This window comes from Triplophysa rosa, linkage group LG8 (assembly GCF_024868665.1).
Source record: "Triplophysa rosa linkage group LG8, Trosa_1v2, whole genome shotgun sequence".
Taxonomy (NCBI): Eukaryota; Metazoa; Chordata; class Actinopteri; order Cypriniformes; family Nemacheilidae; genus Triplophysa; species Triplophysa rosa.
This window is the reverse complement of record NC_079897.1, coordinates 10,887,488-10,959,576: the sequence shown is the minus strand read 5'-3', so window position 1 is coordinate 10,959,576 and position 72,089 is coordinate 10,887,488. Positions and strand designations below refer to the sequence as shown.

The 72,089-nt window shown below is 38.7% G+C and overlaps 1 protein-coding gene and 1 long non-coding RNA gene across 2 annotated transcripts; one reads left to right on the top strand and one right to left on the bottom strand.

The window, feature by feature from the left end:
* Positions 1 to 15,494: 15,494 nt before the first annotated feature.
* On the bottom strand, positions 15,495 to 20,038 carry irx2a (iroquois homeobox 2a). Its single transcript, XM_057340142.1, has 5 exons — positions 19,502 to 20,038; positions 17,945 to 18,347; positions 16,924 to 17,586; positions 16,459 to 16,528; positions 15,495 to 16,179 (listed from the first exon to the last, which is right to left on the bottom strand). The coding sequence occupies exons 1-4, from the start codon at positions 19,718 to 19,720 to the stop codon at positions 16,479 to 16,481; spliced, it is 1,335 nt and encodes a 444-aa protein (XP_057196125.1). The 5' UTR covers positions 19,721 to 20,038; the 3' UTR covers positions 15,495 to 16,179; positions 16,459 to 16,478.
* An 18,703-nt stretch (positions 20,039 to 38,741) lies between these two features.
* Positions 38,742 to 63,781, top strand: LOC130558523 (uncharacterized). The gene is made up of 5 exons (XR_008963435.1): positions 38,742 to 38,859; positions 39,576 to 39,738; positions 40,368 to 40,517; positions 61,011 to 61,109; positions 61,565 to 63,781. It is a non-coding gene; the product is annotated as an uncharacterized LOC130558523 (long non-coding RNA).
* Positions 63,782 to 72,089: the final 8,308 nt, after the last annotated feature.

Sequence of the window (72,089 nt, the reverse complement as noted above, 5' to 3'; positions counted from 1 at the left end):
ATATACAGTATATGTACACCGAGGGACAAAAATGGTTTTGTTTTTATTACATTATATTTGAAGAAACATTCGCATTTTATTCAAAGTTGTATAGCGTTAAGTTTAAAAAAGCAACTCAGTTATCTTAATACATACGTGTGATTGTGAATTGTATAAAATCAACAACAAACCAAATTTAAAATAAATAATAAAGTCCAGTTCAACGTATCTCTCATATTCTTCTCTCTCGCTATCACCCTTTTTCACAAACGTTGCTTTGTTCATTTCAGAAAAGCGCAGATACACAAATTCCACGTCGAAAGTGCACACGCACACATTCACAGCAGACGAAGGCACACATACACGCTGTTCAGTATCTCCCCAAAACACTCAATCAGTCAAAAGCTGCTTTCTGCTAGTTCCATATCAAAGCCCTGCCCGTGCGTTCTGTGTGCAGACGTCTGAAGCAGAATAAGGGCTTGGTAAGTGCCATCGAGATGCTTAATGCATGCCTGCAGACAGTGTTTGGTTAGTTCAGCCAGCATGTTATCAGTAGAAGCCGGTAGATCCCCCTCCCCAAACACTAATTCCCAGCCTGGGCAGAGAGACCCTAGGAGTGGAGGAAATGGATTTACTGCTGTCAGTCGCAGGCCTGGATCTGCAATGCAAAACACATATGTTCTGGAGTAAGAATGGGCTGGCACAACTATGTTTGTTTGTGTCATATTTGTGCATTTCTTGCTGGCTGCCTCAAAATCTGAAATCATGAGCAAGACTGTGGAAGTGGATTTGTTTATCGCACAAGTATTTGTTTATCACACAAATATAACAATTGTTATTATATTTCCCATTACATAAGTATTAATAAGATGTATAAAATTGTTACATTATTTTGATAGATATAAATTTGATTTATGACCATTTCTGGTATTTGTAATATTATTATTAATTTGGGGCTTCATTTCTAGATCAATGGTGGGACAAGATTGGAGAATTGGAGTGAATTGGAGTTTGGGGCAGGACTTTCTGTCTGTCTGAACAAAGTGCACAAATAAAGTTTGTCAGCAAAAGTGTTCAAAACTTGTTTGGAAAAAAATATTATTTTTGCAATTCTGCTTAATGATGATAGTGGCACAGAATTGATATCCTTAAAAAAAAAGAATTTCACCTTCAGGGATACTTCACCCCAAAATGGTAGTGGTATATACTGTATATGACCAGTCATCTGCGTGCGGAGACCAAGCTCACCCTTCGACTCTTCTGTCCCGCTTATGGGTGAGCGTAATGGGAATCAGGTGCTGACAATCGGCAGGTGTGCCAGGCTGATTCCTCCATTCCCATGGCGACGCTGGGGCATTGGGAGACTCGCCACAATATATATATATATACAGTATATACTGTATATATGTGACCTGGACAACAAAACCAATTTTATTGGTACATTTTTCGAAATTGAGATTTATACATCGTCTGAGAGCGAAATAAACAAGCTTTCCATTGATGTATGGTTTGTCGGGATAGGACAATATTTGGCAGAAATACAGCTATTTAAAACTCTAGAATCCGAGGGTGAAAAAAAACTAATTGCAAATTGCCTTTGAAGTTGTTAATCAGAGCAGGCAGTTGTTAAGAAAACAGTTTTGTTTTAACGCTCTCTATGGGCTTACCACTGTATGACGTTGTGGAGAGTAAATGAAACCGAAAGCTGATTTCTAAGCTTTACATAAAGTAGATACCAAACGTGAGTGGGTAACAGCGGACAGCAGCGACTTAAGTATGTAGGCATGTTTCTGGCCATTTTATTAGCAATTTTGCTGCATCCACTCACAAAAATAAAATTTTGGTATATTTACAGTAGGAAATGTACAATTATCTTCATGGAACATGATCTTTACTTGATATCCTAATGATTTTTGTCATAAAAGAAACAACTATATTTTTGACCTATTCAATGTTTTTTGGCTTTTGCCACAAATATTCGTGTGTTACTTAAGACTAGTTTTGGGTCACATATTATATGCAATAATGCCTGCATGTTAAGTAAGAGTAGAGTAAAATCTCTCTAAGATCGCTATGGATGAAGGATTGTGGAATGATCTGCCCGCTGCTATAAAATCAGCAGATTATTTCCATCTTTAAGAATCGGCTGAAAACACATCTCTTCCGTCAACACCTGACCGATTAGTTCTAACTTCTATTTCTTTTCTACTCCTTCTGTCCTTAAAATAAAACATTTGCTTTGTATACTGTGGTAGGCTACATGAGACCAGTTTTTACGGCACTTATGCTTTTTATTGTGTTGTTCCAATTGCTTCTATCGTTTACTACATTTGTAAGTCGCTTTGGATAAAAGTTATATTATTTTTTATTCGTTTGCTGAATGACTAAATGTAAATGTACTGTTCTGAACAAGTTCTGAACAAAGGCATCCTTCCTTTCATTCCTTTAATAAGCTCTGACAATAGATGAAGATTTCATTTGCACCTAATCAGATCCAGTAAGACATGCACAGATGCATCCTCCAATAGCTGAGGTCGGATGACAGAGAGGGCATGAGGCTAATTCCTGAGAGAGCCACTCTCACATCTCATAAACGTTAGAAACTTCCCAGGATTCCCCTCTGGGCCCCACTGGTTTTATTGAAATATTAAAGGGTTACATCTGCCATTATGCACATCATGCATGTGATTAAAACTGATGCATACAGCAGCATACTGTACTGTATATGACACATAAATGGTATGGTTTACATAAATTGGACATAAAGGCTTAAAGATGAAGAGGCATTATTTACTTAATATTATGAATTTTGCTTCATTGACCAATCAGCAGTCACAAATGTTTCAATCAGAATTTTTCTTTGTTTCAGAATGCTCTTATCATCCTTCTTGATCATGATTGAGTTTACTTTTTCAAAACCTGAATAGAAGAAAAATGAAAATGATTGGCGATTTGCACCTTGCGTTTATGCAGAAGAAAAGCTGGCTTAAAATAACATAATTATTAAGTGATGACAGATATTCCTTACTTAACTTGTTAGTGACAGGCTTCAATGGTTTTAGCAATGGTGTCTATAACAAGCTATCTTAAGATGCTCTTAGCATACAACTGCTCTAGGGTTCTCAGCTGCTATATGTGGCATTGTTCCTGACCACAAAGACATAGGCACTTCTGATTTCCAATCTTTTTTCAGACAGACTTTGTTCCTGGTTTGTGCAGAAAAGCTACAGTACAGGAACACTTAAGTATATGTTTTAGGTCTTGTCCAGCTAACGTGCATGAACTTTTTGAAATGAAAGTTCCAGATGACTTTCCCACATTTTTAGATGCCATTTTGAGTGTTGTGATTCCTCTCATTTGTTTATTTTAAAGGCAGAATAGGTGATCCTGTCCAGAAACATTATTTTTGTCATGCTGGTTGGAAATCTCTTTACATCCTGATAGCAATCAAGAAGTATAGTGGTCAAATAATAATTTTATAATTATATATCGTCTGTGAAAGGCGTAGGACCAAAATACGTTTGCCCAATCAAAACGTTCTGGCTGAACGCTGTGACTGGTCACGTGTACATTTTCAGCCAACGTATTTTTCATACCGCTGCGCACCCTGTTCACGCAGACATCATACGACACATCCGCTGTGTCAATATAGGGAGAATGATGGACAATCAGCAACAATCAAACTTTCCTGCGGAACCGACAACAAGTAAATCTACAAAACAGAAGTCTGTTTTTGAAAAAGAAGTGACGAAAAAATGTCTGGATCATGAAAGAGGAAAAACTCGAATTAACATCGGTTCAGCTTTTACACAATGTAGACAGCTCTAGCAGGCAAAGGGTCTGAAAGACGACACCATGGTTGCTATATCTTTCTTTTGGACAGGTATGTACATGCTTCGAGAATAATTTAATGGATTAAGTTTGTAATTCGTTACATGGATTTACGAAATACATTCATGTGTTTGGAGAAGGCGTGGCTTTGGACAGCGAATCGCATAGAGGGTGGAATTATAATTTCAGTGCTAGCAGGCTAATGTTAGCACCTTTCCAAATCAACCACTCCACCTTTAAATGAATGGTCCGTCTCATGTGCCCTGTGCCCTCCAGTGTGGCAACATTTCTTACCAACATGGAGAACCAGAAAAAAAGTCCCATTTAGATTTCAACATTATGTCCAACTCCACGCTCAAAAATATATTTTGCATGTGTGCAGATTTTTGCCATCTTGGCTGAATGCACCATGAAGACAGAACCCTTCTGTATCTTTTTGAGACTCACATTTCAGTCCCACAAAGATTCAGATCACAAAACTCAAATATGAATGAGGATTAAAAACATGTGTTTGGAGAGCCGCCACGGGGTCAGAACTCGGTCACGTGCTGGTCCTTCCCCACAGAGAACAGTACAAAAATAATTTTCAGTACAGTAGCCGTGTGTGGACACAGCAACTGCATAGGCTATCAGTTAGCAACGACACAGCCCAAACTCTGCAGCAGAATCCTGCTTGTATCGCTCGCTTTCAGGAAAGCTTTCCCTGATTCAATTGCCTTCCCAAACTGTCCTTCTACAGACAGCGTGCCAGCAAAGCCTGCAGTAAGGAGGGGTTACTTCACCCAGGTGAAATTGTACTGACAAGCTTTTAATTAAAGTTTTCCCACAATCCCCTCCCGTGCCCCGGGAGTACATTCCTCATTCTGTGTGGCCTTTGCCAACCGATTCAAAGTCAAAAAGGAAGTGTTTTATTTTCCAAATCCCTTGCAGACAGCAATAGGACACTGTGTTATACAATCTGTTTAGTTTCTTTAGTGTGCTGTGAGGCAGAATGGGCACGCATGAAGTGGTGTTTATAGCAATAATTAAACACATCTGCTGTTAAAGGCACAGGGTGGAAGAAAACAGCCAGTCCCTGTGTGCGGTTACCCCTGGGCCTGTGGCGGTCTGGATCTGGCACCAGAATAGTGTGTGTGTGTTTGGGGGGGGGCTTTATTACTAAAACAGGTGTGGTGTATCAAGGCCAAGGGCAACAAGTCCAGCGCACATAAAGAGACATGTAAAAACACACATGAAGGTGAATTCGGCCTGCAAATCAAACATTAGCCAGAACTGAATCAAAACAATGCAGGAAAGCATATAAAAGAGTTTTCATTTTGATCTTCAGCTTGTTTACCCAGTTGCAGCCATTGTGGCTTTATAATTGTACGTTTCATGAAGTGCATATAGAACGTAGAACAGGAGTGAAATACTACACGGTGACCAAAGTGCGGTGTTGTCGTTTCAGCTGTGCAATTCATTCATACTTCATGCTTGAAGGGATAGGTGCCTTCACTTTCAGCTTCAGCACAGAGGGGGCAGTAGAAGATAAACGTTAGAGATGGAGAAGGGTGTACTGGTATGCTGGTGTAAAAATTTACAATTTGTTCCCTGTCAGGCCTGCAAACAAATGGAAGAGACTTTTGATTTCCAGTTGAAGATTTGCACATTACCTGAACCTTTATCTTGATGTCTTAAAATAAAAAAATAAAATAAAAATGTTGTATTATTGACTACACCCCGTGTTGATTTAAACAAGTATTATTTCCTGCTTCTTTGAAAGACAAAATGTGATCATTGGCAAAATATCCAACCTTCTGTTTTTAATATGGGGGAAATAATTGATGATTTATACCAACTCCACAAAGGATGTAAAAAGCAGGATGAAAGTATTCCACATAACTTGTGTGCTACAAAGTCTTTCAGATCTATGGCAGAGAGATATTTTCAGAAAATAATAAATTTAGCAAATTATCAGAAAGCATAAAACGTAGTATATCGACTATTTATTTGTTGCCTTTATTATATTTATTTTTTGCCCAAGCTGGAGCCACGTTATGAGTAAAATCAAGCAATAAGATGTTAACTTTAGTGTAATTTACTCCTTTACAATTGGAAAAAAGCCTTATAAACTATGGGAGGCAAATACTGCCAAATTTAAATAAATAAATTAAACGATGAAAATGAAAATGAAAACCAGATTAGATGTTTGTATGTGTGCGTATTAGATGTTTTTTGGTATGACAGCTGAACTTCAAGGAATTTAAACAGGCGCATCATTTAAAACATGCATTCATAACATAGTGCAGCGCTTCGTATAACGATTGGCTCATAATCATAATGAATGAAGTACGCGGGGCTGATTTAAACACATATGAGCCGCTCTCGTGATACCATAAGCGAATTGGTCTGCGCACAGCGCGCGTGAGGTTAAACACACCTTATCAACCTCAAACCGAACATTATGATGGATTCTATTGTGCTGAGAAAGATCGCTTTGTTTATGTTTTCTTAAAAGCAGTCACAGTGTAATGATGATAGCGTGCTCGGGTGCGGATGGTAATGTACAGTGTAAGAGCAGGTCAGCGGCGGAGTGGGGACAATCGCGCTCCAGCATGTTTCAGGGCACGCTAGAGATACAGGGCTCTCCAATGCTTTAGTTTGTTCGTCTGTTAACTTATCAGAGATGCAGAACACCACAAAACAACTTTCGGTATTGCACCAGGCACAGTCATCGTGATCATTACAAAGCGCTAAGGCCAAGCGCCTGACAAGGTCTACACACGTTCGTTCGAATAAACGGATATGCCGTTTTTTGTGGGCGTTCCCAGTAATGCAGACGCTCGTCCACACCCACTAATTAACATGTAATTTGCATGACCGTGAACAAGAAAAAGAAAATGAAAACGAAAATGAAATAAAAGAGAAGACAAAAAAAATAAAATGAAAATCAAAGTTTACATTTTAATTTGAATTGTGTCAGTATTATTGCGTGAACATTAATAAAACCTTTGTAAAAAATGTTTTTACAATTTATTTTTCACATTTGCCTTTTCATTTTCATATTGGCAGTCTTGCCTCGAAATTTTAGTGAAAATGAAATGTCAAATCACCAATTGTATTTTCTTTTTCAATTTGACAGGGACAACGCATTGTCAGTGTAAAAATGAAAATGAAAATAAAATAATTTCATTTTATTTTACATTTTGGCACATATTGTGCACGCAGTTGTGTATAATGAAATTGCTAATCTGGTTTTCATTTTCATTTTCATCGTTTAATTTATTTATTTAAATTTGGCAGGATTTGCCTCCCATAATAAACACTCGTTGCCATCTTAGTGTCAAAGACTTCTCAGTTTTGTTACTGCAGTTAACTGTAAACACAGAACATAAATGGTGCATATCAAACATCAGCACAGTGTGATGTGAACAACACAGACCTAAATAAATTGAATACTTCCGCATCTGCATAAGCTACTTCCTCATCTGATCCTACCATTTACACCTTGCACAAAAATGAATGCACAAAAATGCTGGGGCGGGCAACCACCAGAGTACGGAAATAGTCATGTGCCGATGGAGATGGGGATTTTAAGGGGGAAGCTTTCCTGCTCTTTCAACACAAAGGTCCACTCGCATGACGAAGTGAAAAAGTGGGCATTTCTAATGTGCCCTTTCCTTTTTTTGATGAAGAAGAAGAAAAAGAATTTGCTGTCAGGTACACTGTTCAACCTGGGAGCACCATCAGCAAGTCAAGCTTTATTTTGGACCTCACCAGATTATGCCTGCAAAAACCGGAGAGTCAATATTTTATCAGCCCCGTTTAGCAAGAACATGCAGATATATTGTTGCCTCTCTATCGCCTTAAAGTGATTCCCCTCCTCCCTTTCACTTCTGTCCAAATCAGACACAATACATCTCATAATCTCCCTGCTCTGATATCCAGTTTAATGTGTCTACGCATTCCTCAAGCAGACAGCCGTTGCAACTTATCATTTTGAAAAGAAAAAGCAGACTCATCCCTCCTTTCTTCTGCCCCTTCCATGTCAGACAGAACGTGAAAAGTGTGAGTCTTGCAGACGCGTGGGTCTGCATTGACCTGATTGAATTAGTGTACACAGCAGCCCCAACATTACAGCACTAATAGAAAGCTTTAAGCTGCTTGCCGGACTGTATAATTATGGCCGGGCTGTGCTGAGCACAGCCGAGTGTTGCAGTGGATTGGGTTGCCTGTCTTTCTCCACCTTGTTCTCAGCCAAGTTGAAACAGCTGGCTTGAATCGCTGAGAGGTTCTAATTGAAATCTTGGGCATAAGGATAGACTGATTAGATGAAAAAAGACTAATATTCCTGTGTGACTTGGCTGGGTGGGGATCGTCTTAAAAGGCATGTTCCACTCAGAGAGATGCCGTGATAAGCATTTTGAGATTGGAGGCCGCTCTCTCTTACACTCTCGGATTGTATTTGGGAAGTAACTGTATTTATAGACAAGGAGGGTAAGAGGGAGTTTGAACAGGAGAGGGTTGCCTTTAATTTGATGGGCTGGGCAGGGCATGAAGGGGTGGCAGAAGTAGAAAACGTTAACCCCAAAGAGGGATTCCAGTGTTCTTATCTTGATGTGAATAATAACATTCCCGCATCACATATCAGACAGTGTTTCACTGTTTTGCTGGCAAAGGGTTAATGTTCTGAGCTTTGGTGTGGACTGATATGCATGTATGTTTATGTGAATGTGTGTGGACACGATGATGTAAATGTGTCACAGACAACTTGTAATTGACACTCAAATGGTAAGTTTGCTTTCCTTTTCACATAGTTATTGATTGACGAATTACTGTTGGTTTCAACTTGTGACGACATGCTCGCTGACCATCTAACATGGAAGAAGCACTAATCTGGCAGCTCCAATCTGATATATTTATCATTCCGCCATAAACACAGTCATATTTAAGATAATGATACAATGAGTGTTTTTAAGTTTTTGAGGTGACATGAAGCGAAAGAAAAATGTTCAGAGTACTTTCGTGAACAGAACTATAAATTCTAAATAAGTGTTGATTGTTTCTAGATAGACATTTCTTACTGTTTATCTGTGTTGTCTGCATTTTCGGCACTGGTCTGTTATTGTGGAATAATGTATTTCAGATAAACCTGCCCAAAAAATGACATGGGAAAACAAGTCAGATTATGGTTCCTGTGGTCTTTCTGTTTTAAGTGTGTGGCTCTTGGCCAGAATAAGCTGCACTGTGGAACTGTATGTCGTCGGACTAGCAGAGATCAAAGCTTTCAACTGTACAGCTGCACTGATTCACAGATTCATTCTGACAATACGAAAAATGAAAGAAGAACCCTGGAGTTACATTTTATTCTTTCCCATAATGCATTGCAAATACTAAATAGCAGAAGCTTTCATCCTTGCATCTGTGATAATTAGTCTTGAAAAACTGCCTTTAAATATACTTAAGACAAAAGTAATTTGTTTAGCCATATAAAAGATCCTTGGCTAATAGCTAATGTTTTCATTATAAATGTGCTTCACAGGGAATGAATCTGCACATTACTGTTATTAGTGGACTTAAAACTAGTGTATCCTTAATGAGATATGCAGATTAACCTTTTGAGGTGGTTCATCATTTTATAATCCTATCAAGAGAATCATTTGCCTCCTTGTATCTCGTACTTGAGTTGCACTCTAATCACAATTCATTTTGTATAGCTTAATATCGCACTTAAATACAGTCTCTTGATACTTTTTTTCACATGCACGTCCAATGTAATTGAGAATAATTGTTGCGAGGACGTTCAGACAATAAGCATGAAGAGAGTGCAGATTTATTTAGCGTGTGTAAGCATGGTTGCACTGCCAACTATGCAACAGACCAAAGTAAACACTACTTTTCATACATTTCAACTGTTTTAAGCTTTTCTGCTTTGAATTATATCAGCATTAGAGGGTTTCTGAGGAAAAAAGCTGAGGCTGAACTTTTCCGAACTGAATTTCCACTGCTAAAATATGCTAAATAATGAGAGAAAATATATAGTCTCAGACCCTGTTGAGGAAGTATTTTGGCCTTACACTATTTTAAACCTGCCAGTTACAAATATTTACACATATTCACACAAAGCAGAGGCTCAGCTGGCCGTAGTTGTTGGCACCCCACTTGTCAATCTTTATAACAGCTCACCACATACCATTTGTCTTTAAATTGACCTTAACCAAAATATAAATAGAGCACAGAGACAGAAGATCAATGTCTGTTGTGTTTTTCTTCGTTTTCTGAAATGTCAGGAAGCCTGCACGCACTGTTTTTATCTGGCAAACTGTTAGTCTTGCATGATGTGGCTAACGTTTACATTTACACATTTGGCAGAACTTACATTGCATTATCCTATACATTTTTGTTGCTAAGTATGTGCAATCCCCTGGGATCAAACCCACGACCTTGGCGTTGTTAGAGCCATGCTCTAACCACTGAGCTACAGGAAAGCTGGCTAACCAAAAATGTTTTTTGTGAACTGCACATCAGTGTTTGAAACAGAATTATTTAACAGTAAATTACAATTCTGACATAAACAGAAAGTGACAAACTCAAAACATATCAACCAGGTAAGTGTCGGGACATTGTCGATTGCTTTTTACTTTACTGGACAGCCCTAGCCAATGTGAAATCTCATTGGCCCAAAATCTTACTCAATAACTGAACATTAAACATCAAAGTTGTGATTGGCTGTGGTTGTCATGTCATACGGCAAACTGGAAACACTTTGCATCACAAAGTTTTTGCATCAATTTTATACTATATTAGCTTTTGGGGGGATTATAGGGAAAAATAAAACCTCAATTTTCTCACCTCATCTTCATCTTACTTGAATTTGTCTTGATGTTTTACAAGCATCAATCAAAAACGTGTTGGCTTTTTCAGGTGTACGGAGCCGAGCCTTGTTTCACAACCATGATGATGTGCCACATAAAAGAGCTTGGAGAGTTTTCTCTGTGGCTTGCCTTTTCCAAGATAAAGAAGCCCTTTAAAGGCAGGCACTGCTAATTAGCAGAAAAACCTGACAGATAGCATTTAACGTGGAAATCTGGCAAACCCAGCTCAAGGGAGGACATGGGAGGAAAAGGTATGAAACTCATGTCATGCTCATTTTAAATACAGCACAACACAATTGAAAGAGAAAGCGTGGCTTTTCATTTCTGCTAATGCACCTGCTGATCTCTCTCTGCGTCTGTCCAGATGCCACAGCTGAGACCACAGAACAACCGTATGTGTGACTGTTTAATGTTTAGGCTTTTTCTTAAATATTAACAGACCCTTTCATGAAAACGTTATTTAGAAAATGAATCAAACTTCTGCTAGAAGATTATGACATGATGACACAATTTGTTAACAACATGTTAACAATACAGAATAATAATATACATTATAAGGGTTTCTGAATGATCTTTAGAATCAAAATATCTATGACAATATTATATATTTTAGCACAACACGAATGCTGTTTAATCAAACAAGAATCTGAGGCCAAAATCCATTTTTAAAACATAAACACACGTTAAATAAGTGGAATTTCACAAGGGCTGAAGTTGAAAATAATGCACTTTATTTGGTGAGATAAGTAGATAAAACTCTGGTGAGATAAAACTGTATATAAAATATAACCTTGTGTATAACACATGGGTGAATCCCTCTAAAAAAGGGGTATTCTGGGTATTGTAGTTTCCGCTTTCAAAGAATGGCAGGTTGTGAAAGTCTGCATCCCCGAGTCTTGTCAAAACCTGACTTAACTGTGTAAACTTCTGTGTAAGCAAACTCACCGAGAACTTCAAAGGGTCAACAATCCGGGGATTTGGCTTGCGAGATGCTACCCGATAGATCCTAATCTTCGAGTTGCATTCAGGGCTGCTATATTTGTCTGGGGGAAGCATAGGCATTGGTGAACTCTACGAAGGAGGGGATAGAGGGTTAATGCCGCCCTGATCCCCTAGGAGAGTATTGGCTTCCAAGGGAGCCACAGGCAGCCGGGCAGCAGCCGGGTGAGATCCAGTGCCTTAGCCCCGCACAACTCGAGAACTAGCAAGAGTAATTTGAGCTAATGACTTAGTGGCGAGCTGTGGCCTGACCCTGAGCTCGGCTGGAGCAGATGCTATCAACCGAACACGGCCCTCTAAAACAAAAAACATCTCTGGCTGCCCCCGTCTCAGTCTTTAGCCGACGAACCCGGAGTTAAGGCCAGCTAGCCCATTAGCATTCCAGCAAGGCCTTGCTAAACAGAATTTTAATTAGCATTGATATTGGTGGGGCTTCATTTAATGCTCTTGCTTGGCTAATGGCCGCTGTCCGCAGCATTCTCTCGCACATATGGGGGCTCTTCGGGAATATTGTGTTTGTCTGCAAGGCACGACAGAATTGTAATGTGCGATGCAAAGGAGGGACAGGTGGAAAAACGAGGAGGGCAAGGAGGGGAAGTGCGTACGTGGATAGGATAGCTTATTTTAAACTTTAGCCCGAGTCCTTTTGGTGCTATAATGGAGACTAAATGTTTGTGTTAGTTCATGAGAGCATGCTCATTAACACAGGCGTCTTACTTGAATTATATCTCAGTGTTAAAAAAACAGTGGGAGAAACATGTGATGTGAGAGATATGTGAGATCAGGCATATGAGATCACATCACATCACAGGATCGGATTCATTCTATCAGGTTAAAGAGTCTGACGGCAGTAAATATGATATGCTCGCATGAAAGAAACATTGATTGTGTTGACTGATGAAAATGCTCATAATCCAGGCTAATGTCCACAGACCGACGGATAGCCTATGAAAAATATCATTGGGCAACTTTTAGCCTCTGTTGCAGATTTATGTAATTTTTGTTACAGTTGCAGAAAATGTAATACCATTCAGTTATGTCGGTAATAAAATATAAAATGCTTTGATTTAAATGTCTGATTTATTCATTTGTTTGCTGTTTTATTTAGCATTGCAAATATCTTTTAGGTTAATAGCTCATTTGCATTTGGAACTAATAGCAGCACATCCAGAAGTTTCAGCTTTCAATAACTATGACAGTAATTTAGTTTTTCCATTTCTTTTATGATTCACTTTATCTTTAAATGCTTGTAATTATATTTGTACATTTTAATTAAAAGAACGTGAGAGACAGCGAGCGAGAATATTTAAACAGATTCAGTTACATTTCGTTATTAGTGCAAAAAGTGACATATTAAAAAATAGCATTCCCCAGGCCTGTCCTCATCTGCTGCTTTACTGAGCCTTCCACACCCTAATTAAAGTCTCCACCAATATTATTCTTTCTTCTCCCTCTGCTTTCCTTGTAATTTTGCCACTATTTCAGCCCAGTCAACCCCCCTTGATAATTTATGAAAAACCTTTTCATACACAAGTAACACAAACGATTAATACATTTACACGCAGAAAAGTTCCTTAAGAGTATTGTAACACTTTTTTTAAAGAAAGCTTTTACTTTTTAAGAGAGCTTGATAAATATGAGCTGCCAAAAGTGACAAACACAAACTTATTTGCCACTGTGTGTTAACAGTTGAGGAAAACAGGAAACAATTGAAAGAGTAATTTAATATTACACTTCAGTGCTCAAGGAAAACACCAGTTACTAAAGCAACTTCCTTGAACAACAAATAGTTTATAATTTAAGATTGAATATATACTTTACTTGACCTGTCTTGAATATATAGTCAGTTAGAGGCTTAATAGCTGAGGGGTCTAATGATGTTATTTAGTCTTTTGTGGACAAACTCTCTCTCTCTCTCGCCTTGATCAGTCGAATGGGAGGACATCTTTATGGAAGAACCTACCCAAGACTCACTTTTAGAGCTTCTGAGACTTTGATGTATCTTATTAAACCCACATGTAGTCGATTTGTTAATACCTTTTCTCTCTTTTCCTGAACCGCAATGTTATTTATGGCCTGACTCTAATGGTAGATTAAAGTTGTAAAGATAAACGGTGCAGAATAGAGGGAGGCCATTAGAGACTGCTTTCTGAAAGTGTCTTAATGTGCTTGCCCTCTACACTTGGATTCACTGAACTATGCGGGTTCAGCATATGTGTTGCATACACACGGGCACATTTGCGCACAGGCATACAGACCCTTTTCATTAACTCTAAGATAAAAACAACAGTTCCCAATTATCGACGCCAGTCTTTATTAATTATTAAGCGTATTTGTTTGTTTATTTATTTTCTGACAACTTATATTAAACGTGCGCAGTGACTAAACAAAGCTCATATATACGTCCGTGTGGTCTCAGGTTTAAGAAATGGATTTTATCTACCAATATTACGAACAAATGACTACAAATTAAACATTTAATATGGTGACTAAAGTAATGTTTTAAATTAATACAATAAATAAATATAAACAAATCTAGACTGCCGCAAATTATGAGCCTAAATCAATGTGAGCTGCTGTCTAATAATTCAGGCGCTCTTTTTCCTCACCTTTACCTGATCCCAATCAAACTGAGGTGCTGAACTTCTTTGATGTTTTCAAAGGCTGTTTTACAGAAACAATAACTCTTTTTATTGAGAACAAATGTTGACATTTGAAGGGAGTATGAATGGAAACCGCCTGTGGTGCCATTTTGACAACAGCTCGATTCCCTTGGGATCCCACCTGAGATTAAAGCCTGAATTTCAATAATTCACCTCGAATAATGATGTCTTTCGCTCAGATATAAGCACAAGCGTAACACATAAAAAACCAGACGTTATATTGCAGTGAAAAGTGATCGAATTCATAATAGTACTGTCAAACGGCATTAAAGCACGTCATGACGTTAAATAGTCTAAGCGTAAAACATTACAAAATAATAATAATACAAATTCTAACACTGATTTTTGTAATGGTAATTAAAATACGAAAGGACGGCTACCTTTAACAGTAACTTGGAGCACCTAAAACAAAATCTATTTACAAAAACAAAAAACGTTTAGCCCACTTGCTATATGATATTAATGTTATTTTGTTATTATTATTATTAGGCTATTGTTGTTGTTATTATTATTATTTGTAAATAATTATTATTATTTTCATATTATTGTGTAGGCCTACTATTTTGGAATATTTTGACGTTTTTTTCCCTGTATTTTAAGGTTGTCAAGGTTAACACACAGCGAGTAATTATCAGTTTAACTAACACCTTTAAATTTTAACGGAGTGGCCCGTATAGAGACGTCATTCCCATCACACACACACACGGGCCACATTGGAGCTGGCAGATGTTTAGACACGATTTTATGGATCGTTCAATATCGTCTAATGAAGCTCAACTGACCATCTTAAAACCCCGCCGGGAGCTCATAACGCTTCCTTTCCAGTCCTGTATTCATCATGCTAAAAAATAGATGAAGGGCTGGATTATGAACAGCCTCTATTATTCACAGCTAGACCACATTCAGCATTCAGAGTTAATAATCAGAGACACTAGATTAAAAAAATTAAGTATAGAAAATAAATATATTAAAATAATAATATTAGCCTAAACCTAGGCCTATTAAAAGTGCATAATTGATCAACATTAAATCTAAATTTACAAACTGTAATTTATGATCTCCATGTTTTTTGATCACATAAGATACCAGTAAATTTGCATTATGTGTAATGATGTATTTAGTAGTCTAATGGATTATAAAAAAAGAACATGTCAGTATCATTGAACTTCTAAAAACAGATCACTTCAAATGATGCCAGTGCAGACTAGCGCATTTTATTTACAATCAGAGATATAAATTAGTAAAAGTCTCCTTGTTAACAACATTGTGTAACTTCGGCTTTTTTAAATAAAAACCAATCATAATTTATTTACAAAACAACGTTCAGTTATCATTGCAATACAACTTGCATAAATTATAGGCTGTCGCCGGTATTACAAAAATAAATATCAAATGTATTCCACTCTTAGTCAAGTTTATACCAGTCCCGAGTTCTCCATTACAGTTCACACCTCTATAGCAGATAAAGTCTCGTAGGAGTGCTATAATTTCCCACGCGTGTACACAACTGGTGGCAATGAAGCTAGGCTACTATAAGGATCCTGAGAAATATGTTTCCTCATTGAAAAGTCACACATGTTGAGAAGAACGAACTTTGTCAACAAATGAACAGTTCATCCATTTAAAATTCGCGTTTGTGCCTTAATATTTTCGGCCTTCCTTGATCGTTTCTTGTCTTTTCCACAATCTTAAGTTTTATGGTTATAATGTCTATAGGCAGGTGCTCTGTAGTCCGTGGGTGTACAGTGGCACACAAAAGGATCCGCGTAAAGGAGCAAATGTAAGTATAAAACAGCTTGGGGAGAGAGAGGTGATGGCTTGTTCGCTTTGTTCAAAGCAATTGTGACACCTACCTGTGAACCAAGGAAACAAAACCTCATCAGTCAGGAAAATCAGTCGATTTTCCACAAAAACACAAAAAAATCTAACAATGGAATATAATTTAGAAATGCCCATTTGTTAAACAACTACTAATCATGTGCTGTACGTTTCATTATAGGGTCTCATATTACACTCAACAGTGGCAACAACATACAAGGAAGTTGTATTTGGAAACATTCCATTGTTATGATCAAAATGTCTATCAAAATGTCTCTTAACCTACACCTTGCATACTCAAATTAATTACTTACTTGAAGAATCTTCCTCGTATTTAACTTGAGAGGTAAGACTGGGTTCTTACTGTGAACACCTCATGAGAGTCTGTAGGAAACATAAAGCTGTTTTAAAAATGGAATATATTACATTGATTTGACAGATTAATAAGTTATACTTGAATATTGCGTTCGATTATAAATAAAAGTGACGATAAATAAATAAAACTATTCCCTTTCAAACATTAAACGAATTTCTTTAACGTTTTGACAAAAATAAAAATAATATGTAGGCATATAATAGAAATCATGTAATAAACCATTAAGTAACATGTAAAATCTTAAAATAAATTAATCATATGAAATGTGTGTAATATATGAAATGTTTGTTACAAAACATTAAGACATTATTTAGCTTACACGCTAAATACAGTAGTAGCCTACGTTTCGCAGGCTTCCTAAATTGAGTTAGCTAAGATCAATAACATTACACCATTTACGCACCTTTTTTGGATTCTGCATTGGAGGCCCTGAAATGTTGTTCAGTCTGATTTGGATTAGTCTTAAGTAGGGGGTCGTCACTTTGTTTGTGCAGAAGTCTCTCACCAGCTGAATTATAGCGCAGAATCCCTTGACCCTGCAGTGGACTGAAGTTGCCATAGTTTGTGTAATTACTATAAAACGGAGAGGTATAATATAGAGGTCTTCCTAAAATGGAGGTGGCGGGGTACACTGCGCCCGCAGGGGATGCACTGGGCGCTGTAGAGGTCAAAAGGCCAACGCCCGGGGAGCAGTTCTGCCCCAAGTGCTGCTGCTGCCGCTTTGGGTCCGAAGTGGCGATTTCGGCTAATGACCATAGTTTAGGTTTGACAGTTTGGTTTTGACTGTCCAGGCAAGTTTTGTTGCTGTTGTTTCGTGCCTCCTCCCGGTGATGGTGGGTCAGAAGAGGGGCCTCCATTCCAGTCAGAGGAGAGGCTGTCACCGGTTTGGGTGACGGACCTCTTTGCCTCTCCTCGTGGCTCGTGTCTAGATCACTCACATCGCACTTGTCCTTGGTATCAGGTCCAGAATCACAAACCAGATCCCCGTTCCTACACGTGACCTTCTCTCCGTCCGATTCCACCGAACAGGAGTGATCTGTCAGGGCATCTACGTGCAAACTGATGCCTGTAACAAAATAAAACACAGCAATGAGTGTTTGTTGTCAAAATCGTGTTGAGTGGAGAAAATATACAAAACATATTAATTGTCTCAAAAACTAAAATTGCAGAGGCTATCTAATTATATTAAATACTTATATAAAAATTATAATAAATTATAATTTGGGCTTATAATGTGGGTGTAATAAATATATATTATTTAACATTACAGCAATAGGTTTTCATTAATAAGTAACACGATAACAACCATCAAATACACTTCGCAACATTTTATGCAATTAACAAAAGCCCGTGTAGCACTAAAAACATACAAATACAACGTGCAGATATTATACATGTAAATTATCTTGCGAATTAAAATGTACCTTCATCGTCGGCCGACGCCTCGCTGTTGTCCATGTTTTTATCCGTACGTTCATCTTTTCTCTCTCCCTCCGCGTCATCCTCATCCTCATCTTCACTTTTATTCCGAGGTGCCCATGTCATTTTATTTTCTTTTTTGAGTCTCCGTCTGGCATTAGCGAACCAAGTCGACACTTGTGTGAGGGTCATTTTGGTAATAATGGCCAGCATGATTTTTTCTCCTTTCGTAGGATAAGGATTTTTCCTGTGTTCCTGCAGCCATGCTTTTAATGTTGCTGTTGCGTCACGCGTGGCGTTTTTCCGGTAAGCGGGATCATTGAGCTGGTACGGGTAGCCGGGACTCCCGTAAGGATGATAACTTATCGCTCCTGCCATCCCCGTCGTGTGCGCGTCATACGGAGAGCCCTTTAAAAACAACATGTTGTACAGTGTCACGAACTGTAAAAAAAAACTTCAGAATAACTTTTATCGCTACGTCTAGCAAACATTGTATAATGCTTATCAAAATAACAATTCCTTTATTTTGGAAAATAAATACACTCTCTGTATTTAAAAACAGGTCAATAAATGTTCGTGTCATTTGAACTTTTTTAAATACAAATTAACGAATGATCTGTTCAGCATTAGGCTATACAATGTTAATGTTATTAATGAAAGTTATTATAAAATGTAGCGAAAATATATAAAGCTTATAATAAATAAGACAATAAACAATGATTAATCCTTCATGCAATTATCAGAATGCACAATTACATGGGACTGGGATGGATAACAGATAATGGGTAATTGCAGCCATTTTGCATAATCACCAGCCTTCCTACCCCAGTGCTCTTTCGGTGCAAGTGTGTTTTGTCAGAAGCATATCAGTGAACCACAGCATTACAAATCCTATTAGAAAATCACTGGTTATGGACCATTTTAAGCGCTTTCATGTGCCATGTCATTACCATTGCAATGCATCTGTTCACGATTAAATAACGCCTATTTAACTGCACGTCATTTCCGAATCTTAACAGAAAAAAAACTCAAAATAATATTTACGCACCAACTCAAGGATTGTAAGCGCACTTTTACAATTAAATTATCAACAATGATGTTCATATGGTAAAGCGGAACAGGCCTATATCCCAAATATCTTAAAAGTAAACTTAGAAAAAAAGTGGGCCTCACGTTATTACTCTTAATATTGTTTCGTATAAATTAGAACACGTTTGATATTTTAAATCTTACTAAATAAATGACTTTGTTTCTATATTTTTGTAGGTTAAAAAAACGTTGCGTGTGTTTTGTTTTATTCGTTTTCAGAATGACTAAATTGTATAGTGTACTATTGTGGTTTCCACTAGTGCAACACCAACACCAAGCCCAAGTGCATGGCATTTGTATTCATGACCCGCAAACGCTTTCCCTTTGAAACACACATGCAAGAACTCCCTAACCCCCAACTATAACTATATCCCTTCAGCAAAACCATCATATCATGCAATATTCATGCACTCCGATCAAGAACAATGACTTCTGAATAGCGATTGCTTTAAATCCATAACAGGACTATTTACCATGTATGACGGGAATCCCGTGGCTGGATCTGTTGAATAGGACAGAGGACTGGAGAATCCATTGGCGGAGGCTGTGAACGCAGCTGATCCGGGGTACGGGCTGAACGCTGAACCGGAGGAGGACCGGGCCAGCTCCTCGCTCCTCGGGGCGGCCAGCGGACAGGAGTAAAGCGCAAGAGAGCCCGGGGGCTGGTAGAGGTAACCCTGAGGATAGGACATTATTATATAAAGACTCGACTGTTCTCTCCAGAAAGGGAAAGCAGGAGGACGGGTTTTAAACAACGGATTCAGCGCATCTAACAATCGACTGGAGGGATAAACTAATAAAAGAAAATAAATAAAAGCGCAAAAGTGGAGAGATCAGCGGTGTGCCGTCATGAAGATCCCCTAGCGTCCGTTTGTTTTTAGTGCTCGGGAGTGTAGAGTGAAGAGTTGCTGGAAGGAGCAGCCGAGTTTCTGAGAGCATTGGAGAAACGGGGGCTGTCAATCACTGCTCATCTGAATATTCTGTCCCCGCCTCCTCTCGCGCACTGTGAAATGCAATTCCGTAACAAAACCGGCACAGAAACCAGAGCGCGCGTTCTCGTCGTCGCCTTTTCACCCTTTATCTATTGCATTTTCCCTTTCTTTTTGATATATTTTATTAAACGTTCATTTAGTAGCTGATGGATAACATGACGTCACATGTCATTTCTTCGCAAAAAATCCAGTATTTCTTTTAAGGCATTGATCACACTTTATTACATTAATCGCCTAAAAGTGTATTTTCATCATTTTACTTATATGCATTCAAATCATTTTAGTGGTGCAACTTTTAATGCCATAATCCATGAATGCTTTTGTAGGTGTAACATAAAATGTTTAATATTGACTTACACTGCAATGTAGCTTTTATTTTATTTTTAAATAAGGACAACTTGGAACAATTGCACGATGTATTCAATATAGGGCATGCTGTTACTGAAGTGTTTTTTGCTCTTGCATTAATTGTTTAACTGCGAGAGGAGCAGTGCACGCACAGGCCGGTGGGAGGTGTGAGTTTTCTTCTACGTGGACCATATTATTATTTCTCTAATCGCAGGAGGTCTTCCGTCTTGACAGCAGGAGTTGGTCTCTGAGTGTTCCAGCATACTTGTAACATTTATTTAAACATAATTTAGCAGGATTACATACACTCATAACAGGTCTTTGCACGAAGACACAAGAACAGGAAAATCATATTTGAAGTACAATAATTATTTGTGAGAACGACAGAGAAGAAAATAATATCGAACGGTTTTGCGCATGTTTATTTAAATATGAGCTTTATTATTTTATTAGATATAATTTTATTAGGTTTAAATTATTTAATGGCTTAATACAAAACCGGTGATTAAATGCATCCGTGAAATTATTTTTAATATAAATATTATTATTATTTAAGAGTCAATTGACAGTTTTTTATTATTCATTCAGATTTCCAAGAATGTACATTTTCTTTAATACAAACTACCGAATATATACGTCACAACACTTACTGTATTAAATTAAAGTGACATATGCAAATGTAATTTGTGTACACGCCACAGTCAATATTTTTTTTCGAAACATTTAGCAGCAAACTTAAGTAATACTAATGCCAAATGAATAAAAATAAATGTAATGTCTTTATTTTATTTTAGGTTTTACAAATATCCACGGAAATATAAATTAAATTAAGTAGCCTAAAGTATAATTAAAATAATGTTAAACCAATAGCATATCCTCAAGAAATGTTCAACAATTGCAGTAGTAGTGAGAAATCGCCTGTGCAACACATCATTATTCCAACAATCTGTCGTTTTGTTATTATACAAGTAATTGCAAAGTTAACTATCTCTATATTAGAATTAGCTGTCATAAAGCTGTGCTATTGTTTCAGGCATCCTACGCAGACAAAATAGTCCGTCTAATTTTTACTAGCTTATACACTCTTTAAGCATTTCTTTTTTTTTCGTTCGTAAAGTATTTGGTAAAGACTCGCAACAGATTAATTTGGCAATGGTGGCACACAGAGGACATAAACAGCACGAGGGCTGAGAGCTGCGCAGGAGACGCTGCCAGGCGCGCGCCGCACAGCAGGGGGCAGTAGGTTAACTAGGTTAACTTTCATACTAAGAAACCCGGTATTTTAGTCTCAGTAAACATGATGGAATTATATGAGATTCCGAGAAGTATCAGTGAAAGGTTCTTATACAATTTATAGGGAACCTGCAAATCTTTTAAACATGATATTATGAAATTACCCAACAATAGACTCTTATGGCATTAGTGACTTACTGTCTAAAAGCATAAAAACACTAAATTACATTTACTTTGTGATATAGCATGCATTGTATACAGCAGGGAAATGCTCGTTTGTTTAATAAAACAAACAGCTATTCAAAAGCCATTTAATTATTTAGAAGTTTATTAAAATGTATGTAACTGCAGATTAATTAATTAATTAACAATTTCATATTTTCTCTTATTATGTTCTACAAAACAGTGTATTATGTTTGTCAAGCATTTTAATTATTGAATGTTCTATGATTTATTATCATTGACATTACCATTACCATTATCATTGTTATTGTTATTATTATTATTATTATTATTACTGTTACTATTACTATTACTATTATTATTTATTGTTTTGAACAAGAAGCATAAAATGACAAGGATTATTATTATTATTTTCAACACATTTCCCTCATATGACGCACAAGCACAACATTGCACAACATGCAGGTGAGTGACTTTAGCAGCCACGAACCGTAAATACAATCAGCAGGATTTCCCAATACTCACTGGCCTTTTAGACCATTGATCAAGTTTTACAGACAAAATCTGTAATTATACGGGTCCTTATGCTCAATAAAGCTGATTACACTGGGAACAAAACCACACACACACACACACACGCACGCACACACGCACACACACACACGCACACACACACGCACGCACGCACGCACGCACGCACGCACGCACGCACACACACACACACACACAATCGGGCTCCTTATAGAGCCGGATTTATGATGCATGCCATCGATTTGGATAGAAGGAAACAACTATTGATTTTTCATATTTTTCTTCAAACTTGTTTACTCAAGGATTATACAGCTTGGCTATGGCAGCTCCAGTGAGTAGGACAGGGATTAGTACTACTGCCTTTTGATGAGATAAATTACTCACAGCAACTTGAATGGCCAAAGGGTATACTTTGATCTTATGTTACTTCATTTACCCTTATGACTAAATTATTATTGATTTTATATTCTTCACTCTGAAATGTGAAACCCAGGTGGCCGACAGGGTTTGAAGTGTTTTTTTTTTCTATGAAGCACAATTCTCTTTGGCAAACTCCATTTGTGTGTATTGTGTTAGCATAACTCTTGGAAAATGTGTGTTGGTACAGCAAAACAGAATGCATTAAACTTGAAGTAATGTAAGGGACATCCCCTAAATATTAGGTTATAAGACTAGATATACAGAAATACAGAGGAGAAACAGATATTGCACTGTGAATGTAGCGTAAAAAAGAACCAGTACATATTTTCATGATTTCTCTGGTGGTACATATATGCTGTATTGCTTGGAGATGCAATGATGGATACAAGCCATTGTACTAACTTACATTTTCTTTGAACCTGTAAAACATTGACTCTGAACTTTCCTCTGAATGCATATAAACCCCCAAATGTGAGAAAACGACCAGAGAGAATATGAAGGATTGTGTGTGTTTGCCTGTCCGTAGGGACCTTGGCGAAAACTAGATTTGCTGTTATTTCATCGTGTTTCTCCGCCAGATCTGTAAACAAATGAGATCGTTTAAAGAAATACATAAAAGTGAGACACAGAATATTGCAAAACCAGCAAATTTTAGCTGAGCCAAAGCAAACAAGAGTACAGATAAAAATAACAAAACGAAGCAATTTGTCTGTGTGATAATTCACATATTTTTCAAGGTGCTGGTGTTGTGAGGAGATACTGCTGTCTCAATGCTTTGACCCTCGTGGTTTGGGGCTATGTGCTACTCTGTCAGGGGAAAATGTCTTTGGTCTTCTCCAGTGAGCCCTACGGGTGAGCTAGGGTGGCGACAGCCATCATCTCACCCAACTGGCATCAGCAAGCCTCTAATCAGTAGCTATCCATGTGCTTGGCAGAGGAGGGGGTTTCGAATCGGTACCTTGCCCTGGGTAAAAAAAAACCCCTGAGCCCCATCACTTTGTAAGCATGTTCCATGGGCGAGCAGGGTTTGTGCCCATGATGAAGTGTATGGAGGAACACAGATGTGCGCTCCCTCGACCGCTCTGCGTTTCACTGTTGAATAGAGTCGTGAAGCCCCACACACAGTCTCAATTTGTTTAACATGCTGCAAAAAGCCATGGATGTTTCGGAAGCTGTTTTTGAGTGGTAAAAATGCACAACTCAGCAAGGGGCATTTTTACTTACACCATCCCTCTCACTTTCTCTGTTCCTCACTTTTTTAGGAACAAAGCTGGAGGATGTGGAAGTTAAATCAATCAGCAAAGACTCCTTGCATGGACTACAGTTGCCCAATCATACATTTAGGGTTTCGCTTAAACACTTTTGATGTGCACCTGGGTTCGATTAACGTCAAAATTCAGTTTGTTTGGATGATGTGAACACTAGCTTCTGAACCCAGTTGCGCAAACATGAACCGTACCCGAGTCCGCTTAAAAAGGCAGGTCTGGGGTACGGTTCCCTGCTGATATGAACGCAATCGTAACACATCGCGTAAATGAACCACTATTAATTCTGCATAATTTGTGTGTGTGTTTCACTCACTTTTCGGATGAGTGTGACTGATGCGCTCCAAGCAGAGAGCTGTATATCTCATTTCTGTTCGCCTTCAGGGTTCTTAAGAGCATTTGCAGTGCATTCATTAGACAAATGAAACTGCCGTTATGTACTGGAGCTTTGGAAACAAAACTAACGGTTCAAAAACATAAATATATAAAAGTGAGGAGAGCAATGTTATGCATTTTGCCACCTTTTCCTGCATCATCGTTATTAAGCGACAGGGTAAACAGCTGCTTGATGACACAAACGACAAGCAGTTTGGACCCAAATAAAATAATATGAACGCAGTCCAGCGGGGGCAGGGGGAGCAATTGAACTAGGGTTCGGACAATTGTGTATATGCATACGGGGCGATGAAGTACTTTCGCTAAAATCTTGCTGAGGTCATTTTTAAAAGCGATAACGATGTGTTTAGTAAGAAAATGTTCAAATTTCAGCGAACCTGCAACACTACGGCTGAACATTGCTACAGGATATGCATTTGTTAGCATGCCTCGAGTAAGTGCAAAAGTTTACTTGGCTTTTTTTCATATTTGTGAATGTAGCTCGAAATGGACAGCCTGAAGCGCTTCTCCTTTTTGGTTGTTGATAAATAATGTAGTGTTTGGATAATTTGACTCGTTGACAGTAATCCTATGTGCATCTTGAAGCGACCGAGTGAAAAACACCATCGCTTCCAATTGATGCTACATGCGCCGGATGTAACAGAGCTGGCTGAGATTTTAGCGAACATACATCATCGCTCCGTGTGCATGTACCCCATTGAACCAAGTGTGAAACCACCCCTACACACACATGCCTCACTTAAAATATGTTAAGTGGATTAAAATAAAATAAATATAGCAAATATTATGGTTAAGAATGTAGAAAGTTATACTGTAAAATATATAAAAAAGATATACTGTAGATGGTAACACTTTATTTTGATAGTCCGCTGTAGATATTTTACAAATTATAAGTAACTTTGGAACTTATTGTCAACTACAAGTCAGTATTAGTAGTATTATACCATGGTCTGTCTGAGTACTCGATTCTGATTGGCTGGAAGGTGTGCATTAAAACAGTTTAATGCACAGGTAGTTCCAGTCTGTTTGATCACAATTCGAAATAAATGCGCTGCCCATAATGTAATCATATACACTTCAGACATTGATTGCGCTGCCAGTGCTCACTGAAACAGCACCGAAAATGTTGTTAATGTAATGTATATCACTTTCTGGTGTTCTTCGTCTCCACGTCGTGCATTAAATTCCTTTAATTCATGGCTAGCCATGGATTATCCCTTACTTAGCAGACTGTCTCTGTAATGTATGCTAGCACCTACAGTAACACCTGATAGTCCTTCATAAACATTCTACTTAACGACTATAAGTATCTTTACAGCTACATGCCAATTTATTTTCCAAATCCAACACTAACGTTAACAGTCTACATTCAGTTGACATGTAGATGCAAATCATTGTGGGTTAGTTGACATGTAGTTGCAAAGTTATTTATAGTCAGTATGATGTCTATAGTGGACTATAAAAAAGTGTAACCCATGCGAATAGATAAAAACACCTGTTTCACTTCATATCATCTAAACCCACTGCAATACACCAGCACAAATAAATGTAGTCACGTTTGAGAAAAGATTTAAGGTCAATTGTCTGCAGATGCCACTTAGTTATTATCATTTTTGCAATCTTTTTATTGGTGTAGTGTGTATGAGTCTAAAAACTATCTGAAGACCTATTGTTCTTAGTGATGACAATACAATATCGTCAAAGATCAGCTTCAGTTTACAGACATTAAAGAGCCACATTATTCTTGAGATAATGTGGAAAATGTTGCATTTTTTGGGTGAACTGTGCTGTTACATCTCCCAGTATACATCATGTCCTCCTGAATTTAGTCTCTGAGTGACTTCAAATTGTAATGTCTGGAATACTCAGCCACACTGATCAAGGATTTAAAAGACAGTAAAGATCAAGAGTTACCATTTTCAAATATTTGCCTGGCCAGAGAAAGAGCACACTCGCCGGCTTGCTGATATACTGCGTCTTAATGATTTAAACAATCCTCTTCCATTACTGAGTGTAAATAACAATTTGTCAAGAGGACCTCTGAAGACTGAAGACACATGATCTGAAAGCATGGTGAATATTACACATGCACATACTACAATGCATTTCAACATATCTAACTTTTGCATAATAAGCTGTCAGAGTGTGAGATCAGCGAGCAAATCGCAAGCCGGGAATAATTGAATAAAGGTAGTTTATTTTATCACTCTGCCCTCAGCTCATGCACACTTAATTACATTAGCTGACCGTTACTTTGATTGACTGAACCAGGTGCCGTCCAGCTGCACACATCTCTACATGAACGAATGCAGATTCGTCATGGGTTGAGCAATAACTATCAATTTATTACCTGGCTGTAAGCTTTATATGGAGTCATTTAAGGTTTCTGTAAGCACGACACTGAATTCACACCGTCGACCATTATGATTGGATGTTCTGGTCTTTACGAGTAGCACATTCGAACCACTGACAGATTCTCTTGCATTCCATTGAAGCCAAGCCCCAAAACCGACACTTCTTAAAACAAAAGTAAAACACTCATAACACATGTGGAAATGAGAACGCTGCTGGTTTTTTATTCCCACTGTTTATTCTAACGCCTGATCCAATGGGAACACACCTAATCCATGTCAAGTAGAATTAATCCTCTGTCCTATTCATCTGCCTCTCGGAAGTTCGAGCACAAAAAGAAGTATGTGAGAAGAGAATTGCCGCAAATTATAGGAATTACGCATTGGACTCCAGCACACAGCCCTCCAGACAGTTTGATTGATGAGTCGAATGAATCACCTCAAATCAAAGTGAAATAAAAGGAGCCACAAAGAGGTGCAATTTGAAATGGCTACCCAAGACCAGCCACCCCCCTCCAGGTAGTCCAATAACCGAGGGCCGACCAGATAGAGTTTCCTGGAAAGAGTCTGTTGACAGCTAGTGTCAGTGGTCTTTGTAAGCATTGTGCGGGGCCTGATAGGGTTACTTGTGGCTAATCCACATTGACCTTGCTTCGGTTTTCGAGCGAGGACGCTTTTGTACAGTTTGGACGTCTGAAAAGGTATGAGGATACTGACATATAACCATCGGCGCAGGTCTTGCACCAACTCTTTTGTGGTGTTATCAGGTTGCATGTCTGGGACTGCAAATAAACAATGTTTGAGCACAAGTAAGGTGACATTTAAAGTGGCTCGGGAATGGCGAGTTCTGAGCGGTGGGTTCAAAAGGTCAGCCGGAGAGTGGGAGCGTTTCGGTGACTTAAAAGAAAACCCATCGCGATGAAATGTTAGGGTGGCAGACGCAAACGGCGTACAAAATGCCACAACAGAGAGAGAAGCGTTGGCACACGTTGCGTTGCGTTGGAAAGACCAAACTTTGAAGTGGAGAATGCCATGTAAACACAGACCCGTTCAAAATGTTGCAGAGCTGGAAGAAGATGGACCAATCAATCAAAGCGTCGCTTTCACAGAGCTTATCGGAATGAAATACAGTGTGGCAATCTCTTCAAACACAGAACGGATTATTTTTTCTCCACGACTTTTGAAAGTGCATCAAAGCTAGCAGGGAGATGACTGAACATTGTACTTGTAAAAGATTCACCTTTTTAGCCTTATTAGTGCTGTTGTGAGAAATTATACGGTTATTGTCGAATGCAAGAAAAGGTGAGAGATGTCCAGCAATAGGAACAGCATCAACATGAGAGGAAGAAAGACAGGAAGTGAATAAGAGACAGACTTTTTCCCTCATCTTCATCTTGCAGACAGCTATTTAACAACTGCTGATGTGGTTGTTTTCTACAAATAGCGTTAGTGCTTATGACATTGAGAAAACAAATAAATGTAACTTTTATCATTTTTTCAAATGAAGAACAGCATTTTGATCTCAGTAATACATCAATGCTATATGTACCATCAAAGTACATCATTACTTTAACATTTAATAATATTTAAATAATAGTAATATTAACTGTATTGAAAAATATGAGAATATTACAATTAAATGACAAATTACCTACAATTCAATTCTTTTTACAGTCTTTCTTCAATCCAAGTGCAAGTTTTCTCTGTCATCTAGATATCTAGCTGAATCCACTTATGTCAGTCTCTATGTTATTATTAATTCCAATTCAGTGTTTGCAGGAAATAAATGCATTAGAAAAACACTAAATTCTGTTTAAAGGTTCACTACCTGCTATGAACTGGCCCAAGGTATCGACTAGCCGAGATGACTAACCAGTAGAGAAAAAAAGGGCTGCATAGCTCCATGGGCCTGAGCTAATTAAAAATGGATGCGCATGTGTGTTGCATACAATTAATCCTTTCAAACTACCAGGGGAGAAATAAAGGTTTAATGCACCAACCACTCAACACAAGCTTGAGAAAATCAGATAAAAGGGAAAAGGGTTTGGAAAGAAGCTCCGTCGGCAGATTGGACCGTGGTCAAGTGTGAACGGTCCAATGGGAAGGCTTCGCTTATGGAACGTGTTGCAGCTTCTGTTTGAATCCAATGATTAAATGAGCAAATACTTCCCAGATTTGTTGCGAGAGGAGCTGTCAGTTTATTTATTCATAACGTGGGCATGAATAATTTAATGGTCAGCAGTTTTTATCAGCAGGGATCATTATTAAGAGTTGAAGTGAAAGCTGGTGATTGGCCGTTTGGCTGCTGTCCATGGGCACTGACAGCGACACATGTCACACTCGCTCGCGCAGGCCACGGGTATAAAGTGAACAAGGTAAGATGCAGCAGTCGCAAGGGAGACGGCAATTTTGAAAATTGGAAGACATCAATAAACAAACCTGTGTAATGTATAAAGCACATTATCTGTTACAACGTATCCAAAAGTTATGGTGCCTTTTAAAATAATAAGTTCTGAATATATTTTCAAAAACGAAAGGGCGGAAGTCTAGAAAGTGCGAGTCGAAATGGAATTGTAAAAATAATCATTTGTTTTGTTTATTAAAGTCCCAGTGAAATTAAAAATGACAATACTTATTTTTTCATGAAATATTGTAGTGTTTATAGTAAATAGCTTATCAATATGGGTCATTTTCGTTTTAAAATTCATGTACCCTCATAATCTTCAGTTAAAATATGAAAATGCACTTCCGCCCTCAAATGACTATCCATCAATGACGTAAACTAGACGGCTTGGCCGGAGCATCCGTTAACTCCTCCCCTTCAACTGTCAGTCTGCTGCCAGTTTAATTACAAAATGCAACAGCTGTTTTTACACATCCAATCAATTCGCAGGGAAAAATGAAAGCCACGCCCACTAATTTTCTCCTTTGAAATTCCTTTTCACTCAGAAATGTGTCAGAATACAGAAGTAAGAACGATCGCAACTTCCGGTTCACGGGAACTTTAATGCAGTTATTTGGACCACTAATAATTGCTGTAAATTCACACTGTTGGGTTCTCTGACAGGGAAAACGTTTTTTTTTACTAAAGAGTTTACACATCACCTTTAAATCTAATATAGAGCTAATAAATCTAATGTAGTGTCACAGCATAGATATCGTTTTATGCTAATAAAGTATTATTATTATATAGAATTATTTCTTAATTATAAGAAAATAATTAGGTATTTGTATAATGCAGAGCACATTGCTAGAGTATATATTAGACAAATGTCTAATGTGTGTGCAGGTTACTTTTTGTCATCAGCTAGTCCCTGGTGGGGAGCACCGGCAGCAGCAGTCTACATTGACGTAGGTGGATTGAGTTTGAAGGTGTGTTATCTGAGTGGCTGTGATGAGGTGGTCCAGATAACTCCAGACTGAGCTCAGATGGAAAGGAAATTAGGATCAGGAGTGGCTGATCTTTTTATCAGCTGACCCTGTCTGTTGCCATGGCTGCACATTTTAACCTCTGGGATGGATGAGATGATCAAGCGATGATAAAAACCATCCTGCCAGAACATTAAGACATTCCCTCAGTGTCTCACCGAGATGTCACACATACTTCATTTCACTTAGATGTTCTTTGCACCGCCACTGATTCTTGGATCCACAATATCACCTGTATTAATTAAAAAAAAAACTTTTCTTATCAGATTAGACGTAATCAGAAATCACTAGAGAGTTTGTAACATAAGTGTATTTCATTTTGTTTTCAACACCATCAGATGTTAATCCTTATCCTGAAGGTTTGTTTTACATATTTCACCTGCTGTGAATCAATAAGGTGACACGCTCTGGTGGAGAATAAAAGAAACATAACAGCCACGAAATTTACATGTGTAATATGGAAACTAAACTTATTTTGTTAACACTGTTTTATTCTCATTGGTAATCATTCAGTAGATGAAGCTGCCAATCATTTCGAACCATACTGAAGTCTTAATTATTTTAATCCTTTACACTAAAGTTTGTCTAATTTGCATCTATATAACACAACATTTATGAGAAATTATAAAAGAAAAGAAGGTCGTGCCCGAATTCAGACAAACACATCTAAACATATTTAATTCAAAAATATTATTTTATAAATAAACTGTTAATCAGTTTTGTTCTATCAAGAGTCAGTTCTACATCAGTTTAATGTATGTCTTGTTTTCTATTTTGTCCTTTACAGTTACCAAAGCAGAAAATCTTTGAATTGTATGTAACCCCAATATAACAATAGTCCTATGAGGAATTGGGTAAAAACATTTATTTCTCAGTTTTTCTGATTTGTTTATTATCTGTATATTCATTTGTGTTTTAGTCTCTAATTCAGAGATAATGTTTAATTTAATACGATTACATTTCTACACACAATGTTCATTATGCCTTTTTGGTTTGGTAGAAATACACATGTGGAAAATGTGTGTGTACAATCATGTTTGCTGTATGTCATGTTATTGGTTGCCTAATAGATTAAACCCGCCTCCCGGGTGCATGAATGTAATGCTATTGGAGTCAAGAGAGACTGAAGGAGGAGAGACACGCGAAGTTTGTCGTGGGTGAATAACTTGCGATTTGTAAACAAACGTCGTTTTATTTCTGTTTAAAATTGAGTACCTTTGTTATGTGACTTCGAAGCTAAAGTTAGCTCAAGATATGGGTTAACAGTTAGTACCCAGGCGTTTGGGACATTGCTGCCTTTACACGAGACGGCGCACGCCTTCAATTCATGGATCGGTGCGTTTAAACTTATAATTGCGACTCTTTGCTGGCGTTTGTGTTCTGCCGTGGTTCGATTCTCGGTGAGATGCGGGAGATAGTACTAAGCGCATTTGAAACCCGAAGTGCGAGCAAGTTTCTATTTACGAGGGAGAGAGCTACGGACATAACCGGATAGCGCACCCAGCCACCGGAAGCGTTGGGTGTTCCTCCGGCTACGAGGGACGATCGGTGCTTTCCGGGAGGATCACAGTGGGCGATTATCCGGGTGCCTTGGATTATAGAGCCTAGGTACTGTGTTTTCTTTGTTTTGTCTGCTCACGTGAGCGAAGCGGCCAGTTTAAGTTTCAAAGGCCTCTACGCACTCCAGCAACGACACAGGCCTGCATCTGGGGGTTATGTGAGTACTGTTGTGTGTGTGTGTGAGTGGCCCACTTGCTTAATTATTGAGTTTCATTTTATATTCTCTCACTTTGTGTGAATGTAATACCGTGCTCTTAACATTCTGAAACCGCCTGTATATATTTTGTGCATGTAAAGTGTATCATTTCAGTGCTGCACAAGTGTGCATACATCTCCCAGGTAGTTCACTCGGCGTTGTTGTGCCGTTGTAACGGGTATAGCTATCGGTTATTTCCTCTGTTTATTATTTTTCTGTTATAGTATTATCAACACATCTGTTGATGGGTGCACAACTTTGAGCTGTTCCTTTGTTCAATCCTTTTATTTCTTGTTGTTTTCATAGTTATAATATTTTCTAATTAAATACCTTTGAAGTAATACTTACCCTTGTTCCTTCATTCACATTGCCTAAGTTCGGGATAGTTGTATCAGAGTTGTGTATATATATATTTTTTTTTAATGTCGAGAGACAAAATAGTTGAACCTGACGCCCGCCCTAAAGCAAAATTGGGTAACACACACCAGTTAGGGTAGGGGGCGCTACATGTACAAATTAAATTACAGTAGGACAAACATCCTAGATATGTCAGGATTCTGGTAATGCAAGAATCTCCATGAGTGCGTTTGGACACCGCAGTAATGTGACATTGGCTACCTCTGAAAGCAGGCCTGCGAGCCTTGCCGCCTATTCAGAGGCGGACCGCTGCCAGCGGCGCAGATGAGTGGTAAAAACCGGTGCCCAGCTGGCAGGCTTGTTTGGAGAATGCCCCTGGATTGCTCGTGAACAATCCTCTTATGCAACCCAGAGGCCTGTTCTTTATCAGCCGACGCAGAACCCACCAATACCGTTTTACTTTTGTCTGCTGGTCGATCCAGTTCGGACCATGTTTAAGTCTTTGAAGTAAAAGATTGCTGGTAAGAGCCTTGAGTCTTTTTTTGTGTTTTCGAAATGTATGCAAAACCATCAAAGATTAAAGCGATCACTAACACACATTTTCCAGGAGTGATGCGCTCACTACACAAAGAATTGTGTCTGTATACAGCATGTTGGTTATGTGGGCCAAAATGGTTACAAATTGTTCTACACATGGACCACAAGACATTAACCTTCCACTAATAACACACCTGGGGATAATGATTTCAGCCGGCTCCATCATTCCTACTTACAGCAAACATATTGGCATTATCATTTAAATCTAAAAGGCAATTATCTGTTAATCAAATATAGCCCTGCAGTACTTGTATATATACACAATCAATCAGTGTAATGTCAGTGTTTAAAATATCATACCAAAGAACATTTATGTTTTCATTCTGCCGTAAATAGACGGAGGTCTCGTGATCTGGAAAACAGAGACCCTCCCCGCGCTGTATGGTTTGCTCACAGCTAATGCAGAAGTTGAACCGCTCTGTGGTGGATTGATGAATTTTGACATGCCTTGTTTTCCAAAAAATGCTCATGTCTTCCACCTTGAAAACTTGGTAATGGAGCATTTCTCCTTTTCCCAATATATTTTAAAATAATAAACAAAAGGAGGCACTTACCCCAGGCTCTTAACTCATGTAGCCTTAACTCAGAGAGGATCAATATAATTGTGACTCTCAGTGCAGTTTGCCTATTATGATATTTGTCTGTCACTGATGACATGTCATCTGGTCGGGGACTAAGGCCAAAACACCATTATTGATCCAGTCATCTCTGATGGATATTCTATTATTGAGAGGAAGAGGGAGAGAGCGAGAGAGGTTTCAGTAGGATGTACTGTGGCATCTTTCTCTATTTCAAGGACGAGTTTTACTCTCCCAGATGTTGTAATGATTTGTGATCTAGTGTAATTGTGCTATATTTCTTCGTAGCGCTATGTGGCATGTTCTATGAATATAAATGTATTATTTGTTACTTATTTAAAAAAGTGTAGAATTGTAAAATAAACACTTACTCGATCCCAGTGTTTTCTACAGTATGTCAAAGCGAAAACAGGACAGATCCAACAACTAATCAATTTTACATTATTAAAAACACTTTTTGATAATCAAAATCTGCAATCTACAAATGTTGTCTTTTTCTCTGTTTGAAAAAATTCCAGATTACTTCACACACTTATATTTATCTGCATGGGTCGGAGACAAATGATGTTGAAGTGACATTTCCTGATAAATCGTAGCCAACAGGTCAAATTTAGATTACGAAGATTGCAAATTGGTGTAAAATAAGAATACTGTGTTGTCAAAGCTGATCTTTATGAACTTGTTTGATAACTGAGTTTTGTTTTAACAAACAAACAAAAAATCTAGATGTAAGCAAATATTTAATGGATTTTTTATTTGATTGGTAGTCAGTTAGTTTGTAAGTATAAAATATCTGTACCAGTAGTGTTATAAAAGAGAAACACAGAAATAATCATTATTTCCAACAAGATCCCTAAACACTCCCCCATTTACCATTGGCCAGATAAACAAATAATCCTGCCTCAAACAAGAATTTACTATATTGCTATATCAACAGTAAATTACACTCTTCAATTTTTATTGTAATAAAATAAATATGGGGTTTGATAGTTGTAATTTATAAGCAGTTAAAGTGTGTAGATATAATGTTAAAAGGCCAGGAAATACGATAAAATAAATAAACAAAACCTGTTCGTGTACATCCTTTTATTATGATGACATCACATTTACCCCTTGTGGATTGACAGAAACAGATATCCAACCACAAAAATCTTTCTTGGCCCTATTAAAAGACCCCCAGCGGAAATATTGCGGCTGTCGTCCCGAAGCATAACCTCTGGAGACAAATTTCATTTAAGAGACTCAAGTCTTTGGCGGGTGTTAAAACACAACTGCCCATCGAACCATGTGGACTATTAACCTCCTTTAATGCGATACCCCGACAAATCAAAGTCAGGATGTGAAACAAGTGCTCTTTATCAGAAAGAATGCAGCTGTACTCTACTGCTGACACTATAACTACAATCACTCTGCTTTACAAGCCAACAGCACTATGAAAAGTCCTGCTAAGCAGTTAATCCAGAACCCTGGCGGAAGTATGAAGGAAAGAAAGTATAGGAGAGAGAGAGAGAGTGGGTGTGTAATATATAAACACAACCAGGAATCACAAGCCATATAGCTAGATTCTGTGGAATCAATGCCATTGATTGTGTTAAACAGCTGGCATGTATGCAATAAGCCTATAGTGCTGTGTATAGTGTAATGTCTCTCTAGCAAATTGTTTGCATTTTTTACTGTTGTTCCCTCTGATAGAGCAAGTGCACAAGTAAAAATCTGACGTAGCGTCTCTCTTCAGCCAAGTTCTTCATTCATTAACGTCATCAGAACTATCTAACAGCATTAATATTAATAGAACCAAATTGGGTTTCATTTACAGGCTTGAGATGAATATGAGGTTAAAATGGAGCGATAGTGTCACGAATAGGCAGGTGAGAAGAACCCAATTGCAGGCAGCAGTGAAGGGGTTAACAAAACAAGACTTTATTACATAAAGCACAAAACAAAACCCACGATGGGGAAAAACTGATAAACAGGAACACAGGATAACCGGGACGAAGACTAACTGAGACTAAACTGAACTAAAACAACACTTGACAAACTAAACTCAAACACTTACTGAGAATAGACAGGACAATCCACACAGGAAATCGAACTTGGGAAAGACAGCCAGGGTACATCAACACAGAACGCAGCAAGACACACCAAACACAATGACCGAACACAGGACAAAGAAACATGAGGGTTTAAATAGGGAAGACAAACGAGGGATAACGAGCAAGGGCAGGTGTAGAACATAAGACACAAGAGGGAGACAATACAGGAAAACGAGAGGGGCGGGGCCAATGACAGGACACTGGAGAGAACGCATATTATTGTCAAAAGGACAATAATATGTTTCTCTCCACACATAACCAAAGACTTTGCCATGGCTCTGCTACAGGACCAAGAAAAACATGACTAAGGAAGCAGAGCCATGACAGAAGCCCCCCCTTTAATGAGCACCTCCAGGTGCTCACCAAGGGGTAGACGGACAAGACAAGGAAGACTGAGACAAAGACAAGACCAGACAAAACATGGAGAACAGAATAAGAGGCAGACAAGACAAAATACAAAGGGACTAGGGTGAGACAATAAAAACAACAAACATGGGAGGGGGGGAGGGGCCAAACCAGAGCCCATAGGGGGCAGTCCATGGGGTGGGGAGAAGTCCCAGTCCCCGGCTGCACCTGAGGTGCGTAGTCCAAGGGGACTTAGGAGGAGTCCTGGGGGGACAGTCCTTGACCCTGGGGGTCTCCCCGGGGCCGGATTGGCTGCCGGACTAGGGACTGGTGAGACCGGCTGGAAGGCCGGCTGGACAGGGCTTGACGCCGGCTGGAAGGCCGGCTGGACACCGGATTGACCGGCTGGAAGGCCGGCTGAGTAGGGCTGACGCCGGCTGGAAGACCGGCTGGAAGACCGGCTGCACCGGACTGGATGCCGGCTGCACCGGACTGGACGCCGGCTGCACCGGACTGGACGCCGGCTCCACCGGACTGGATGCCGGCTGCACCGGACTGGACGCCGGCTGGACCACCGGACTGGATGCCGGCTGGACCACCGGACTGGATGCCGGCTGGACCACCGGACTGGATGCCGGCTGCACCGGACTGGATGCCGGCTGCACCGGACTGGACGCCGGACTGAACACACGACTGAACGCCGGCTGCACCGGACTGGACACTGGACAGGACGCCGGCTGCACCGGACTGGACGCCGGCTGCACCGGACTGGACGCCGGCTGCACCGGACTGGATGTCGGCTGCACCGGACTGGATGCCGGCTGCACCGGACTGGATGCCGGCTGCACCGGACTGGACGCCGGCTGCACCGGACTGGACGCCGGCTGCACCGGATTGGACACCGGACAGGACATCGGCAGCACCACCGGACTGGATGCCGGCAGCACCGCCGGTTGCACCGGCGTGGACGCTCCTCCGCTGCGCCTCTCCCTCCTTCTCCGCACCACCGGATCCATAGCCGACCTTGGCGAATCCTTGGGGACCGGAGGGAGTTCCGCAGTGGAGGAATCAGCCGACGTCATCCCCGGATCCCCTCCCTCCCGCTCGCTACCAGCGCCACCAGAGTGAACGGGGAACATGGAGCTTAAGCCGGAGGGTACCGAGTCCCCCCGGGCAGCGGCAGTCAGGTCGAGGCCCTCCGGCGTGATCGACCGCGAAGTGGAAGTCCCACGTGGAACCCCACCCCCGGGATCGTCCCGGTTGGCCACGAACCTGACCATTGCCGCGAACCCTAGGGGACCCAGCAGCCTCTTCTCAGATGGGGTGAGGCGCTGAGTGAGGCAGCAGTTGAAGATCGTCTTCAACTCTGCCTCGTTGAACTCAGCCCTCTCAGCCACCGCCGAGAATGCCCCAGCGAACTCCCGATTCCCGTAGTTCCCCTGGCGGAAACCTAGCAGCAAGCGGGCTTGAGCGGACCGTGAGGACGACGCCGTGCTTTCGGTCATTCTGTCACGAATAGGCAGGTGAGAAGAACCCAATTGCAGGCAGCAGTGAAGGGGTTAACAAAAACAAGACTTTATTACATAAAGCACAAAACAAAACCCACGATGGGGAAAAACTGATAAACAGGAACACAGGATAACCGGGACGAAGACTAACTGAGACTAAACTGAACTAAAACAACACTTGACATAAACTAAACTCAAACACTTACTGAGAATAGACAGGACAATCTACACAGGAAATCGAACTTGGGAAAGACAGCCAGGGTACATCAACACAGAACGCAGCAAGACACACCAAACACAATGACCGAACACAGGACAAAGAAACATGAGGGTTTAAATAGGGAAGACAAACGAGGGATAACGAGCAAGGGCAGGTGTAGAACATAAGACACAAGAGGGAGACAATACAGGAAAACGAGAGGGACGGGGCCAATGACAGGACACTGGAGAGAACGCATATTATTGTCAAAAGGACAATAATATGTTTCTCTCCACACATAACCAAAGACTTTGCCATGGCTCTGCTACAGGACCAAGAAAAACATGACTAAGGAAGCAGAGCCATGACAGATAGGCACTGGAAATAGATTAAGCAGTCCTCCGCATGCAGGCACATGGGGCACCTTCCAGGTAGAATTTCAGCCACCAGGTTCTCAGACATTCACATCTCGTATAAACCGTTTTAGTTATTGTGTTTCGTCCGGACAAACATTATCAGGATGTAAAAAGCTAAGTCATTAAATATTTCATCCCTGCCAATGAGAACAGCATGTGCCTTTGCTGGATTGTGTACAAGCGAGTTGGGTTTCAATCTGAAGGGACCAACTAGAGTTTCGGGCCTGCAAACATAACGTCAGCGTTCTTCTGTGATCCCACACATCAACATTACAGAGGTGTAAATAGCAACCACTCAAGTAATTCATATTAGCACAAAACGATTTGACAGCTTTTTTGTTTTTATACAGAAGTGTAAGCTGTCAACTACCATGATGTAATAAAATGCAATAAAAGTGGCAGTATGAAGCATAATTGTAAAGGTGTACCTGCAAGAATTACTTTTTTTTGGGTGTAATAATATTTTGTAATAGCAAAGCTGTTCTTCATTTACAAACTTTAAATGATTAAATTTAGCATCAAGCCTCGTTCATTAAACACAAGCAGAATGTAAATCATTCTCACCCATGCTAAAAAGTTGATGATTTACACATACAATTTTATGTGCACATAAAGTTTTATATTTAAAACTTTACTAATGCAAACTCTCTTTATTATCTTTGCCACTTTTAGACCCCCCTAATAATACTGTTTGTCTTTTATGAGTCCAAACCAGGTTCCTCGCAGAGAATTTTTTTGGCAGATTAGTAAAACATTCATGAACCAATCAGATGGATATCTGGAAAGCAGGTGTGCCACATCTTTTCCTCCTTGCTCACAGGATGTCCATATATGGTCAGTGCCAAAGCCAGCTGGTAAACAGAGATTAGTCACCTCCTCTCTCAGACATATGGGGACAATTTAATGAGTTCCTCCTTTATAACCATGTAATTACCTTATCGTTATACTATAATTACAATTCTAAAGTGTAATGATATAAATCCAGATTAATTTTTAAAATAAACGAACCATAATAATAATCTATTGCATATAGAATGTCCTGGTGGCCATATGTAATACAACCATAATGAGAAGCAACTCTGCTTTGCCTGAAGATGAAGGAATATGCCACAGATGCTCGCTATCATAAAACATTAATTGAGCCAAATGTTATTGACTCTAATCTCAAATGTAATTGCTCTACTCAGTTGTTTGGTTAAACTACCCTGGGCTATATGCTTTTATTACGTATGAGGTGCGATGACAGCTCCTTTAAATTTAGGCCTAAGCACTCGCCAAACATTTCTTCGTCTCGCTGTGCGCTCGAGACGTAAGGTAGTCACTTTCGATGTACCCATCTTTTCTTCCTTAATCCCGGCGTGGCTTTTGTAGGCTTTGCCAACTCTAGAGAATCTGTGTGCAGATCTCATCTGAAGCAGAGTCTGACTTCTTTATCTCCAGCCACTGAGCCAACAGTGTTGTTTACAAACCCCTCTGCTGTCAGCTTGAACACTTAATGAAAGTGAGGAAGATTTGAAGGCAATAATCTCTTTCAACTGCACTCTTTACAGGTGAGGGAGCTTGGTGCTTCCCTGAGTTTGATTCCCAGCTCGTGGCGAACGAGAGCGGCTTTACACAATAAAGTATCTGTCATCTCCGCTTGCCTGTGATATCGGGATAACTACACCTTTGTTTCGGCATCTCACTTTCCCGCCGCTGTTATACGACTGTCGGGTGAGTTTTGTTTGAAAAGCGTGCAATGTGTTATTGTTGATGTGTCACATGCAATAAAAGCATTCGTCTTTGTCTTCTTTTTCTTCGTTTTTTGACTCGCAATGTGTCCAAAAATCCATATTTTTAAAATCCACATCAAGATTTTAGATTAAAATTTTTGCACAATAAAACTCTTTATGATGACACAAGACCCCCCCCCTGCAAAATTGGCAGAGTGCATACTATTCTTCATTCATTTCTACATGATGTCTGAAGCACGATTGCCAAATTTAGCAAACAATAATTTTCACATCATTACCACCATGTGTGTTAGCTGGAAATGTTTTAAAGGCTGAAACACACGCGATAAGGCCTCTTCAGGACATTGCTAAGGCGTAGTGTAGGCCAAGGAAGGGCAAGTGACAAGCCCAGAGCAGCAGGATAAAAAATCAACAGTGACAGTGATAGAATTTACTTGATAGTATCAGCCAAACAGCCGTCATCGTCCTGGCAGATTGGAGGCCATCAGCCCATCTCTGGGAGCCGATCAGTGCTCAGCCGCCAATGTTGACTCTGGCCCTGAAAGGAAGCTATGAGCTATGATCAGCGATATAGACCCATAAATAGAAATCCATTTTTCTGCCATGCAGGTTGAACAGGGCGTGGGGAGGAAAGGCTTCTGCCAGATCGCCACTCTTGAAGGTGAAAGGATTACAGATACGCTTCTGTGGACGAATGACCGCTGCTAGCTGGAGCAGTGCTTCCATTGACCACACGACTCTGGAAAATGGCACAATATGGTATGCAGGCCCTTTGTTTGGAGATGAATAAATGATGAAAACAAACTATAGATGTTTGAACTGTATGTGGCTTTGTTTTGAGTCTTTTGCTGTTTGGGGGGGCGTAAAAAGGTCCAGAACTCTTTGCTGGCATTTTTGGAGCTCGCCTGTTAAAGTACACCGTGGCTTTTTTGTTGATAACGTTAATGAAACGTCTCGATTTGAGCAAGAGCTGATGAATTATTGATTCCGGCATTACTTCAAAGTGTGTCATGCATCCCGTCTTGGCATTTCCTGCCACTGAGGTGACACTAATGTCGCCGCGTCGCTCTCAACTTGTTTACAAATAGGCCATTGCTGGCCTCTAGCTTTAGAATGACTGTGACCAGGTACGCAACTTAACTTGAAAGCTTTGATAAACAGACTGGGGGTTGGTGGAGTGGCGAGGGTTTGCGTCAAGTTAAAAAATGCATGAAGAGCACAGATAGCTCTTGCTCAGCTGAAAGAAATAGAGCGAGCTGTGTTGTACAATGCCGAGGGAAAACACTGTTCAAATAGCACCAGACCGAACGAAGGATCAGAGAAGAAAGGAGAGAAAGTGCAGTTTGCAGTTCGAGCCTACGAGGCGATTCTTCCTCCCGTCCCAGGTGAGGGAGCTGAAAAAGATATGAACCTCAGGAACCAATTTGCTGAGTTTTGTTCAATAGACAGAAGCCCAGGGTCTTTCACTGGATGGAGATGAAGTGACTTCAGAGGAAGAGAGTGCTCTCTTTGTCTGACTTTCGGTTTAAAGCGAGACAGGCCCAGAGCAGAGCGGTTAAAGTCTAGGGTAATGTGAGGGGCAGAGAGAGAACTCAATATTATCTGCCTGTCTAGTCTGTCAAAATGCTAATACGGCGAGGTATTTAACGTACAGCCAGCATTAAAGGCCTGCATTGACCGCATCAGAGCCTTACAGAATAATGAACTACTTAGTGGGAATAGTTAGGGCAGGCATCCATATTACAGTTGCTCATACTTAGAATTGAACAAACACTTTAAACTTAAGTATTGTTTAAATGTGAATGCTTATGTTATGTTTGCAAGCTAACAGACTTATAGCTAACTAAAATCCCACAGACCTAAACTGAAGGCCTCAAGTCCTAGAAATCAGACCAGACTCTTTTGTCCTGGACCAGTACGCAACTACCTAGAACACTTTAGCAACCGCATCGTACCATGTTAAAACACCTTGCTTAGCAACAGCTTGGCAACCATTCACAAAGTCTTTATGCTTTGTGTGCTACATAGAGTTTACAAATACCGTATGTATCACCAAATTAATATAGTATTATATTATATTATTAATAGTAAAAGTGCACATACTTTCATCTGGCAATTTGCATAATCAATTTATATCATGTCTGCATCACAAACACAAACAGACACTGTAGATCATCAGTAGCGAATCAATTATTCCAATACACCATAATGCAAGGCAATGGCAGGCTATATTTTCAGACCAATATTTATTTGTAATGATGCCATTGGTCTGAATGCACACGAGAAGAAAGCAGCCGTTCAGAGAGCTATTGAAAGGCCCGTGATTTATTAATGCACAGCTACTTGAAAGTCACATTCGTCTCATGGCTGCCGTCCAAGCGCACAACCAGATATATTTACAGTATTGTTGGGGTGCGAAATCTATTCCACTTTCCTTTTAAATGGTAAAACGCCTCCTGTCATCTCTTCCCAAGCACAGCTCAGTCGCGCAACAGAGCCCACCTTAAACAGCCGTTTGTGGCGGCGACTTTAAATTACCTTCGATTGAGCATTTTGATGAAGCCCTGTGCTTCTTCTCATAACGCTGGAGAGTCAGTCATCAGTTGAGCACATTTTCATGATTGACTGAGGAGGAGGGGTGCAGGGAAACTGCCCGAAGTAAATGCCGCTGAGAATTGGATTGTGAAATTTAGATGTGTAGTAACAGATGGCAAACCATGCAGAAACCAAAAATAGTTTTTGTTTTCCTTTGATTTAGGAGCTGCGATACTAAACGCTAACAGCGCCAGGGTACTGACTGGATTGTCCCGAACACACAGACGAAAGCAAATTGGTTCGTTCGCTTTTCCTGGAACGCAACCAAACCCTGCATATCTCGCTACCTGTCCATTTTGATTACCTTCAAAGATTGAGAGTATGAAGAACTGCACTAGCACATAAAAAAAAACACTTCTTAAGACTCCTGCAAAATACTTCTAAAGCATCGCTCCAAAGCAGCTGAAAAGTTGTAGAATTGCACCACGATCTAATTACTGAATCAGCGTCTCCCGTATTCCAAAGCTCTCTGACCCCTGCTCGAGCTGTCTATGGGTAATATCAGGGGCGAGGACCGTCCTGACCCCTCGATGAACTCATCAGATGAAATGAACTTGTTCAGCGAGCTGTAGAAGACAAAGCAGGCTGGAGTGGAAATTAATCAGCGGTGGCTACTGAGCATGTGCGGTGGGCCCAGCCATCAGCTTGACCCTGGGCGGCTCACGAGACCCTTCCGTAAATGAAAGACATCACTCCCATCCTTTAATGCACAAAATTATGGAGTGTGTGATGGAGGCGTGCGCCGTACCTGTGTTTGGTGATTTGTGTTTTATAAATAGGTCATTTAAAAGTTTATGTACATCACGGCATGCCGCTTTTGTATAAAGAAAAAATAAAAAAATAATGTTTGTGTGACAGGCTGAGCTTTAAACCTGTTTGTCTTGTTGAGGTCATAAACGTTAACACTGGAGAAACTGTTTCTGTGTTTTTACATTGAATTAAATGTGTTTACGAACACCATTTTACGATTCACATATTCAAGTTAATGTTATTATTATGGAAGTAAAATTTAGACAAATGTTTTTGAAGCAAAACGACGTGCTGAATAACACTAACTGAAAAAAAATGCATTGTATTAACAGTGCTTGCATTTTAAGGTTCTGCAATTCAACATGGTTGCATATTTAAGGTGTGATTTTTTAAAAAATGTAAAATTTTCACACACAGTTTCACCGTTTAAAAATTCAATAATCAAAATTCACCTATTACATTTCTTAAAAAAAATTAAACTTGTTTTAAAATACAACCTTTAATATTCGACAGACACATTTCAGTACATATTATTTCGGTTTAAAAATTCGCTTCCACAAATTCAATGGTTCAAATTCGGCTTGAAATTCAAAGTTTCACATCCGGGAATCCCAGGAGAAGCAATAGAGCGCCGATTCCGCCAATGCATGAGCTCTACCTGCTGCCTGTCCGCTTCACCAGCAGGTGGTGCAAGTCGCTTCTGACGAAGACCAAAGCAAGAAATGCAGATACTTTTTATATGTTTGCAGCACAGTCCACTCATCTGCTCGATTAAGTGAAGAGGCCATCCACACGGAGATGCGTGTCGCTGTACACCATGTGTACAGCCAAACCGTATATTTTTTTAAACGATGATGTCATCACCCCAGCACATAACGTTTATGAGCATGCTCCAAGTCGTCTTCTGCGTTTTTAGTGTATCTCTGTAGCAGAGTTACAGCGACACATAACTGACTTGACATTTATACTACATCGTTTTGAGTCAATTTAGCGGTTTCGTGTGTACGCAGATATTTCTTGAGATGACTCAGTGAAAAGGAAAAAAAAAGATTGGATAGGGAAAGCTCTGGCTTCGTGTGGATGTTTAAACATAGTCCCAGACTAACTTAAATGTTACAGGTGTCTTAATCGAAAACAACTTGCACTGACATATCTTAAAATATATCAGTGTGATTGTTTTGTCTCAAGATGCCCATCAGCAATGTTTTTTTTTTGTAATGTATGTTTTTAAAAACGACTTAAATATCCTAATCTAACCAAGGCCTAGTCCTATTTTAAGATAACCCCTGTCCGGGAAAGCGCCCCCATGCAGATGTGTAAAATATGAGACTAGTGGAACATAATCATTTACTGACCTTGTCTGTGTAAACCATAACGTAAACTTCAATACCACGCCTATGTCCATTCATATGATATGTGCAAGGATACAGAAAGACTATTTACATGAAGACAACTCAATTTTCAGAAACACGTGCGTAATCCTTTACCAGAAGTTACAGTGGGAAGATAGTCCCACCACAAAAAGCTAAATTTTGACTTTACAAATCACACAATAAACTGATTTTATAGAAAAAATAATGTGAGCACTGTGACAAAAAAAATATTTTCATGTGGCTGCTTTCAAACCCTTTGGAATGCAGACCTGCGGACTTTTATTGTACAAACCTGATTCCCAAAAAGTTGGGACACTGTACAAATTGTGAATAAAAAAGTAATGCAATAATTTACGAATCTCATAAACTTATATTTTATTCACAATAGAATATAGATAACATATCAAATGTTGAAAGTGAGACATTTTGAAATGTCATGCCAAATATTGGCTCATTTTGGATTTCATGAGAGCTACACATTCCAAAAAAGTTGGGACAGGTAGCAATAAGAGGCCGGAAAAGTTAAATGTACATATAAGGAACAGCTGGAGGACTAATTTGCAACTTATTAGGTCAATTGGCAACATGATTGGGTATAAAAAGAGCCTCTCAGAGTGGCAGTGTCTCTCAGAAGTCAAGATGGGCAGAGTATCACCAATTCTCCCAATGCTGTGGCGAAAAATAGTGGAGCAATATCAGAAAGGAGTTTCTCAGAGAAAAATTGCAAAGAGTTTGAAGTTATCATCATCTACAGTGCATAATATCATCCAAAGATTCAGAGAATCTGGAACAATCTCTGTGCGTAAGGGTCAAGGCCGGAAAACCATACTGGATGCCTGTGATCTTCGGGCCCTGCATCACATAGGAATGCTACTGTAATGGAAATCACAACATGGGCTCAGGAATACTTCCAGAAAACATTGTCGGTGAACACAATCCACCGTGCCATTCGCCGTTGCCGGCTAAAACTCTATAGGTCAAAAAAGAAGCTATATCTAAACATGATCCAGAAGTGCAGGCTTTTTCTCTGGGCCAAGGCTCATTTAAAATGGACTGTGGCAAAGTGGAAAACTGTTCTGTGGTCAGATGAATCAAAATTTGAAGTTCTTTTTGTAAAACTGGGATGCCATGTCATCCGTACTAAATAGGACAAGGACAACCCGAGTTGTTATCAGCGCTCAGTTCAGAAGCCTGCATCTCTGATGGTATGGGGTTGCATGAGTGCGTGTGGCATGGGCAGCTTACACATCTGGAAAGGCACCATCAATGCTGAAAGGTATATCCAAGTTCTAGAATAACATATGCTCCCATCCAGACGTCGTCTCTTTCAGGGAAGACCTTGCATTTTCCAACATGACAATGCCAGACCACATACTGCATTAATTACAACATCATGGCTGCTTAGAAGAAGGATCCGGGTACTGAAATGGCCAGCCTGCAGTCCAGATCTTTCACCCATAGAAAACATTTGGTGCATCATAAAGAGGAAGATGCGACAAAGAAGACCTAAGACAGTTGAGCAACTAGAAGCTTGTATTAGACAAGAATGGGACAACATTCCTATTCCTAAACTTGAGCAACTTGTCTCCTCAGTCCCCAGACGTTTGCAGACTGTTATAAAAAGGAGAGGGGATGCCACACAGTGGTAAACATGGCCTTGTCCCAACTTTTTTTAGATGTGTTGATGCCATGAAATTTAAAATCAACTTATTTTCCCCTTAAAATGATACATTTTCTCATCTTAAACATTTGATATGTCATCTATGTTGTATTCTGAATAAAATATTTAAATTTGAAACTTCCACATCATTGCATTCTGTTTTTATTCACTATTTGTACAGTGTCCCAACTTTTTTAGAATCGAGTTTGTAAGTGAATTACTGCATCAATGAATACATAGGTAATTAACCCCTTACCCGCTGTCTGCGTTTGGGTCCTCTCTCCTTGTCTCACCTCACCCATGATCGTGACACTATTTGGATTGAAGAGCTTTTTGAGTTTGGAGCTCCAGTGAATAAACGTTGATGAAGAAGTTCCTCTGATGTGCACAGAGATATATGGTGTTGTATTAGAGTAGATTTTACTGTAATGTTGGTTTACTAGTTTTCTGTTCAAAGTGTTCAAATTGGTGTTCCAGTGTAAACAAGTGTTCAGAAAAGAAAAGCCACGGCACATTCCTCTGCACTCGCAAACACAATAGCCTAATCTGCGCAAAAACAAGGAGAGAAAATGCAGAGAGCTTATGTATTCAAAGTTTGGGGCTGTGAGATTAAAAATTTCCCCTCCAATGTATTCTTGCAAAGTTGTGCACAAAGCGTACACATCCGTTTCAAGCAAATCCAGTCAGTCAGTGCTATTGGACCGTTTCGTTGGCCTACTCCGCTTTCCAAGGCATTAGTCCTGCACACTCAAACGCAGCCGAATACAATGAGTGAAAAACTATTCCGCTCTCTCTTCTCCTCTGTATTTACTGCACCGACTAAATCATGTGGTCAAGGTTGTGTGAAGCCAGACTATAATGAGATCATTTCCCATTCTCTTTCTCTTGCCTATCAAACTTCATACAAATAGCTTGACTTCCCATATCCAGAAAGTTTGAATAAAGAACTTGACAAAGCAACATGTCTTGCCTGCTACCAAATATATAGATTTTCGAATGAGGGACCGTAAACTCCATTTCAGTCGAGGATAATGACATTACCATAGCCAGTGCACTGCCAACCCAAGAAAGCTTTGGATGAGCACACATAAAGAATTATACTGCATAGAACTTAAGTTTAGATATGGCTCAATGGAAAGAAAAAATATATGACAGAAGAGGCACATAAAAAAATATACTTTTGTGGGAGCAAAACGTGTGTGGGGGCATGAACTAATTAACAACCAATAACGAGGGATACAAAAGGGCGGGAACACAGACAAGGATCAAGAGAGTATCGAAGGCCGAAAGGGTCAAAATGGCTCTCTACACACATAACAAGGGATCCTGCCGTGATTCTGCCACAAGATCAAGAAAGACATGACAAGATGAGGCAGAATCACGACAAATAGATTAATCAAAAGTATGACTAAGTAATGACTAAAGTGTATGACGCTTTACTGTAATACTAAAGTATATCACAATAATTTTAGTATAATTTAAACATTATTATAGACTATATACTATTATAGACACAATTATAATAATATTTGACACAATTCTTTTTTTGTGTTCTTTGAATGTTGCACATACGTAAATAACATGAAACAGCCATTTTAAATGATTTAAATTTGGTTTTGTCTGTTTTAACTCTGTCCCTCTTATTTTGATTTTATCATTTATATTTTGATTTCATGCGCTTTTTCTCTAGAAAGATGTTAAATAAAATGATTTCTTGCTTAGGGATCCCTAGTATGCACCTCTCCAAGGTAGGGAAAGTAGACCTATTGAATTTGGGTAAGTAACTTGTCCAACACCATTTGAAGAGAGATGCTATAACTTTTCAAAAAATCTCACAGGCTTTAAAAGAGGGAACAGAACTATATCTAAAGACCAGAACAGAAAGACCTAGAGGTTTCCTATTCTTATGTGGGACAATATGCAACCACAACACACCAGAACAGTATACCAACACCCAAGCATTGTGGAGTGTTCAATTGCAAGCACCTTTCAAATTTTCCTTAGAAAATGTAGAAATGTAAACAGTCTAGTTTTACTTCATGCTTTTGCCATATACAGCAGCTCTCATCTCATGCAATCACATGGATCAATCTGACTCTTCACTGTACCTCTACTGTAGGTGTTTGCTAAAGAAACTCAGTCTTGGCAAATCTTTCTGGTTGTTTGTCATCCACACCTTTATGGAATGGCTTTTGGAGATTGAAGATTATCTCCCCGTTCAATGGGCAGGTCTGGTTCCAGCTCAATTCATGTATTATTCACTGGCAAAGTAAATTGTTAGAGTTAAGGAACACAATGCATTTTGTTCTGGGCAAACCGCTGCTTTTTAACATAGAAATTATTTATTGTTTCTTCTCCCTGTAGACTCTTACACCAACCACCTCTCCTTCGTCTGCAAATACTGCACTATTAATACTTAAAGGGAATACATATATAAGTGGATTTATTATGTTAATATATCGACAGAAAAGAGTTAATGTAGACTGGTAGAGAACGGCGTAATGACAAGGTCATGGGTTCAAATCCCATGGAATGGACAATACTCATAAACTATGTAGCTTGAATGCATAGTAAGTCACTTTATGACGTTTAAGCCATCTGGTAACACATCAATGTAGAGTGAATGTAAATACAATAAAAAAGTGTCTTGCCTAATTCAATAATTCATTTTTACAAATTTTGTTAAAAAACCTTGCATATACAATACATATATTTTTTTCATTTGTTTGTTAGGGGTGAAATGCCACAGTATAGAGCCACAGCTTAGATAGCCACCCTTGATTAAGTATTTGTTTCAATCATAATAAATGCATAACATGTTGTCATGATATAACAAAGACGTTGTAGGAAGTCTTTCTTAACTGGATACTGGATGTGAAACCGACCACATCAGAAGGAATGAGCGACGAATCAACTGGAAAATTAGCGTTCTGCGGTGGGTACCAAATATAAAAACCTTATGAATACAGATCTGTCATAACAGATTCTGTTTCACGAAGATAATATTGGTGTCTCCCTTAAAACACATGGCTAGATCCGTGTGACGCTATTGTACTCCCGCATATCATTACTAAAACAATGGCGTGTAATGTGTTATTCGTAATATGAAGGAGCATTCACAAGTTCTTTGTAATTTCCCATTTGATGGCAAGGCTTACAGCAATTATGATGTCTAATATACGGATTTAGGCGTGAGAATTCAGATGAGTCAGAAACACAGAAGTTTGGCCGTGTGGCGCTGGTTTGAATGCTGATGATGGCCCTCTTGAAGTCTCGCTGGGGCCGGGGACGCGAAGTGTTGATCGTTGCCTCGCACTGATAAGCGAAAATGTTTCCAGAGCGTAAAGAATCGAGTGGTGTGCGTGAGGGATAAACCCTAATCTGTCGCCACACACTGAACTTGACTTGCTAATATTTGCATTGGAAATCAGGTGGAGGTTCTGCTAAGCTCCCTATTACAGCCTCATGTATGTGAAAAGATCTCATATTCATTTAAATACAGCCCACCCCTCCAAAGAGGAAGAGGCACTGGTAGAAAATGGGATGCAGCGTGGTGAATGCTTTGAAAACAAACAAATAAATAAACAAACAAATAAATGAATTTATTTATTTTTGAAGTTATATAAATAAATATTAGAATGTGAGACCTGACCACTGTTGTCAGTAGAATGAGAGAAGTATGCAATGGTTGGTGTGGATAGATTAAGGGTTATTGAAATGAATACGCTGGCTGTAATAGAAGTGGAGAGTTTCATATAGGATTATACTAATAAAGTAATACAGAGATCAAAAGAGGCCTGGAAGGTTTTCCTCAATCTATAATCCTCCAAGCCATATTGATGCTTATATGACTTTGTGCAAATGACCAAAATTCTATGTGTAACATGGACGTATTGGTATAAACAGTTTATTGTGTTCCAAATATAGATTTAGGAAAGACTGAAGCCATTCTGAAATAAAGCAGGTAAAAGACGCTTATTATTAGACAAATATATACAGTCAACTGTTTGTTTTTAAACAAACAAAAATAAAAAAATACAATTGATCTTTTTATACAATTTATAAAAAAAATATACATTGGTACATTGGTTTTAGATATACAATATTGTTGCCATCCTTCTAAAACCTAATTTGTTCAAATTTGCTCAAATTTCTTTTTCAGGAAATGTAAAAAAAACACTGAGCTTTTTCAATAATTGCATACTGTTGTAAAAGTTGACAAGCACTTTTTAAAACTTGTTTACTGATTGAATATTTGCAAAATATAAAAGAGTGACTATAAATAATGATTTATGACAAAAAATAAAAATCACAAAATATGGAGACATAAGGTTTCAGAAGGTTTCAGAAGCAGCTATATGCTCCATAATATGTCTCAGAAAACATTGAAAATCTGGGAACTGATTTAAAGACAGCAAGAAATAAACAACCGTCCTTAAATCCAAGTGACAAACTACTGTTTATTTTTAATAATTATTAAAAAATATATATTTGGAAACTATCGTACTGCTGTGTTTGCTATGCAATGTGTCTTTGTCTAACCAGCCTTAAGAATATATTTTTCTTCATCACTAGGTTAAGTCATATCTGATGATGTTGAGACGTGAGACAGTAATTAAAATCACAGGAAGTTCAACAGTACCTTGTTTCATGCTAATTCAAGCACAATGTAACATCATGTCAGTGAACACAGAACATGAATTGGCACTTATAGCCTGCTATGACAGAATGCCCTACACGAAACTATCTGCATGAGCTGAGAAGTCATTTAGACCAGATTTTGTAATTACACAATTGCATAAAACTGTGTGAAATCGTGCAGATAATCTGCTAAATCTCCCAACATGAAAAGATAATTGCAACAGAAATTAGCCATACCTGAGGTTCATTCGTTTGGTCATGGCTAGTTTCTTATGTGGCGAGGATCGGATATTACTGTTAATTATGAGCAGGTCAGAGTTTTGCTGAAGGTCGACCATTAGCGCTGGGACCATTGAAATGCTAATTATAAACAGATTAGAGAGTTACGGTCCTTTATGACGGTTATTAGATAATTACTTAGAGAGAGTAGTTTAGTGAAATAAGGGTCTGGAGACCACACAGTGTGTGTAAGGAGAGCTAGAGCAACAGAATTGAGAGCTGGATAAGATCTGTAGAAAAGATAATCGTAAAAATATTTTTTTTCTGTATGCTTATACTGAATGTGTTTGAAATGAGTTTTGTAGCAAAAACAGAATTTTGCCTTTTATTAAACAATAACAGTTTTTAAAAATGGATTTTATTTGCCCCAAAAAATCAAGAAAAGGCAACCAATAAGAGCCCAGAACAGATAAGAAAAAAGCTGATTGATAAAAATTACTTTTTATTTTTGTTATTCCTTTATACCTTTAAATTACTCTTATTTTAAAATACTCTTATTGTTATTATATTTCTTAAAATAATTAGGAATGAATAAGTGTATATTAATGAATCAGGTAATACATATTATGTTAACAGGTGTTATGATTGGCAGAACAATAAAAAAACATTCAACAAAATAAGTTTTAAATATTTTCTATGTAAATTGAAGCATATAAAAATATCACAGAATTGGGAGAAATTAGGCATTAAGCCAGCGGTGCAGAAATTACACACTTGTTTAGCTCAATGTTTAGATGATGTAAACTCAAATGTTTAGATGATGTAAACATCAAATGTGCATTTCAATTGCAAAGAAAGGCTGGAGGAAAATAATTATAAGCTACAATATACAACACAACGGGGATCACAGAGCTGATTAGTTATTGAACTGGACATTAAGAGTAAGTTGTTTTGAAACGTCAAGCAAGCAGGTCTGGCTATCCTCAAAGAAATAATCTCACAATTTGAATCAAACAGCTATTTACAAGTTACGATGTTAAGATGTTTACTACTTTATTCAAAGCCCATTTTTTGTGCAAGTAGTTGCAAAAGAAGCATGTGTGTGTTTGGTGCATGGCTCCGAGCAGCGATTTTTTTTGCAAGTCTGATTGATAAACACAGGGTAAAAAAGACTCAACATGTCCCCTGGTGTTTTGGTTCATTCCGTTCACAGAGCATCCCTGGACGTCCTTGTAAATGCAATAATTAAAATGATTACCGCTGTGCACAACTGTGCATATAAACGTAGGTTGCCGATCATACTTACATTGTTATCATAAACAGAGTGGAGGGGCGGTTTCGTTTAGCTGGAACACAACGGCTCACCTTCAAAGGGCTGCAATGAAATTCTTACTCAGAAAGCATACATGCATGCAAGTGGTAACATGTGGAACACTCAGCAGGTTTTAGATTTGTCTTGTAAGATGGATAGTAGTTGAATATTTCAAAACATTGTTGAGTAATTTTGCCCAAATACATATAAACACAGCATTGTTTTTACATGTCAGGGCGTGAAGTCAGGATATACTGTATGTAATACCAAAGTTCTTAGGTAAGAATAATGACAGTACATTTTAAGTCCTTGTGAAATAAAAAACAAAGTTCTTTAGTAAGAATATGTTAGGCTTACGGAGATCTAAGTGTAATGCAAAACATTGACAAAGTTCACATTTTGAAGATGTAAACATTGAAAACTTAAGGTCATCTTAAGGTAAGCGTTACCTTCTCTCATTTACTCCAAGTAGGATTTTCACGTAATTCTAAATTTCAGCTTCTCGTTTAATTTCTCTGACAAATGAAAAGCTCTAGAATTGAGAGAATCTAGAATTTTGGCCACTATTGGGTGTTTGTAAAGGACAGGTGCCACTCAATATGTTCTGTCCTAATTTCCGTTTCAAAGGAAATTACATCAATGCATCAAAGAAAGCTTCAGATTTCAAGACACTTTGGGGCGGTTTAGCTTTTGAGGGATTATCTTAAACCAGGACTAGGCCTTAGTTAAATTGGGATATTTAAATTGTTTTAAAAAACATACCTTACAAAAAACATTACTGGTGTGCATCTCGAGACAAAACAATGGCAATGATCTTTATTAAGATATTCAATTCAATTCAATTTTATTTATATAGCGCTTTTCACAATGTGCATTGTTCCAAAGCAGCTTTGCAGGAGCAAGTAAGAAAAACACAGAAAGGTAAAACACAGCACAGTGCATGGTGTTTATAGACCAAGCAAGATCATTATAATAAATAATATCTAATAAATAAATGAATAAATAAATAACTGCAGTCTCCCGGTGAGCAAGCCAACACTGCACTGCTCTGCTGTGGCGAGGAACCCAAACTCCAATGATTAATAATGGAGAAAAAAAAGATATGTCAGTGTAAGTTGTTTTCGATCCAGACACCTTTAACATTTAAATTAGTCTGAGACTAGTTTTAGGCCCTGTCCGGGAAACCACCCCTTTGGGTCTTTGTTTAAAACTTTGTCTGAAAGGTATAATATTTTGTGTAAAACATAACTAGCCTACATGAACATAGCAAATATTTTAAAGCCAGTTTAGATATACAGATACCTTTGAAGTAACTATTTTTTAAACGTGTCTGTTTGTATTAGATTTTACATATGAACCATTTTTATTTCATATCTTATATTTCATGCTGTGTAGTGAAAGAAAAATATATGTTTGAACAATTATATTTTCTACACAACTCATTTTAAACATGCACACCGCCTTCTGTTAAAAAATAATTTAAAGATTATGTAAAACATTCCACTCATGTAATCCTACAACCCAGTCTCAAGGCAGTTCGTGGCATAGGCACGAAATATGGAATCTATTGATTCGTGTTCATGGACACGAATTCCCCCCTTTTTTCGTGTCACTCAGCATGACTTTTTCGTGTCACTCAGCATGACTTTTAATACACAGACCACGTGTGTAGGTACATTTATTTATTAAACCCTAAAATCACAGCCACAAAGGCTAATTTAGCTAAAAACGCGAGTTTCACGAGGTGGCAAAGCAATTAACCCTGTCCCTAAACCTGACATCACAGGTGCAAAATCAAATCATTACAAAACATATGAATGAGATCCTAGGAAATATGAATTCACACTAATGAGCCACCTTGTGAAATAGGTATGAATTCCCATCAGATTGCGTTATTAGATATATATTTATACATTTGAAAGATACCACAAATTAAAATACGTGAAAGTCGTGCGGGGTGACACCAAAAAAAGTTGTGCTGACTGACATGAAAAAAGGGGGAAATGTGTGTCCACAAACACGAATTAATAGATTACATTTCGTAACAAATGGTCATGCAAATATATAAATATTGAGTTTTTTATATAAATGAGAAGAACTAGCAGAATCTGACTGCAGAAAACTATGACCGACCAATCAGAATCAAGCTTTCTAGAGCACTGTGTAGAGACATTATAGATATTTCCAAGTTGTCCATCTAGAGCGCTAAAAGAACAGTTAAGATTTGGACCATCAATTGAAAAATTGCAGTTAGCATGTTCATTATCCAAGCTGTGCAAAGCATTAACCTTAGGTCACTCCACCGGGACTGTCTCTGCAATTAATTGCTCTTACTCACTTTGAAAATGAATGAATCATCTCGGAAATAAAGCATCTGCTCAACATTAACTATCACTACAGTGTTGTTCCTCGTCTGTGAAAGACCAAATGGGACGAGTCCGTGTTCGGGAATTACTGTGACTGTACGACTGCCGTTGAGAGAGATAGACACAGCTCACCTTCCCTCGCCGCTGCAGAAATGAGATTAAGCGCAAAGTGGCTCAATTAATCCATGTGAAGTGACGCGGAATTTGAATACAAAAGATGGAGAGTGTGCCCTGAAGAGGCGAATAGAGAGACAAACATTGTTTTCAATCATGCAGGAAAAAGATGGTGGTGAGTGAAATTAATTGACCTTCCTGGTTCAATTAACGAAAAAGGGACACAAAGCCAGAACAGGCGTGCATTCTATCCTGGTGAATAAAGTATCAGTGCTGTTGCATGGATTGTGGTGATACAAATTTAATACTAAACATTATCACATTTGACTATATTTGTGACGTGTTTAAATGTGAAAAAATCGCAGGGCTTTAATTTGATCTGTTGGGAAATGACTGGATTGTAAAAAAGTGGGTGTAACATATAAGAATAAACTCAGACCTGAACCTGGATTTGTAATTAATTCCAATGAAATACGGCATAACGATTAAATGTATACCTTCATTGTTGCCTAAAGCATTAATGTAAACCAGCTACTTACAATGTTTAGTAATTGTAATATTTTAAATATGTGGTTAAGTTTTTGACAATTTTTTGATTGATTCAAACTCTTATAGTTCACCCCAAAATTAAAATTCTGTCTTGAATTACTTACCCTCAAGTTGTTGTATGTACAAATTTATTTTGTTCTGATAAACACAGAGACAGATATTTAAAAGAATGCTTGTAACCAAAACAGTTCTTGGCCATTATTGACTACCATATTTAAACTGTTTAAAAGTGTCTTTGTTCTGTTGAACACAAAATAAGATATTTTTAAGAATGTAGGAAAGCAAAGAGTTTTGGGGCACTTTTGGCTACCATTGTCATTTTCCTTCGATGGTAGTCAATGGGGTCCAATAACTGTTTGGTTACAAGCATCCTTCCAAATATCTTTCTCTGTGTTAATCAGAAATTTTTTTTTTTACAGATTTGGAACAACTCAAGGGTGAGTGTATGATGACAGATTTGTTGTTTTGGGTGAACTATCTCTTAAACACGTCCAAGCAAGTTCTATCCACCAAGCCATGTGACATTCATAGATGAATCCGCACACTTAAACGTAAATGCACATAAAATATAATGTAATTTGTGGGTGTCCTTTTACAACTGATGTTGCGTTCAGACATAACAATGCAGGGATTTACCTTCAAAAGGAGCTTGTTGTCTGTGAGGGCCACACCAATCAAAAACAACGCAAAGAACAGTCTCAATACCACCCAAGTGTGAAGCTCGTCGGTTCTTGTGCCTTGTGACTGTATGCTTACAATTACATTTAACTTCTTGAGCCTTTAATACGACAACAACACTTCAACAAACCTTTGGTTGACGGTTCAAGTACAAACATTGTCTGTGTATCAAAACAAAGATTACATTTAGATGCCCATCAACAAATGCTCTCTGTTGTACCTCACAGTAGCTATTACATGGTGATAAAAGGTACAAATCCTTGTTTGCTTTTACTGTGAATGCTTACACATTCCTAGCAATTGGCAGCAATTTTCACAAGCTAGGGCACATACAATAAAAAGAGTCTGTGTTTGCGGATTATTAAATTGTGAAAGAACTGAAAAAAAGAATAATTCATATCAAATTTCATAACCAGTTGGGTAAAGATATGTTTCGTTTCTTGTGGGTGGGTGGTTGATTTCCATCATTTTGAATAGGAATCAATTTCACCATCATATGGAAGCAGGACTGGACCGGCGTTCTCTCTTCATTTAACAGACGCGTCTAATAGGTCCCTGAAGGATGGCGTATTTGAAACGGAATGAGCTAACAAAAGCATAAAGGGTTAATTTAGCTTGGCTCAGGTGAGTTAATTATTCTTTTTGCCCAGTTCACTGCACATCCATAATGATTATTAACTAGCTTAAAATACTCCTGGACCGCTGGGAGCTTACGGATAAAAACACACGCGTGCCGCGAGAGCAGGTTGGGTGGAGGGGGATCATTATTCTAATGAGACTGCTGTAAAACTCCAATCACAAAGTCTCCACAATAATCTTCTGGGACTCTGTGGGGTCACAGTCGTCCTTCTCTGGAGAACTGAGTGGATGGGCACTGATTAAAGCACATTCACGCATGGATCCACACTCGTGTGTGTGCTTAAAGACAGGGATAATGGCTATTTAGCCAGTCTGAGTTTTAATCACAGCACACAGGCGGCCGCAAGCTTCAACACAACAGAGAGAGTGAGAGAAAGAGCAGCGAGGTGTGTTATGAGTAGTTCATTCAGAAATTCAACAATTGTGTGATCATTTACTTACCCTTGTGTCATTTTAACCCTGTACAGTGTGGAACACAATGTTTTTTTTTTCATAAAGAATGATTGAGGACTGGGTCTGGTGCAAAACTGCAGCAGAACACAATGCAAATAGACAATATAATTCACGAAACCAAACATGTATGATAGCTTTGTGTGAGAAATTTAGCTTTCTCTCCACAGAAGCTCTGAAAGGGACAACAAAATAATGGAAGATACAACTGGTTCTTGCAAATCCTCTGACCAAACATCATTCACATCAAAGTCATTAAAAAAAAGCTATACTGTAGCTCAAATAATGACTTACTGTAAATTTTCATCCAAAGTAATTGAATGGGTTACTTTTATAGTAGTTTTTGTAGCTTGACATATCCAGATACTCTTCTTTAGAACAAAGCAACCAGGAAAAAATGCTCCTTCTGTGTTCTTTTAAATTAATTATATGAGGGAGAGTAAATGATGACAAAATATTAATTGTAAAACTACTTAAATGCTGAGAAATGTTTTTAAAAATGACAATTCCACTTCACTGAGAGCATAATGAAAACACAGAACCATGCCTGTAAAAATGGAAACATCTTTTCCTCTTGACGTTTGGCTCTGTTAGTTTTGCCGGTGTTGAGTGGTGCTGGAGGAGAAATATCCCTTTGGACATCTGTTCCTGGCAGTGACTGAGCCGGGTTCCTGCTGCTGCCTAATGGAAAGAGAGTGAAAGATTTGCAATGGGCCTGTTAATGATAATTATACTGAGGTCTCTGTGGACGGCATATAGCCCATGAGGTCACCATACAGAGGCTCAGCCAACCCAAAGCGCACCTCCATTTTATAAATAAATAAACACATACACACATAATCCTGGAATACAAAAACAAGAAAAATAACGGAACAATACCAACAGTTTATTATTAAAGATTTTGTTTGTATTGTGTTAAATGCATCATGAAATATAATTTCCTATTTAATTATGATTATGGCATATAATAAAATGCATATTTTCCGCAAAAATTAAAATGACAATAATTTAATCCCATGTTGTTTATTTTCAATGAAACACAGGAGATTTTTTTAAAGAATCTTTATGAATATAATGATCATGTCGTTTGAGCTTTGAAAGCTCAAATAACATAAAAGTACCACTAAAGTCTTTAAGACATACTATTTTCAAGTGTTCAAAACTGTACAATAACTTTTTGTGAACATGACTAAAACTGGATCATAATAACTCTCAAATCTCTCTTAAATCAAAGTTCTAAACCAAACTAAACTAAACTAAACTAAACTAAACTAAACTATTTTATAAAATAAAATAAAATAAATTTATTAAAATAATAAAATAAAATATAAAATGAAATGAAATAACTAAACTATTTTATAAAATAAAATAAATTTATTAAAATAATAAAATAAAATAAAATAATAATAAATAATAAATAAAAGCATCTGGGTTTGGAATGACATAAGTAAATAATGCCAAAATTGTTTTTGTTAATGACTGCTTTAATACTGGCTCTGGTCAAACATTTCTTATGTCAATAGAATATAAACATTGAGATGCCCATACAAGAGGTCACGTCACGTTAAGATCTTGTATTTCAACAGATATACACCTCTAACTGGCCTCAGACTACCATTTGAAACAATTACACAGGTGGGGGACTTGACAGCAGATTCAGTGCTGTGGTGCTATTCTGACAGGCTTCATAGACTGATGATTAATTACAGCTCGGCTTCTCTGAGCCTTCAATTTTCAGTGCAGGGCTGTAGGTGATAGTACAGTAGCTTCTGTTACACCCCCCACAGCAGGAAAAAGAGATGTTTGCCTCTCTCTCTCTCGTCGTTCCTTATGTCCTCTGTTGGATCAGAAGAAGTCAGCCAAATAAGGGCTACCATGATAAATCTATGTTATACCTCTCCCTGCCATGAATGTTTAATCCTATTTATATTTACCAAAGTGAGATTATCTGGATTAGAAATTGCTGTTTTTTTACCTCCACCTCCAATGTTAAATTCGAATGTATTATTTCTGAGACCGCTATAGTGGAGTTTACTCTCATAGTCTTCTTCATTAATCAGAGCCATGGCTTCATTTATTCCCTGATATATGCAGGGTCTTCGCACTGATGTACATATGGTAAAATGGGCCTGTTTATCATGAGTGCTAAAAAAAAAAAAGTTGCCTGAGATATGGATGGATATAACACAGTATTTTGAATTGGGTTGATGCATTTAGTTCACAGAAAAAAATCTCTGTCCACACTAAATGTGAAACTCATGCTTGACTTATGCTAAACAAAGCCAAACAAAATATATTTGATTTAATATGTGTGGAGAATGATTGACAGTAAGTCAAGAACAAACAATGACACATCAAAACTAATCAACATGAACAGCACAAGTCACGATTAATCCAACGACAAACAAATCAAACAAAGGCAATGAAGAAAAACTAAAGATAAATACAGAATAGACTTACAAAATAAAATTAGATTTCAAAATAAATGAACAGTCATGAATTTTTCTGTCATGAGCAGAAAACACAAAATCATTAAAATCCTAAAAGATGAACTAACACTTATGAATTAACAATAATGTGTCTGCAAAGTTGCTACAAAGTGTGCACATTTTTTTCATAAACACATATGAAGAAGAATCTAGAACAGTTTTAATAGGATTTAATTGGGCAAGTTTCACATCCTAACACACTTTCTCTGTTCAACCTTGCCTGATACTTTTCAATTAGCAGGGATTTTTCTCATAAAGCTCCACGTTATTAAATCATATGGTTCAGTCCTTTATCCCAGCAATGAGGCTGAAACATATGGGCTTGAAGAGGGATGCAGGGTGCATGAGGGTGTGAATATCCCATGAACCCTGATGGATAAGAGTCCACATTGAAAGACGGCCTTGAACTGTTAAGAGATAATCCTGTTTGGCTGCCCCTGCTGACTGCCTCCTCACTGGGACACTGCACACACACCAGTGCTTCACGTGCTAATGCAAACTAATGATGACCAACAAGCCCCTCACAATACTGGCAGGACATTATAAATTGTATTTATCACAATGCAAGTTTACACAAGTTTACTAACTATTCAATTGTTTCTGTGCCACTGGTTTAAATCAAGTTAGCATTTAGTTTTGGGTGGGACAATAATGTTTATAAATCATTTCACAAATAACCCAGGAGCATCTATCAGTAATGACAGTAGATCATTGTTGATAACAGGACGCATCATATTCTTATATAGACTTTATACTATTGGCATTAAAGTTTATTTTGGCTGAGCCACTTGACCCACTTGAAAAACAAAATGGTGCTTTATAACACTAAAAGTGGTCATTGGCTTTTAATCATGGCGGAACCACTTTAAGTGCTATATATAACTATATATACAGTATATATAACTATATCTTGGTGCTACAGTTGTTCTTCATCAGTTCTTTGTGATGACTGGGGGGCTATATAGCTCCGCATTCATATAGAGAACCTGCTTAACCCCTTTATGGTTCTTCAGCGTTTCTATATAGCACCCCTGTCATGCCAAAGAACCACTGAGGAACCTTTGAAGAACCAAGATAAGGTTCTATATATCACTTAACGTGGTTCCCCTATGATTACGAGCCAAGAACAACTAGCACCATTTTTTTAGAGTGGTTTTAGTTTGTACGTGTCATTTAGGGTCGAGTTTGGTTAGATTACATTTCATAAACCTAACTAAATCAAACACCTGCATATAAAGCAAGGTGTGTTGAACATAAATTGTGAGAAATTGTTTTACAGATCCACTGTTGGTTTTTACGTGATTCAAATCACTTTCTGCTGTACTTCTGTAATTACAGTATGTCCGTCTCTGGAGTGTTGTGCTATGTTTGTGTTTTCAAACACCCTAATTCGCCCTGAATCAACAATCTTTTGTAGGAAGCCGGCAGAGATGCGGGCGAAGTGGGATTCTCTATATAGCCGAGAGCTGTGTCCCTGAGGCAGGGAGATGCAGATTAGCAGAGCAAGTGAAGGAAGGTAAAAAATGCATTATTAAAAATAAACTGTGCAAGCTAGAAGAGAGAAAAAGAGAGAGATGGAGAGAGAGAGGGGATTGGAGAAAAGGGAAACTTCAAAAGATGATGTTTAGTATTGCGGTAATACAACATGACAGGTTTATAAAACTTGCCACCTTCTGTTGCAGGGCTGAAAATTGACTTGGGCAGCGGTAAGTGATGGCATATTCGACTTTAAAAAATGGCTTTAATGATGCTGTTATTGTGTTACCGAAATGGAAATAAAACTTTAATTCCCTCGGTGAAGAACGATCCTGCATGCCTGAATGTGCCCAAGTTGAAAAGTGATTCTCATAGCAGATTCCCATGGCCCTGCGCTCCTGACGATTTACAAAATCTCTCTCTCTCTCTCTCTCTCTCGTTTTCAGTTTGCAAAGGTAATGAGAAGCTAATGAGGCTTGACTTGAATTTTTTCAGCGCTCCACTCCTGGCAGCTTCCCAGAGGGGCTGAAGGAGATGTTTAGCTTCTATAGACGCCGTGCTGATGGATAGATGGATGGATGGACGCAAAAGCCGAGCCTCTGCGTTTGGTCTCTATTCACTGCACATGGAGAGGAGGAGGAGGCGGGGGTGGAGAATAGGGTCGGAAACTAAAGGAGGGATAGAACACTCATGAAGAAGGGAGGAAGAAATCAGCACTCTTGAAGCGAGATGAAATCCAGACACCTGAAAAGAAATGGCTGTATCAGCCTGAGACTGCTTTGGATGTATCGCTGGGAATAATACAGTGCTGATGATGTGCAGAGCTTCGGTGAGCTGCCTGCCGTTTAGACTGTCCTTCCATAGGTCTGAATAAAAAGAAAACTCTGACCTGGTCCTTTGTTGGGGAAGCTACTTTGAAAGTACAAGCTGCGAGTTATTTATAATTGAAAATGGTTCAACCAAAGCCAAGCTTTAAATTGAGAACAACAGCTGACAAAACATTGCTAACAACATTAAAGCTGTTTACGGGGGCAGTGTCTATTTAGGTAATGTATTACCATATTAGGGTAGCATTTATTCATATACCCCAAAAAAACATTCAGTTATCCATAAACAAATTGACGATAAATTAAAGCAACACTGTCCCAAAAGTAAAGTATATAATAGAGTCAAAAAGAATACTAATAAACATAATGTTATGCAGATCATTCTATGTTTTTGCAAAGGACAGATTGAGAATGAATTCTTAAAAAAATCAATTAAAAGCTACAATGTTATGCTTTTTAAATTACAGTGTCTTCATTGTGGAGCATGTGAAATGCTGACTTAAAAAGAAAAAGGGAAAAATAGAAATTTGAAAATAAAATCTCCTTTCCTGTCTGTCATACACCAGGCCAGAACGACTTCTTCAGCTTAAAGTACAAAGTCAGCCGTGTGCTGTGGATTCAGGCCAGTCTAATGAAGTCGTAGCAGACTCTTGGGCTGATAGACCTGTTAATGAGCTCCGCTCTTGTGATGGGAGCTCAGGGTAGACAGGGGGAAAAAGGGATGTACCAGGTAGGCACAAGCACCATGTTGGATCATTAGCGTAATTTAAACAGAAAAAGGTCTTTGTTTCTCGCCGAATTGCCAGGGAGGCTGGGAAGGGACCTTGAGGCCCCTCGAAAGCATTTTGCTGGCATGCACGTCGAGAATTGATTGTCTTTGTTGTGGTAATCTGAAATTAATTTGCACTTGAACCCATCTTTCTTCCAAGATCAATTTAAAACACTATTGTAATTATGTGCCCGGTATGAAACCGAGAACAGACACTGATATGACCAGCCAGCATATTTTAATTCCCCAGGTACTTGAGAGCCTTTTTTCCCCTTATTCCCTGACTTATCTTGCAAGGTAATAAAACAAAATGTTCCTCGTGCATAAGCTTAAGGGAGCGGTATTTGCCGGAGGGGTAACAGTAATAACCGCTGTATTGCTACACATTTACCCATGTACTCTCTCAGTAGGTCATCGCTTTTTTTCAAACGATGTTAAACTTGCGCTAATACAAGCCGCAGCTGCAAGGACGGCATCTGACGGCGGAGCTCAGATGAGTACTCTGCAGTCTAATCACGACTTTAATTACGATAGCCATTTCAAATCTATTACAGAATACCTGCTAATATCTCCAGCTGATCTTACTGGAGCATCTCCCTTGTTCTCGGTGTGAGCTTTTTAATATTTTTATCTGAATGCTTTTCCTTTCCATCCCTTGATTAGTGTTTGTAGTGTCAGCTTCAGTAGGACCATCTTGAGTTGTTTCCTGTTGTGCTGTCATGTAGCACAAGGGCAGCGAGGTCATCGCCCTGGGCTGGGATTCATCCCGGGCTCCTCAGGCACGGAGAACAAGGCGATGGGCGGCCAAGACAGACTGCTGATGACATTAACATGCACAGACATTCCTAGCTCGCCACGAGAGAAGCCTTTGATTTCTCAAAAAATTACGGCTTGGAGGAAAGCTGCATTTGGGGCGGAATTAGATTTATGAAAATGCGATCATTCTCGAAGTGCATTTAAGCATGCAGTGTTTTTTTTGTGTCAGATTCACTTGTGTAAATGTGTATCGAAATGAAGTAACTGTCTTTTGCTTAGAAACACCTTTCATATATAAGAATTCAACCATGGGACATTGTAACTATTCTACAAGGTGGTGATTTTGTTTGATGTGAATTAAATAAAATACACAAACAAAAATTTTGGATTATTAGAAGAAAATCTATGTCTGATTGTGGTACCCAAACTACCCAACCGAGCACTGCGGCCTGCGAGATGGGAAACTGATGCACTTGCATTCAGGATTTCTGTTTTGCGGGTGTTTATGTCGTTGCCTAATTTGTGTAATTTCTTTAGTGACTCAGGTGCAAATACAATGCAGATTGTGCATGCAAATAAACAAAGCTATAAGCACCTTTTCTTGTGTGCTCACATGCAAAGACGAGAATGCACAAATAGATACCCTGCACAGATTTGACTATTTAATATTGTTAATAATGTCTTGAAACACTGGCTCATATTTCACTCGGCACTCTCCGACAAAGAAAACATCATGAAAACAAACGCCTTTGTCTCATTAGATTACTTCCAAAAAGCTTAAAACGTGCACAGATCACACAGGTCTGCAAGAAAGCTCACCAATAAAAGAGTCTGATGTAAACAAAATGAGAAAAGTCTTCATTTGTAATACACAAACAATTCTAGTATACATAACTCACATTTTGTTCCCACAATTCATCCTGTTTTTGCTCTGTATAATCATGCTGAATATGCAAATGCATTAAATAATTAAACAGTCCTCTGTTCGGTTTTATACAGAGCAGTCAGAATGATTTGTTTGAATTTTGTACCAGTTTTGTTTCGTTGCTGTGTATGCCCTCATATTTCTTTCTGCCTTATAAGTGAGAGACTAGAAAGTTGCCATTGTAACACGCAGTTCCCACAGCTCTCTGCCTCATTGAAGAGAGACCGTTGGCGAGGTTGAGGGTGACCACACGCACGGTTGTCTGCTCGTGTCTTACATCTCGTTTCCTCATTTCAAAACTTAGCGTTTCTTTTTTCTGTTGTTGTTTTTTTAAGCCCTTCTTAACGTCAGGCCTGAAACTTTATCTCGTCTCAGCCAGGGCTGTGGAGAGCATATTGGGGTCACCAGTGGTTGGCAGGCAGGCAGGCCTCACCCTGATGAACATGCAAAACACAGACCCTACCAAACCCAGCATCCTCGGTCTGCAGATAACATCTCCCTTTCAGCATATCGATCGCCTGTTTTCAGGGGGCCTTTGTTTCCGCCCTGAGTTTGCCACAGTACACCAAGTGACAAAAGAGTGACACTCGGACCTAGAAATTAACTACTGGCCTATTAACAACCCAACACAGCACATTGGCAAGAGTGAAATTCTTGTGAAAACAATGGAGGGAAGGGGGAGGGTGAGAAAGAGAGAACAGAAAACAGCTCGCTTAATCTTTTCTCTTATCTCGCAACTGTTGTGAGGCCTTCCAGGCAATTTTCTATTCAGGCTATTGATTTTTATCACCTCCTCTAAACCTCTATGACAGATTATTTTTCAAAGACTAAAGCTACTTTTCCCACTTCCGCGACCCATATATTGCTTCAAATGAATGATAAATAGAGAAAAAAGTTTATTATTAACTATTATGCTGAAACACGCTCGGTTTTTGATTAATCCTTCTCGAGCAGATTAGCTGATTCTCTTGTTTTTTTCTTCCCATAATGCAGTGAAAGAGAAAAATAAGCACAGCGAGAAAAACAGCATATTTACGATGACTTTCCAATGTATGGGAGCCATGAGATGAATGCAGTTTGCGATGTTTCGTGCAGTATATAGTCTAATGGGTCGCCCCCCATAGCTTTTTTTTACTGACAGTCCTTGACGGCACGTTATGGATATATTGTAACTCTTAAAATAATTTAGTAAAGTTAGTTTACGATTTGCTACATTTATTTTGCAGTATACAGTACTTCACATTCACATTTTGTCACATTTTGTAAAGTTCCTTTAGCACAGACTGTTCTTAAAATGTTGTTTATGTTTTCTAAACGGTGTATATATTTTAATACGATACAACCAGCAACTGAATCAAACCAGTGTTTTACCACAAGATTGGATTTGCCTTACTTTTCCCATCAAGCAGAGCGGCATTAGTTATTAACATCTCCATGCACCCTACAGATGTAAGATGTGACCCCTTTGGATTACCGTGTTGTATCAGGTGGCCCCTCTCTCAGTCTGTTATGATTGCAGGGTTAGCTTGTCGTGATTGGAGATCACAAACCTTCCCATAGATTTGCTGTCAGGCAGAGCGGCCTCGGTGGCGGGAGATGGCAAACGTGGGCAAGCGGGTGATGACGCACAGGGAGATGAGGTGGGTGGCGACTGGAGGTTAAGTGTTACTTTGGCTCCTGGCCCCCGATGTCGTCCTCTCGGCACACTCACGCTCAGGCGGAGCGTTGCTACAACCGTCAGCCCCGATGATGACATGATGGATTACTTGTGTCACTGTCAGCTCAGTCAAAATCAGTCTGCCACTGATAAGGTGCACCAGCCGCCCACTCTCAACCTCAGGCTCTATTTTTCTTATTGAGACAGAGGAAAGCGCCAAATGTGAGTGATTGTAGCGACGTGCCATTTGGAATATCCGGCAATGGTTTTTTTGTCATTCGTGTATGGGTGACATAATGACGTAGACATTGCCACAATAGTTAGTTTTCATTTTATATGGTGATACTTTCATTTTGAATCATACTTGTAGATGTGGGAATTGGACATTGTTGTAGCTCGGTGCATATATTTACATTTGTTTAAATTTGTTATTTTTTTCCAAACATCCTTTAATATACAAGTGAACAGGCTGTGCACAAACACACATACAAATGAACTACTCATGAACCAATGAGCGGCCTGATGAGATTTCCAGAAGTGGGCCGTTTGACACAAACTTAATTTCTGTAATTGGATAAGTCTTTAAATACCTCAAACTCTCCAAGTGGCTTCTTACATGGATACACTGTCTTTTTAATTTCCTCTTTTGGTTTGAGTAGGAATTACGTCTAGGTATACTGAAACACATGTGACAGTACATCTGCATTGTCTATACGAGAAACATTGCATTATCTACTTTTTTTGTTACCATACAGGAATACAGAAATGATTCGTAACCATCAAAATGGTAAAATAGCTTTTCACACCTCGCTAGTAATTACTCTTGTGGCCTGTCATTTACCTTAGCTGTGTGCCACCACCTCCTGCCAAACTATTTAGCAATTTGCAGAAATATCACATGTTAGCCGGGGTCACTGCGGCACGGATGTTCAGTAGCGCTGGTAGGAGCTGCCTGCAGTTAGATTGTTTTCAAATTTATTTTAATTGGGTCTCGCCAGTGCTCATCAGGGATTTGACCCCAGAAATGGGCTGTAGGGTCACTCCTGGCCATCGTCTTTGAAGGCGGGTGAACGCTTGCCTCTCCCAACCACTATGTATGGCCTTGAATTGCAAATAGTTTTAACGCAGGCATAATGAGCTCGGCGGTGTTATGCCGTGCGCTTTGTCTGTTCCCCTCAGCCCTAAGCACAACTAAATGAGTCAAGATTGCTCCATTGAATTACAAACGTTTATTTTCCGTTTAATTGTTGCAGCCATCAGAGATGCGCGGGGCTGGTTTTGCATTATCGTCATAGATGCGGAGCGTTAAAACGCATATTGCAAAAACTTTGTGATACTTAAAATGGTGGTAAATTAATCATGCTAGACGCTGGCAGCTTTCTCCCTATCTAACACAAGCTACGTAACTGTGAATAAATGAATATACAGAGATCAGAAGAATTATTGGAGACACGTGATGACACGCGCTGCAGCTATTTGCAGCTATTTTAAATGTTTTGCTCTGACACTTTTTATGTCACTTTTGCTCTGCTCTTTCTGATAATAGATTAGATCACATGATGTTCTTTGAGCGCTGCCTTATTAGCACTTAATTTGTGTGTACCTAACAATCTGTCTTTCCCGGTGTGATAAATTATTTGGCAACAACCGCACAGAGCGCGGTGAACATCTAGAGTAAATCTATATCTATCAAATGTGTCCTTCAATCAGACCTCCAGGGGTGAAGAGACATTCTAATGCAGATGCCAACCTCGCGCATGTGCCGCTCTGTCAATCTTGCTCTCTCTCATTTTAAATCTTTGTAATCCTATAAGCTTGTGTGTACAGAGGCTTGTTTTTGAAACTTGCCTAGCGTCTGTGTTCAGGCCCCCGGGTAAGCAGGTGAGAGCCCCGGAGGGCTGATTGATATTCATGCCAGGGGGTCTCCCGTGGCCCTGACACACTCTCATTTGTAATTAACTGCTATTTACTTGTGTCGTTTCTGGAATTCTGTGTTTAGTTGTTTTGTGAAGTATCTGTGACTTGTGTCGTCGCTTCATTGTGACTGACAGGCTTTGTAGGCCCCTGATCTTTCATTTTATCCTGTTTGTCTTTGCTGAAGATTTTAAAAGAGAATAACAGAGAACGTTTGAAAAGGAAATTCATATTATAAACTGTCCCATGAGTTTGTCGTTACAAGGGCAATGTTTCTATGTCCCAGTTACTAGAATACTTAATGTCAATTATAATTATTAGTTTTTTAGTAGTGGTACTAAATGTTGTTTTACAATATTTAAAAGTATATTTAAAAAATATTAGACTTTTATGTCTTTCATTTTGCTGAAACGTCTATTTCTATTGAGTTTTTCGCAGGTGACAACTTACCCCATAGTGTAACAACATGGCTCTCTATTGGTCAACACGTTTCGACTTTTGTGCCTGTTCAAAAATAAATCTATCCTGTAGAATATTCAGTTTACTAAAAATTGTGACAGCCAGTTTTATGAATACCCAACCTAATTAAAACTATATTTAGACATACATCAACCTTCAAAATAAGCTCTCTGTCATGTACTACTCCTGTCTACTTAAAAAGAAAACATGGCGAAGTTACAGTTATATATATAGAAACACTGTTGTTTAATATTTCTTCTCAGCAGTGGGGTCACCATATGTATTCCAATTACACTGCATTGTCAATGTACCCATTGAATTTTTGTTTTGGTTTGGTTCTAGCCAATGCTTTTCAACCCAGCATATCCTTCTATGTTTTCTTGATTTTAATCCATGTCAAAGGAAGAACACAAAAAGGCTGTAGCACCTACTGACTACATGTCATACTGAGCCATGTTAAAGCTCTCTTTGGTGTATTTGTGACATCACCAGTGGCGTAAACCAACAGCTCCTCAATAGCATTCGAATGCATTTCATGCAACAAAAGCACTGTACAGAAACATACACCTTATTTGATCCTCCTCATCCCCCTGTTAATTGAGAGAAGCATCTCTGACCATCTCCTTAGACAATCCCCTAAAACGCTCATGTCTGCTAAATCATTCTGCGGTCGACAAGCGGTAATCTCTCACTCATTTATTCCTCCTTTTTTCTCCTTCTCTCCTTCCTAGCTCATTTTTCAGCTTTCTTGCTGTTGCTTTGCGTCCAGCCTCCACAGAAATAAGAGGTGACAGTTGTTACAGATATGCCGGTTTAATTGCTTGTCAGCTTATAGCCGATATCTTGGCTGGCCAACGTGGAAGCTTAACTTTTTTCCCTTCTAGTAGCTTAAAGCATGACCAGCCTCCAGTGCTTTAGTATTTAGCAATAAAACCCAGCAAAATCTGAACGATAAAAACACGACCAGCTTTTCTAATTTTATGGGGACGAGTGGGCAGTTTTCTGTCATTGCTGGAATTGGCTTTCTCTGCCTCTGTTCATTTAGCTTGATAGTGACAGAAAGCGAGTGAAAGAGAGCTCATGGAGGGAAGGAAATAAAATCATAAGTGGGGTGCTTTGGTGAAGTACAGAGAGGCAGAAGATTTCTTTTGGTTTGTGTTGAAGGAGACTCGCTGCTGTAGCCACGCTAAGTGTGTTTGCAAATTGATAGATTTTGTAAAGCCCTCTTCTGGACGCATGCCACATTCCTCTCTCAAATCCTTTTCGAAGTATTCAGCAAAACACTATTGCCTGCTCAAAGGACTTGTCAAAACCGGCAAAATGCGAGACTTGGCCAATGCATGCATATTTTGTGTAAACAAATGAATTTAAAGTTGAAGTGTTTAATATCTGCACTACTGGTGGCACCTGTTGGAATTGCAGATTGTCTGTTTGAGCAGCCCAACTGGGCTGGACAAAACAGCACTCGCTCAACAAATAAAGTGAGTTTGGAGGCGGGACTAAGGCCCTGTCCACATGAATACAGGTATTTTCAAAACCGCAGCTTTTTCTATGCGGTTTGGCCATTCATCCACACGCAAAGGCAGTATTAGGTCACTGAAACCAAACTTTTTTTGAAAACTCTTGCCAGGGTGAGGATTTTCAGAAAGTCCAGTTGCAGTTGTCATGTTGCCGGTGAAACCAGAGATTTTGGTTGTGGCATTAAATGCACGCTATTATCTCATTTGTTGTTAACCCGTCATAACCTTTGTTAGGCTTCTGATTGTCCAACATGACTTTACGGTTAGGCTTACAGCTAGTATATTGCAACCTGTTGGTTTTGCATGCTCTTGAGAGAACTTTATAACGTGTTCTTTTTTTGCATTTTCATGTGGACAGAGATTTTTTTAATACCTATGCATGTAGACTAGGCCTAACTGTTGCTTGAAAAAGGGAATATGAGGAATTGTTTAAAGCTTGTTTAGGAACAGCAAAAGAGATGAAATAATTACCCATTTTACATTAAAAAAATGTAACCTTTATTGCACATACCTCAGTATGCACAGATCCTGATAGTAAAAACAATTAAATCAATATTTAGTTAAAGCAAATTTGTAGTTTTTACGACCTTAAAATAATGTCTCTAAAATTATTTCAGTGGTAGAACAACTCTTAACCGGACAAATTCGACTCCCGCTACTACCTGAGTAGCCTCATAGCGGCTACAAGCTACAAGTTCTGTGTTCGGGTTGGTACAGCCCCGTCCATCCCCTGCCTGCAGAAGAGTGCCACATGGTTTCCAAACGTTGTTAATGCATTCGCCGGTTCCATCAGCTTAATAAACAAATTTAAGTGTATTGTGCTGCCCAAGGGGAAGCTTATACAGTATATACAGAGATATTATTCACGACACTGGTAACAGACAATTGCGTGAGCAATCGTAGCAAAAGCTCTATAGTGTGGCTTTAAATTCATATATACATTTATTATAAATATCAATTTAAGTTACAACACTGAAAAAAATAACTTAATAAAATCCTGGTAACAATTTTCACCAATTTGTTTTTTTGAATTTGCTGTTATAATTCAAGTACAACCTGCTAACCAGAATAAAGTAAATTCTACTTCTTAAATACATTTAGTTTTTGTTTAAATATCAAGTAAATGTTTCTTAATGTACACATTTTTTTTTTCGCTGAACAAAAACATGTGTCTAACTCAAACTTCACGGATCACTTACTTTCATATTGAAATATATCATTTTTTTACAACATAGATGGTCAAGTAAGAAGTGACTGGTGGTCTCTATACTGGCATTGGCAAATTGCGCCTCCCTCAGCCTAGGCAAAAGCACCACTCTTCTGAACAATGGTAACAACTTAACAAACCTAAACTTAAAAATAATACCAAAACTCTCCTAAATATCAAAGATAATTCAACAATAAAGTATTTATTTTTACTGAAAAACACTTAAAATGACAGTTAATCTTGAAAATTAATCTCCAATTGCAGTGAGATACAAAGCATGCTGGGTACTACAGATCAACTGCCAAGGTAGTTATATCTACAAAAATTATTTATGTCGTCTTAACACAAAATTAAACTTAATTTGATCAATTTAAATGGGTTTAACATAATAAAATTGATTTGGATTTATTTAATAATTCATTCAGGGAAAATTACTCAAACAAAATAGGAACATCAAAAAGTATATTTTAATAAATTATTTTCATAAAATCTACTAAGGCACATAATATTTTTTTCAGTGTATGCAAAGTTTGTACATTGTGACTGGTTAGTTTGGTTTGTGGCATGGAATGATTTCATTAAGATTTTCTATTATTTTGATGGTTTTGATGATCATAAAAGTAATATACTGGTAGTCATGCTTAATAGCGTTTTTGACTCCATTCCTTAAAGGGATAGTTCACCCAAAAATAAAAATTCTTTCATCATGTACTCACCTTCGAGTTGTTCCAAATCTGTATAAATCCCTTTGTTCTGATGAACACAGAGAAAGATATTCGGAAGAATGCTTATAACCTAACAATTCTTGGATTCCATCGACTACCGTAGTAGGACTTTTGACTACCATTGTAATTTTTCCTACTATGGTAGTCAACGGGGACGTAGAACTGTTTGGTTACAAGCACTCGTCCAAATACCCTTCTCTGTATTTATCAGAACAAAGAAATTAATGAAGGTTTGGAACAACTAGAGAGTGAATACATGAC

Bases quoted from the DNA above. Each gene is read 5' to 3' on its own strand.
- irx2a (XM_057340142.1), bottom strand. From the start codon at position 19,720: ATGTCCTATCCTCAGGGTTACCTCTACCAGCCCCCGGGCTCTCTTGCG. The intron at 17,587-17,944 runs GTACATTTTAAT...ATTTTGTTACAG, and splicing joins GGCGTCGGCCGACGATGAAG to GCATCAGTTTGCACGTAGAT. The intron at 16,529-16,923 runs GTGCGTAAATGG...TGTTTCCTACAG, and splicing joins CAATGCAGAATCCAAAAAAG to ACTCTCATGAGGTGTTCACA.